The 64,540-nt window shown below is 52.2% G+C and overlaps 1 protein-coding gene across 2 annotated transcripts; it reads right to left on the bottom strand.

The window, feature by feature from the left end:
• Positions 1–4,029: 4,029 nt before the first annotated feature.
• Wnt4 (Wnt family member 4) lies at positions 4,030–26,369 on the bottom strand. Of its 2 annotated transcripts, none has more exons than XM_036179960.1 (5): positions 26,074–26,369; positions 14,061–14,296; positions 7,784–7,915; positions 7,554–7,696; positions 4,030–6,937 (listed from the first exon to the last, which is right to left on the bottom strand). In XM_036179960.1, the coding sequence occupies exons 1-5, from the start codon at positions 26,148–26,150 to the stop codon at positions 6,470–6,472; spliced, it is 1,056 nt and encodes a 351-aa protein (XP_036035853.1). In that variant the 5' UTR covers positions 26,151–26,369; the 3' UTR covers positions 4,030–6,469. The 2 variants fall into 2 exon arrangements, with proteins under 2 accessions (XP_036035853.1, XP_036035854.1); XM_036179961.1 differs by having other exon boundaries at positions 4,030–6,838.
• Between the last annotated feature and the right edge of the window lie 38,171 nt (positions 26,370–64,540).

Here is a 64,540-nt window from a genome sequence, read left to right as displayed (position 1 = left end):
CCTAATGCCGCAACCCTTTAATACAGTTCCTCATGTTGTAACCCTCAACCATACAATTATTTTCATTGTTGCTTCATAACTGTAATTTTGCTACTGTTAAGAATCGTAATGTAAGCCGGGCAGTGGTGGCGTACGCCTTTAATCCCAGCACTCGAGGCAGAGCCAGGTGGATCTCTGTGAGTTTGAAGCCAGCCTGATCTACAGAGGGAGTTTCAAGGAGAGCCATGGCTACACAGAGAAACCATGTCTTGGGGGAAAAAAAAGAAAAAAAAATCATAATGTAAATGTTTTCCAATGGTTTCAGGTAACCCCTTTAGGAGGGATTGTGACCCCCACAGGTTGAGAATCACTGTTCTGGATTTAGGTATCATGTAGCCCAAAAAGGTTTGGATGGTAGGTTATCAGCCACTGTATCATTCCAGCAAGAATCTAGGAGCCCATCTGGCAGGCTTGGAGCAAGGCCTAGAGTCTGCCATACCATCTGGGCAGGGGCTACCCCAGCTCTCTCACTCTGCCTTGAGGAGAAAGCTGTTTGCAGGTTCCCTTGTGGAGACAGTTAAGTTCCACACAGCATAGACACTGCTGTGTTAAGGTGAGGAGGTGGACTCAGGGCTCTGTGACCCCCTGGCTGGGAAGCGAAAGAAGCAAGTGTAGGGCACTGGCAGTTACTGGAGAGGCTGGGAGGACTGGGCAGGGCCTCTGCTGACACTGGCACCTGACCAGAAAGCCAAAGATCTGTCCCTAAGCAAGTGTCTTCCCTTCTGTGGGCCTCAGTCCTCAGCTTTAACATGCACATAAATCATCCATGCCTCTGGGCTGGCTTGTCTGACAGGAAGCCCTCATATGTTCAGCTGTTGCTTGTGTCTGTGACAGATGTAGGTAGGTGGTTTTCATGTGGACCTGATCCTCAGTGGATGAGGTGTCCTGAGGATGGCAGTGTGGAGCACTCAGTGACCCGAGGGGACCTGGTCCACTCAGAAGCATGGCTGTTAATTTCCCAGGTGGAAGCTCCAAGGAGGCTCTTGTCCTCCACAGTTCGTTTGTAGCCTTTGTGTCTCGCAGGAGGCCATGAGGACTCAGTGGATGAGGGGGTCTGGGTAGGTAAGGAACCAAACTGGAAGTAGGGGCTTGGCTCTGAAGAGACGTCCCAGGCGTAGTAGGGCTAATGAAGGTGAGACTTGTGTGGAGTCAAGTAGTGGGGTCTGGGAGGGGCCTTGTCTGTCTAAACTGACAAAATACCCCTCTACTTTACCCCCACCTCTGGTCTAGGCCAGCTTATGGCTGTCTTCCTTCACACCGTCTCCTCCATTTGCCAGTTTTGGGGTCTCTTGTTTCTTCTCATGTACCAGTGCTGCCCTCCCCTTTGTCGGGGGATTCACCTGTAACCTCACCAGGTCATGAGGATGCTCATGGGGCTAGATTTTGGCTGTGCTTCAGGATCCGGTCTGTTCTCTCACTAGACTGGTGACGACTTTATGAAGGCAAGGGCCTGGACTGACCTGCCTTTTGGCTCCCACGTCCTTCATGGAGCCTGCATCCTTGGTTGGGCCAGACCAGAGTGTCCAGCTCCTGTTGGCCTCAGTTGTTGAGTTGGCCAAGGTGGCACAGGCCTTCTCCCTCACAGGTGGCATGGGTGGAGGAGTGTGCTGAATCAGAATGCATGGCTCCCTGTGTCCAGCTTCCTCTTCCCTGCTGGCCCAGAGCTTGGGAACAGTGGCTGTCTTTCTGGGGCAGCCAGGGCATTTGGCCAGAGCATGCTCCATCGGGCACTGTCAACTCTTCAGCAAGGCAGGGTCCTGCTTTTAACCTGGAGAAGGCCCCGGGTTACTGATGTTGTTCTTGGCGGACCACCGGGCCCCTCGGCAAACAGGGAGGCGAGTGTACACCCGGCCTGGGCCTGTTTGTGTTGGCCCTGCCAGGCGGGGGATTAGCTCAGCTGGGCTGCTAATTGCCTCCGAAGTGCCGGCCGGCCGGCCGGGATGCTGACAAGGGCCGGGCCTTTAGTCCCCTCCTCCCTAAGCAGGCACCATGCCAACCTTGGGGGCCTGGCCCAGAAGGGCCCCTTCTCTCCTCCCCTGTCAACGCCTGCTTGGCCTAGACCCCTGAGATAGGGGTAGGGGGTCATCAGTATTGACTCAAGGAGAAATGAGGGATGCCTATGAAATCATCGCCTGGACAAGGCCAGGCTACACTCCTCACTCTTCTCTCCTGCATTCTTAGACACCTCCACCCCACCCTGAGTCAGTATTGAAGCTCAGGCTTTCTGCTCCAAACCAAGGAGCTGCTGGGCTCCTTAGCTCAGCCACCACCCATAGGGCCTCAGTACCTTCTCACACCTCCCTTCTCCTGTGTGTCCTTCACCCCTGCCGTTTCTTCACTCAGCTTCCAGCCCAACTTAGTGCCTCAGCCATCCACTTCCCTCTCTTCCCTTCTGCCTTCCTTCACAAGTCCCATGTCTTCAGCCTTGTGTGGCAGAGCTGACCAAACCCGCCTCTGGTATCTCCAGACTTGCTGGGGAAGGCTTGTCCTCATAGTGTCACCAGAGACCATTGAGCCTGAGTTCCCAGGACATCTACCCAGGATGTGACCCAGGTCAGGGCCCACACCGCATGCCCGCTCTGCAGCTCTGACGTTCGCACTCAGCTTCTCACTCTCTGTCCTGCTTCTTGACCACTGTGGAGTAGTGGAGTGACTCAGAGCAGTCCCTGGGCTGCTTGCTGGTCCCAGGATTCTCTGCTGCCCGACTGTCTCAGCTCTGGAAGACTGGCATGTTTCTGACCTCTGGGATGAGGCCAAGAGTAGGGTGCTTGCCTCAGCCTCTCACCTATTCCACACCTCTGCGTTTTCTGTTTCCAGCCTCAGCCTCCTTCATCTCTGTCTGCTTAACTGCCTATGTGTCTGAGACATGGATAATGGGCATACTCTTTAGGAGTTATCCTTCATTTAGCTCTATATTCTGCTATCTTAGTCATTATCTCCAAGATGTAAGTTCTGTTATATAGCCCTATAGGAAGTATGTATGGTGGGAAGCTCCATATTACAGATGAGGAAATGAACATCAAGAGGACAGTGAATTGGCTAAGGGTCCACACAACTGACAACCTGGCAGCATGGTGGTTCTGACAGGTTTGTGGCTGGGACCTCCTCACAGTTCTAGGAAATGGCTTCCCTCTGCTCCACCATCCTAGGTCCTCATACCTCCAATCCTACTTCCTGCCTTCAATTCTGATTTGTCCTTTTCTGTCTGTCCATGCCCATGACCTCATCTTGTCTGTTCGTCACAAATGCATATTGCCACTGCCACCCAGAAAGTGCCCTCTTCAGCCTCTACTGTCGGCAGGTATTTAGAGAGCCAGACATAGCCCAACTGTTCCCAGTCTGCTGGGCATTTGTTTCATCGATGTCAGTGGGGACAGGCTGGTGAAAGATGAGGCATTTACCAGCTAGAATGGGGGGGTTTGGGGGGGTTCTACACTGCAAGGATCCTCAGCTGAGGGTGTGTGTGTGTGTGTGTGTGTGTGTGTGTGTGTGTGTGTGCGCGCGCTATTAGAGGTTTATATCATGTCATTGTCCTGTAACCCCCCCCCCCCCCCCCCCATTATGACTGTTTCTTTCTTGAGTTCTCCAGCCACAGGTCTTGGGTTCCTTTGTCTCAGGATGGGAATGTTGTCTTTTCCATTGTCCCCTATGTCCTGCATCAATACCTGCTTTGTCGGGTCCCTATCCCCACACAGACACTTGAATGGAATGATAGGTTCAATCAGGGCAAAGTTTACATAGCTTGGCCAAGGCTTAATGAAGTGTAGACTAAGCTGCTGTTGATGGCTGATTTCAGACAGCATATATAAATAGGTCCTGGTAGGCCTCAGACCAGTTCTTAAGAAGCAAAGAGGCAAGGATGGGATGTTCCCCTACTTAGAATTCACTTTATAAATACTTAGCAAATAGTACCTGCTTTGTCCATGTCCTTCTTGAAGTCTCTCTTCTCCCTAGTCTATAAAAAAAAGTCACAGCTACAATTGCCAGATAAAGAAATAACCATTTTATCGTGCATTTAGACTATGCCATGGGGATGTCACAATGCCAAGGAGCCTCGTATAAAAATTGGAGGATGGGATAGGGCAGCAGAGTAGGGTAGCAGCATCCAGAGCTGGGGTTTATCCAGCCCTGGCCTTGGAGGAGTACCACTTTTGCCTCGTGACAAGAGCAGTGGAGAGTGGTTCAGGTAGGGCTCGGACCTTCTGTCCAGTTCCTGGGTCCTCGGTGACCCAGGTGTGATGAGCTCTGTCAGCCCTCCACCAGCTCGTTGTAGTTGAGATAGTTTGGAGCTGGACAAGTCCAACGAAGCTCTTTTTCTGTGGCTCTGGATTCCTTCGTCCTTGGCAGTGGTTTGAGCCTGTGGTCTGATTCACCTAGTCACAGCCTGCAGAACCCCAGGAGGATCATCTTAGGGGCACTAGGTACCCTCCTTCTTGGAACAGTGTCCATCAAACCAGTAAGCAATCTGGACCCCACTGCTCCTGGATGGGGTTCCTGGCTCAACATTCTCTGAAGGGACAGCTCCCCTGCTTCATTTGACTGGGCTTGGCTCTGTGGAGGGGCCGTATCTTCCTCGGTGCTGAACTAAGGCTACTAGAGGAGCAGTGGGCCCAGCTGGGCAGCCGTGGGCACCCTTGGTCAGCTCAGCTTTCGTCCACATCAGAGACAGCCAGCCCAAGATTATCCCTGTGTTTGAGTGTGGTTCCAGCATCTCACTTGGTTTTGGCTGCCTCTTCAGATGGACAGTGAGCAGAGAGCTTGGATGGGGGCCAAGGGTGTTGACCCTCTTTGTGAGGGAGCCAACGCCAGGAGGCACAAACCACAGACTCAGAGGAGAGTTTGTGCAGGCCTGAGCCCATGTTCAGAGTCCTGGATTTTGCGTTCACACCACCCAATAGCAAAGAGCTTGGGTTTCAGAGTCCCAAAGGGGATCTCAAAGCTGAAGATATCAAACCTGGAGTCCTGGACTTGGGAACAACTTGGAGACCATGCTGGGAAGTTCTTCTGAGGATTGGTCACCCAACTGAGGAGCAGTTGGGTCTGTATGTGTCCTGTGCACAGAACATTTGGTAGGTTCTTGACAGTTTGGCTGATGCATTGGGCCAGGCACCAGCTACTGATGCTACCCCTTGGGGAATCTTTTGTCCTTACTGTACTGAAGGCCTTGGGGACCTGAGGTCCTGGGGAAGGAGGTGCCTTGGATTCTGAGACCTCACTAATCAGCCTTCCAGCTGTTGCTCTTCTTGCCTCAGCCTCCTAACCCTCTGTGACCATGTGGGCTGCAGCCCAGCCTGTGGGCTCCAGCTCCTACTGCCTCCCTGTACCTTTTATTCTAGCCAGAGTCTCTTTCCCATTGCTCTGGCCCAAGGAGGCCTGTTGTATCTCTGTCATTGGATACAGGGACTAAGGAGGAAGGAGCCTGGCTCTTCCTCTGCCAAGGTCTTGTGGGGCTGACAGGCATGACTACCTGCTGTAAAGAGGGTGTGTACTTCTATGTCTGTTCCCAGGACAGATGTGGTCACCAAGGGAGATCCCCCAGGACAGGGCCTGGAGCAGTGTTTGCTCAGTAAATTTTGTTATGTGAGTGAGATATCATAGGGTGGAATCTCTGCACAGCCCTTTCCTGTCTCTCTGTGTGACATTTCCATTCTCAGAGTCACAGAGGACAGCACTGTGAGGTGACTCACAGGGATGTGACTTGCTAGGCTCAAGCTAGGACCTGATCCAGGATGACAGCCTTACCCTGCCTAGGAGGGTCTAGGAGTAGGGGCAGATTCCCTTTCCAAGGAGGAGACTGAGGCAGGCTGGCCTAGGGTGGGCATTCTTGCCCCGACTTTACCTGTGTGCCTACCTGGAATCTAGCTGCTCACGTGAGGGCTGAGAGGAGCCCTTAGCCTTTGACCTGGTACCTGTCCATTCCTTTTCTAGGGACTTTAAGAGTCAGGGTTCCCAGACTCAGATTTCCAGCGGGCCCTGGGTATGTGTGGGGCACAGAGGTGCAAGCTCCTTTATTGCTGGTGATATAAATTCCACCAAGATGGAACCTGCTGTCCCTGCCATAGGGCCATCTGTTTCCTTGGATGACGGGTACATAGTCACTCCTTGTTATCAACTTTTTATAGTCTACATGTAGAAAAATAGACACCAACATCAGCTGAGTAGTCAGCAGTGGTCAGTGTAGACAGCCAGAGGCATAAACAAAGTCCCTTTGGTCAGTGGCAGCCACACACAAAGGCTCAGGCTTGGGGAGGTCCTGGTTGGTGCCCTTGGGGTTGCCTGCCTGGTTTTGGCAATAAATAACTTGAGGACCCGAAAACCAAACCAAAACAAAAAATACAACCAGTATCTCTTGGGGTAGGTGGTGGGAGACTGTTTAAATTATTGGCCTTCCCTGGGCTGTGCAGGTGGTGCTGGGCACAGGTGAGACCAGTCACCGGCATGTGTGCATCTCCACAAGCCGCTGGCACTGTCGGCACTTGACGAAACAGCACCAGTGGAACCTGCAGCCGCATCGCTCGGCCAACTCCACCTGTGCTGTGTGGAAGCCACGGCCACAGCACAGCAGCTCGCAGCCATCAATGGCCTTGGATGTCTTGTTGCACGTGCGGCCCCTCGTGCCCAGCACACCACTGCGCATGTCCTGCTCACAGAAGTCTGGACTGGGCTCCAGATACACCAGGTCCTCATCTGTATGTGGCTTGAACTGTGCGTTTCGTGGCACTAGTGCCCGGGAGGAGCCCACTCGACGTGGCTCCACCTCCGTGGCGCCATCAAACTTCTCCTTTAGTGCATGGCCCACCTGGCGGAAGGGGGGTACAGCTCGCCAGCACGTCTTTACCTCGCAGGAGCCTGACACCCCGTGACACTTGCACTCCACCCGCATGTGTGTCAAGATGGCCTGTTGGGGAGGAGGCGAGAGGGGTGGTCAGGGACAGTGGAGGTGGGAGAGGGACTCCTGGGGCCAACACATGGATGTACTCCATACCAGGACCCCAAGGCTGATGCAGAATCAAGGGGTTCACTGTTGTGCCTCCTTTGTATAAACACCTACTGGGTGCTACACTGAGCTGGCAAGCAGTGTTGGGGACAGACTAATGAGGTGCTGTCCCTGTACTTGGGGCACTTGGAGTTGCTGGAGGCCACAGTAAAGGGCAGTGTTCTAAGAAGCATTTGAGTGAGTGACAGGTGGTCTGACGGGAGCTGTGCTAAATCTCCAGAGACCTTGGAAACAGACATCGGGATCAAATGGTCCCATGGGTGTGTGGGTGAACGTGAGGGTCCAAATTCCAGGTCTGCTTGTTCCAGAGCCTGAGACAGGGCTGGATCCATGCAGATATGTATGGACAAGGCCACTTACCCTGCTGTGTTATAACACCTGCTCCCCCCACTATCAACCCTTGACTTACAGAGGTGCCTGGTGACAAGAGCCTTTCCAGAGTAGCTGTGGGCTGTTTTAAGGACTCTGCCCATGCAGTCCTACCCCAGTGCCAATGGGATTATTGGTGCCACTCTACCTTCCTGCCGGCCTCGTTGTTGTGAAGGTTCATGAGTGCCCTACTGGAGGAGGCCCCCTTGCTTCTCTCCCGTACGTCCACAAAGGACTGTGAGAAGGCTACGCCATAGGCGATGTTGTCCGAGCATCCTGACCACTGGAAGCCTGGGGTATGGAGGGCATAAAGAGGGCTGAGGTGAGTTTGGGCCTGGGGCTAGGCCCCTGCCCTCCCCTTTAAACATCTGTGCTTACCCTGTGGGCTGACCCCGTGCACTGTCCGGTCACAGCCACACTTCTCCAGTTCTCCACTGCTGCACGCCCTTGTCACCGCAAAGGCCACACCTGCTGAAGAGATGGCATACACAAAGGCCGCCTCCCGGGTCCCTGTGCGAGGCAGAGGGAGAGAAGGGCTGGGTCCTAGGGCACCACATCTGTACTTTCTTTGCATAAAGGAAGAGGTATATGAAGGCTGCTGAATGCTGGATGCCCAGGAGGGTCAAGGCAGGTGGGAAGCCTGCATGCCAGGCACACAGTAGGTCCTCGTTCTGATCATACTAGTAGTGGAACCTCCTTCACACGTGAGGACCAGTGCAGCCCAGCAGCCCAGTGAGGCAAGAGCTGTGGTCATCCCCATTTTACAGAGGCTTGGCAGCTCATCACACAGCACGCGGCTGAACCAGCGGACAGCCTGGCTTCAGGGTCTGATCATTCAGCTGTTCTCAGCCTCCTCCAGATGGCACGCGATAGTCGTATGATTTTGTGACAACCCGGGGAAGTGAGATGGCTGTGGTGCTGTGAAGGGGCACGGCCACATTGCCACTCCAGCTCTACTCCTTTGTTGAACTATTCACTGGGCTTTAAGTTCCCCCTTGTGACCCTCTCACTGAGCTCATTCTCTGAGGCCAGGCCTGCAACTCACAATGTCTCCTGCTTCCTTGAGGCGTGAAGAACAAACTATAGTATTGGCAGCTCCTAACACTGAGCCTCTCCTGCTGCCGGGAGTAGGGGGGATGTACACAAGTTCTCTGCCCCTGCCAGTTTGATCTGTCCCCATTGTCCAGAGACTAGCCAGCAGGTTCCTGGAGGGGAAGAGTTTTCCATCCCATAGCCACAGCCAGGAGGTGATGGAGGCAGGAGTCGGTAGCACAGGTCTGCCCGCCTCTGCGGTGGTTGCATCTCCTGCCCATGGCTGCTCAGCAATTCTATTTTGGTGACAGCTCTCCTCCCCTGCCTGAATGGATGTTTTTATCCTCCTAGGAACTGTGCCTGGGGGTGTAGCTGTTGTGGAGTCTTTTTCTCGGGGTAAGCTGGGGCAGTGTGTGAGCAGAGTGAGCATGCTGGCTGGGTGTGTGACCAGACAGCGGGGCTTGCTCCTATCCGAGACCCTGTGAGGGCCTCTGTGTGCTGTGACTGTCCTTCTGTCTCTTTGATGCAGGGTCTGTGTCCACAAGAGGGTTGGGGGTAGGCTTTGGCCCCATGGTTGGCAATTACCTCTGCGACACCCAGGCTTGTGCTCCCAGCTGCCCTGGGGAGCAGTCACCATGGTCAGATGAGAACAGTCACCTCCACTGTGCTCGTCTGTGGACAGAGGCAGCCCAGCCTGGGCTCTGGAGTAGAAGGCAGTTCAGCCCCCAACACTCAGGACACCCCGTTCTCGGTGCAGCCCTTGAGCAGGGAGTACCACCCACCGTTCCTTTCCACCGCCCGCTCTCTGCTTGGCCATTTTGGGCCTGCATTGAGGGGCTTGGCTGGAGCAATGGAGCCTCGACAGTCTGGGATGGAATCTTCTCCAAGCTAATTGAGGTTAATAGCAGGCTCATGTTGGTTGGTTTTATTCTGTGGCCGCCCAAAGAGAGACAACTTCAGTTTCTGGTATTTCTGGTATTTCCAGGCCTGAACCAGCACAAATCTTTGCCCCAAAGACCAAGGGGGAAGGGAAGTCCCAGGAGGTAGGGCTGATGGGACTGGTGGGCGGCTTCAGCCCTTTGCCCTGGGAGGTCCCTTTGTTTCTTTAGCTACAAGGCAGTCCTTGCCCAATTCTGGCTCTCATTCACCTCTGCCCCCTAGTGCCAGTGTTCTTGGGGATACTAGTCTCCCCACGGGGTTGCTCAGGAGACCACTGCCTCATTCTCTAAACATCTGTCTGCTTGGACTGAGGTCACCATAATGTCTTCATTTTCTCAGTGACTGGAGGAGGAAGGGGCTCTCCAGGGCCGTATTAACCAAAGCTCCAGTTCACAGCCAGCCTACTGTGGGCAGGCCTTGTCTGAGCACAGTCCATTAGCTGAGGTGCGTTTCATAATGCGATAGGAATAGATGCTTGTCCTCACTTTACACAAGTGAAGTGAGGTGCTGAGCAGTAGGGAAGCTCGTCCAGTGTTACCCAGCTAGGGTGTGGAGTAGCCAGAACTTGAACTCATCCTTTTCTTACCAACCCTGGGTTCCAGCCATTTGGCTTCAGTAGTATGGCCCCTATGGCTTCCCAGGCACCCAGGCTGGAGCCTTCATTTCTAGATGAGGACATTCCAGGGCCTAATTTGCTCTAAGTGTATTGTGGTGGGTCTGGGAGTGCCGTGGTGGGGTGTCCTGGGGAGGCAGTAGATACTTCACCCTGATCATGCTGTAGTTGCAGGAGGAAGGCATCTTTGCCTGCTCCTGTCCTGGGCATAACTCTCTAGAGCCCACCCTGCTGCCTGCCTTCTTCCCCTTCCACCCTACCCTCCACCCTCCTCACACCCACAACTCCATTCTGCTGTTTTTCTTCCCAAAGTACCCCAAGTCTTGGCCCCACGGTCTGGTCTCAATGCTGCCTGGGGACTGGGGGTTCAAGGTGATCATATAGGTTCAACAGCCATTATTTTTGAGGACCACTGTGTAGAGGGGTCTTTCATGTCTGACCAGGACTCCCAGCAATCTTAGATCGATCCCTTGAAAACATAAGTCACGCCAGGGCTCTTCAGCAGCAAAGGGCAGAATGGGAACTGGAGGCTGTCTGACCCAAAGCCTGGGAACACATCACAGTGACATCTCTCCAGATGGTGGGAGGGAAGCCAGTCCGGCAGAAAGGAGCTGGAACTGGACAAGAACTGGCTGAGGGTGAGCTGGGTTGGCGAGGAGGCCCTGGGTGTGGTAACCTTTGGGCACGAGGTGGGTGTCCCAATGGAGGCCAGGAAATGGGCTCAGCTTCATCCTTGCCCATGTACTCTCCAGATATCTCAGCAGGTGGGCCCTGGGTTTGTCCCCACTTTCTAGGAAGGACACTGAGTTACAGAGAGGGCACGGACCTTGCCCAAGTTCTCATAGCTGGCAGGGCCAGGATCTGGGTCATCACCACCCTTGGCTCCCTCAGACTTCTCAGCTGTGACTTGGGAATGACATCAACTCAGAGCTGTTGGGAGGATGATCTGGACTAGATAGCACATGATAGGCCAACAAACAACACTCCTTTCTTCACTGACTACAGTCTGGACCCAAAGGGGGATCTTTTCTGTCCCCTTGTATTCCTGAGATCCCTGCCCCACTCAGGTAACTCATGTATGCAGACACCTGCTGAGTTTCCCCCCAAGCCCCATAGCTGGGGCAAGAGGCCTTCCAGACTGGTAGTCACTGCTGAAGTGACCGTGAAACCCCTGGGAAGCTGTCTTTTTGTCTATTTGAAGTAGCTACTGCACAAGCCACTGAATGTCAGCAGCCGCCCTGAGAGTTATGCACCAGACAGGGAAGGACCTAGAGGAATGAAGTCACTTGCCCTAGGTTTGCCTATCTCTGCTGTCCTTCAACTCATGGGCCTCCAAAGCCCGTGCTGTGCTCCTGGCAATGAGGCTCCTTCTTCCTGGCTCAGTAGAAACTGACCAGGTAAGAGTGTTCCAAGAGGAATTTTACTAGTGAAGAAAAGCAGATACAGAATGGAGGAAGGTGGGCATGTGCCATGAGCTCAGACTTATCCCTCATACATGGCTGGTGTCTGCCAGTTGTGACTGGCCTGGTCTTGGGGTGCCTTGATTTAGCTTCAAAGGGACAAGATGCTTGTCCAGGCCACTTGGACTTCAGAACTCTCCAACAGTTTCCATTTGGCCTGACAGGGTTCTTGTGTCCCCATACTTGCTGACCGGGCTAGTCCCTTCCTTGGCTCCTGCTCACAGGTGAGAACGAGAGACTATTCCACAGGGTCCTGAGGTCTCTCCTAGCTTCAGGCTGGCACTCACCAATCATGCCTCCCTTTCCTTGTGCTTTCAAGTCCTTATCTTGACCTGCTGTCCATCACTAGCAGACACCTACTGACTGTCCTCCATGCAAAGTTTGGAGGTATGCTAGGTGACAGGTACTCGATTCATCACTGTTGCTTGGGGATGCCGTGATGGTGAAGGGAGCATGGGCGGGAGTTGTTACACTTCACTGTCAAGGTATAAAGAAGCAGTGTGAGCACACATGGTTTCCATAAGAAAAATGTGTATCTAGATACACAGTAGTGAATCAGCTATATTAAAATGTCCAGTGACTCTAATAATGAATATCTAGGAAACACACCCTGCAACTTGTTTATATATATATATACACACACACACAAATGTGGAATTATATCAAAACAACAACAACAAAAATACAAAATATACTGCCCTTTAAAGAATATAGAGCCTGGTTTAGGCCTGTAAGTCACGCCAGCACTTGGGAGGCAGAGGCAGAAGGATTGCCAAGTTCAAGGCCAGCCTGGGCTACATAGCAAGTTCAAGGCTAGCCTGCCTGTGTTACATATATCTTCAAAGAAATGACACTACAGAGGCACAGATCCCAGAGGGAAGGGTTGGGGCAGAAGGAAGGAGGGGCTGGGTGGGGGCTGCTTAGCTGGTAGAGAAATGGTTGGGCATTTTGGAGAGGAGGACACGGCATGTGACAGCCTCTCATAGGAAGCCCTACTGATCTATTTGTCAAGTTGTTCTAGAGCAGTGGTTCTCAACCTGTGGGTTGTGACCCCTTTGGGGGCGCTTATCAGATATCCTGCATATCAGATATTTATATTACAATTCATAACGGTAGCAAAATTACAGCTATGAAGTAGCAACAAAATAATTTTATGACGGGGGGGGGGGGTGGTCACCACAACACGAGGAACCATATTAAAGCATCTTGGCATTGGGAAGGTTGAAAACCACTGCTCTGGAGGATACACCCATTGTGTGAAAAGGGATTCCTGAGAGCAGTACCCCTAGGAAAGCTGGCTCTGGGGCCTCCCCAGTGCAGCTCTGGGCCCTGGACAGCAGCACCATCCCCACCGTGAGCCTTCACCACCGGACTGCTCATTGGGCATCTGTCTCTTTCTCAGAAGAGCACAGTTCAGCAATGCCAAGTGTGCTCATGCCTGCTGGCCCCTGCCAGCTCCCAGGAGAATGGCTTCCAAATTTCAATCACAGTTGGTTTCTAAGAGCATCCAAATACTCTGCCATGAGCCCAGCAGCCGGGGCTGTTCAGGCCCACAGGTGCCAAGACAAAGGTTGGCCCAGGCAACCTCTTGCAGCTTGAATGCGTCCAAGAGCCCCGTGGACTTGGTGGCTCAGACATGTCAGCTTCGTGCTCAGAAGGTAGAAAGGCAGCTGGCTTTCAGCATCCCCATTGAGGGTAGGGGTCTGATCTCAGTGCCTCCAGGAACCTCTCAGGTCCATAGAACCTCAGCTGGGCCCAGGCTCACCTGCATTTAGCTTAATGCTCTCTCATGTTACCAGTCTTCAGCTGGGGCCTGATCTCCTTGGGAAAGCCTTTCTGAGCACCCAGTATTGGCCAGGGGAGACCCCCAATTTCCTTTCCTGTTGCTCTTGTATTTATTGGTAGTGACAATGCAGACCCTGCCTGGACACATGTTCAGGTCCTTCCATCCTCTAGTTCTGTGGCCCCAGGCAAGCCATTTAACTGCTTTGTACCTCCAATTCTGTGCTTGCTACACGGAAGCCAGACTCAGAGGGCAGATGGGTTAGATGGGGTGATTCTCAGTCCTTAAAACAGTGCCTAACCCATGGTTAGTGCTGCAGGTGTGCAGGCTGCCTCTGTTGAGCAGCTGAGGACGGTCTGGTCCCTGGTGGTCTGTGAGCCCTAGAGGACAGGAGCTGGCCACACTAGAGGTGTTCTATAGACCTGCCAAATACGGGTTCACAAATGGGTTCCAGGACCAAGGCCAGGTACAAAGGTGAGCAGAGCACGCCAGGTTGAAGCCTGACTCTGCTCCTATTCTTTGAAGAGCCTGGAGCAGGCCTGACCTGTCTCTTCTTTGAGCCTCAGTTTCCCCCCCTGGAAAATAAGGGCCACTCTAGCTTATCTTAGACCAACTGCACTTGAGAGTGCTTTAGGATCATGGACCACTGTCTCACCTCCTCCTGGGTCATCCCTACAGTCCCCTCCACTACATTCTTTATTCTGTTGCCCAGGCCCCGTGCTGCTCCTGTCCCTGAACCCTCTAGATGTGCCTGGCCCTAGAAATGTCATTCCCCAGACACCTGGGGCTGCACACAGACAGCCCCTGCCCCCAGAATCCCCTCCTCACCTTGTGTCACCACCTTCCCGAAGACAGGCAGGGAGTCCAGCGTGGAGCAGTTCCAGCGTCGATTCCGGAACTGGTATTGGCACTCCTCAATGGCCAGCTGGGCGCCACGGCGCACTGAGTCCATTACCTCTAGGTTCCGCTTGCACATCTGCACCTGCCTCTGGATCAGGCCTTTGAGCTTCTCACACGTCTCCTCTTCGGAGATGCTGCCCACCGACGACAGCTTGGCCAGGTACCTGGGGACAGGGGTTGGAAGTGATGCACAGCTGCCCTGATGCCCGCTGTTCTCTTTCTGCACTCAGGGTTCTTGGGGGCTGCCTCATCTCTTGTTCTGGGGACAACTCCCCCAGCTCTCGGATTAGTGGTCAGTATGGAGCCTGACACAGGCTTGAAGCAAAAGGCAAGAACTTGTTCTGTTTACTGAATGAGGGAATGACCAAATTGGAAAGCACGCAGAAAGTCTTATATGGGACAGTTTTACTATCATGATAAGAGCTAAGTATTATGGAACCTAGTGAGACTGGATGAAGCACTTTACATTATTTCATTTAATCCTCTCAATGAGTCAATAAGCCTCCATTTTTTAAAACATTGGTGGATTGTGTGAGTGTGTGTGTGAGTGTATGTGTGTATACATGAGTGTGTGTGTGTGTGTGTGTGTGTGTGTGCGCACGCGCTAGCCACCCTTTCATTTTTTCCTACCTTTTTATGTAGCCAAGAATAGCCTTGAACATCTGATCCTCCCGTCCCCACCCCTCCAATTACAGGCATGCAGCATCACACCTGGTTTCCCCGGTGCTGAGGTCTTGTGCATAGTAGGCAGATCCTCTGCTAACCTAGTCACACCCCAGCCTGAGCCCCCATTTAAAAGTGGAGAAGATTGAGGCAAAGAGAAGTTGTTGCCTTGTGTCCAGGTTCACAGCTGGTGGGAGGTAGAGCTTGGTTTGTGCGACCTCATAGCCTTTGCTAGATTTTGTGTGACTTAGAGATTGACAGCTTGGGCAGCAGCTGCTGGGAACTGGGTTCACTCAAAGCATGCTGGGAGAGGTGTAATCTGGGCCTCTCTGCCCCTGGAGATATGCAGGTAGCATCCAAATTTTGCTAGTCAGGCCAGTGGGTCAGATTAGGGTTGGTTGGTTCTTGAATCTGACTGTGCTGGGAACATCTATGGGGTTATAAAAAGCACAGGTGCCTGGGCCTCCACCTCAGAATCTTAGTGTTAGTCCTCTCAGCTTTGGCCATGTCTCGAGGTGCAGCTGGGAACCTATTAGCCTAGAGAGTAGTCTTGAAAAAGTATTGTGACATTTTCTGCTGAGTCCCAGGAGGCTCAGCCTAGGATATCCTTGTCTACACTGTGGTCTAGGCTCACAAAGAAGCCCCCCACCCCCCAAGGCTATAAGGTTAAGCCTAGATTTCTTTATCCATACTGGAGTCATGGCTTCTATTCCAGAGGGCTAATGTGAGGGTTGAATGTGGCAAGGTGTGCTAACACAGCTAGCTTAGCTGGGTGCATCTTAGGATCTGTCTCCAGCAGCCCCCGTGGGCCAAAGGCGATGGGTAGTCTCAAATCCAGACCGATCAACCTCCCTAGACATTCATTCCTGGTCTTCCAGGGCCCCTTTCAGCCCTCACAGCCTCGCTAACAGGCTGGCTTTTTATGTGGGTTCTGGGAATCAAACTCAGCTTCTCACACTTGCATAGCAGGCTTTTGTGCATACCCCAGGACCGAGGGAGATGGTTCAGACTAGCAAGCAGACTAGCAGCACTCTGGCTAATCCATGGAGGAACTCGAGTCACTTGGAATGGGAGAAAGGAAAGGAAATGAGTAAGGGTCAGGAGAAGGGACATCTGGAAGTGGGGAACCTGGCTCCAGCCCTGCCTGAGTGTATCTTGCTTCCTTTACCACATCACATGAAGGGGTTGGGGGTCTCCTACAGAACCACACCCACAAGTCACTCTTGGCCTGCAGGGGGCGACAAGAGCTCAGCTACTGGCGGTGGGCCAGGACCTTGTTCGGAGGCCACTGTGCCCTTCCTTGAAGAGTCAAGGAGTTGAACCTACCATTGGCTCTTTTCCCCGTCCCCACTCAGGCTAGGACTCTCAGAAAAAGGATGGAGACCCCATTCCCTCTGAGATTTGGGGGCACATATTTTGTCTAACCTTATCTAGACCTCTTTTTCCCCTCCCTGGAGCTAAGCAGGTCATGTCTGGCTGGATTGGGCCCTGCCTGGTCTCTGGTGAGGGGACACATTCAGGGCCTGAAGTCTTCAGCCAGATGGAACAGGCAGGGAGGTCTGGCTGAGCATCAGTCCATTGTGACTGGAGGCAAGTCCTCTTGCACATGGAGCAGGCTCTGGGCACAGTGAGCTAGCTGGTAAGTCTGTGTGGCCCTTCCCACGATCCGAGTTTGAGTGCTCCTTCTGTTGGCAGAAGGGGGCCTGCTGGTCCCATGCCACCAAACAGGAGTGATGGACTCGAGGAACTGAGCATTCCTCTCTCGGGCTCCGAATGTGATAGGGAGACAGGCCGAAATGACCGTGGTAGGGACACTGCCCGGCTGCCATTGCTGTGAGTCACTGGGACAGCGTCCAGGAGGATGAGGAGAACTGCCTCCAGCAGCACCATGCCCACCTACCAGTCCTGCCTTTACTCGTCATAACAGCGGCCCCTCCCACATGTGGAAGGCCTTGCCATCTGTGCTCCTGCTTTCTGAGACCCTAGGGGTTTGTCTGGAGGGTGCCAGAGCTGGCACAGGCCAGAGAGGGTTGGCACCCTCGTCCTCAGTGGCCTTGGCCTGTTCTCATTCCACGTGTTTGTCCTGGAACCTGGCTGGCACCTGACCTCACTTCATAGATGAACCAAACAAACGGAGGCCCCCAGAGGTGCAGCGACCTGGAAGTCCCAGAGCCGTCTAGTGGCAAACAGCTCTGGGCTCTCAACTCTCCCCTATCTCTGTGGATTTGGGGACAGCTGGGGAGCTGACTCCTCAGGCTGCATCTCTTTGGGCCTCTCCCAGGGCACAATACACAGAAGGTGTTCAGTAATGTTTGCAACTTGGCTAGGGGGCTTTGTCCTGGTGCCTTCCCACCGCCCTGGCAGAATATATAAGGGAAGGAAGAACAGGGGTGAGAGAGGAGGATGGGGTGGCCTTGTGGTCCCCCCTAGTGTCCTATGGGATGGCTCAACCTTTCCCCCAGAGACACATGTGCCATTCACTGACCCGGGAGCTGGGTCAGGCTCAAATATCGACTGCACAGCCGTTTCTGGGAGAGGCAGAGCCAGGGTCTGACGGCTGTCTGAGGCTGATCATCCCTGCTTTTCCCGGCCTGTTATGCTGCTTCTGTTTAGGCTTCTTCCTGCTGTTGCTGAGCATAGGCTTAGCAATTTGCCACCTGCTGCCCCGGTCACCCAGGACTCCAGCCATGGCCGTGCCATCGATCAGGTTACCCACCAGCCCAGGCTGCCCCTGCTGCAGTCGCTGGCCAGCTCGTGCCCAGTTTCTCGAATGGGGCCTGTAGGTCCTTCAGGCTCCTCCCAGGAGGCCCTCCCCTCTGTGCCTGCAGCCTGCGAGGAGGCCTGAGGGCCCTGGCCCTGCCAGGGAGATCAGATCCTCTCAGCCACCTGCTGTTTTCATTAGAAACTAAAATTAGCTGGGCTTGTCCCAAGCTTTTCCAGGTTTGCTTGCTTTTTTAAACAAAATATACAAAATTGGAGAGGCTAATCCACACCTCTGTGGCTCTTCCCTGGCACTCTCTGGACTCTAGATGAGAGGGGGCCGGGAAGGCGTGGCCGTGGTGGGGAGCCAAGCAGGTCAATGGCACTGGTCCTGACCCTACAGTGTCCAGGTGGGGGCTGGGACACCAGCCCGGGCTTCTCTGCCCCCTCCCTTTGGCCTCCCTGCCTGCCCAGGCCACATTTAGAGCCTCCTCAGGAGTAGTTGTGCCCTCCATACCAGAGAGGAAGGAGGCCAAGTTGGCAGGAGGGGGTACCCGAAGAGGACAGTGTAGAAGCAAGAGTGACTTTCAGCTAGTGGGTACAGCTAGGTGGAAGGAAGGACCCCAGACTCCATCTGGGACAGTGTTTTCAGGGAGTGAGAGCAGTGTGCAGCTCTCCAGGACCCCTGTTACATAACCAACCATTCAAACCACCCAGTGTTTCTTTAACCAGTTTGAGTAGCTGTGGTACTGATCTCCACTTCGATCCTGTCCTGAGACCCTTGTCTCCTCTGGGCAAGCAGAGGGGTAAACAACCTGGCTCAGACTCCTATCTCCGTGTCACTCAGGGCAAATTAGTGAACATCTTGGAGCCTTGGCCTCAATGTGCTCTTCTGTAAAATAGGGAGATCAGTTGTTCTTACTGTAGGAGGCAGAGATGAACTAAACTCAGCCCAGGCCAGAGCACCGGGAAACTTCTAACTTCTGTGACCCTACCCACCTCTGTACCCAGCTGGGCCTGTGGGACTCCATGCTGGTCTGTCTTAGTTCAGGCCTTCTCCACTCTCACAGAACCAGGCCCTGGCTTTATTTCAGCTATGCGCCCTACCGGGGGATGACGGATCACTTTGGTGCAATTTGAACTGTAGGTTTTGGAGAGAATCTTCAGGTGCATTTGCAGAGTTGGGGAACAGGTCCCCAGTGCTTCCAGTTCATCTGTTCCACACTCCCAGGATCAGGGGTGAAGGGTGGTGTGGAGGAAATGTCTCCACGGGGAGATCCAGAGCTGGGGACTCATGTCCAGTGCAAGCTTAAGTGTGCTGAGGGAACATGGAGACTGTCAGGGGAAGATGACCCGAAGCATGGCCCCTACCACACCTGTCACCTGTGTCATCGCTCAGTAGTCACATGCTTCTGCATGGCCATGTCACCACAGAGCAGGACATCTTTCCCCTGCTCTCTAGAAGACACTAAGGCTCCAAGGCTTGTACTCAAGCTGGTCACTGGGGCATCAGGACTTGAAATGGGGCATTCTGCCCCACTCCAGCCTGGGGGCTGGCTGCTTAGGCACCAAAGATGGCCTGGGACTCCAAGGGTAGGACCGTTCAGTGTCATCAGAGACTGTCCTGAGCAAGGTGGCCTGATTCTTCCCTGGATGGATCCTTCTAGAGACTTGTGTCTACAGCAGGGGTATTGGAGTATTATTAGGAGTGAAGGATGCTGAGGTAATGAACGTCCCCACAGTAATGCTGTGTTATCTGTGGTCTCTGCAGCCACTGAAGTCGTCAGAAGGAGGTACCACCACTGGCTGGAACCCTGGAAGGCAGCCAGTAGGGAATGGCCAGCACCAGAGACACTCTCGGTGTTCTGTGGGGACAATGGGCTGCCTCCGCCCTGCCTGACAGGACTCTGAATGTCAAGGCCAACTCTACTAGGTCCAGTGGTTGTTTTCTAAGTTAGAGAGAAATGCTGACCTCCTCTGGGGTCCACGCTTCCTGGTTTCTAGGATTCCTAACTCCTCTTACCCGAGACCCTCAGGTGTACACCTATCCTTCCTTTTTGATTTTATTTACTTATTTTTGCAGTTCTAGGGGATTGAAGCTAAGGCCTCATGCATGCTGGGCAAGCATTCTACCACTATGCTATATCCTCTTCTCCTTTAAAGACAGTGTCATGTAGCTCAGGCTAGCCTTGAACTCACTGTGTAGTGGAGGTGGGCCTTGAACTCCTGAATCTGCTGCTTCTGTCTCTTGAGTGAGCATTTTGCTCCTGAGGGCTCTAGTCTCTCCTAATCGAGGAGCTTGGTTCCCTCTTTAGGTTTCCACACTCCATATTCCAGAGGAGCCACTAAAATGGGAACGTGGATGGCCCCACACTCTGCATGTAAATTTTTTCTTCTCTCTCTGAGTCAGGTCCTGGAGTGAGCAGGTGTTAAGTTTAAAGTGCCCCATAACCCCACCCTCTCCCAGGTCTCCCTCAATCACCAGCACTCCCCATGTGTCCTCTGGCCACTGACAACATCGGAACATCATGGCTGGGGGAACCTGGAGATTGGGAGTGAGGAGAGATGAGGAAATCCCCAAGGAGAATTTCGGCACAGACTGTCTGCAGCCAGGGACCTCCGTGGTCTAACCCAGTCTTGCAGGAGTGGGACTGTCGCTGAACCCCAACTCCTACAGTGCTAATACCAATAGGTGCCCGATATGTTTTTAAGGGGCGAGCCCACCGCTCCCTTTTATGGTAGCTCAGGGTCCCTGAGACCTTCCCCAACAGGAATGTCTATGATTCATCCTTAAAGCTGGGGGTGCCAGGGGCAGGCAGTGAGGCACCCATGACTCAGGAGGGAGTGCTCTGCTATCTCCAGCTTTGGGAAAGAAACTCCTGGGATCTCATCCTGGGATTGTAGGGTTGCTGCTGGGAATAGCGTCCCTGCAGGTCAGAGGCTCCTCTAAGCATCTACAATCCCCTGCGGGGAGAGCAGCCCCCTCCAGGGTTGCCTGTGAGCTTTGTGGGTGGGAGGAACCTCTCTAGGACCAGGGCAGGATGCGTCCTCCCTCCTTCCATCCCCTCTCTCCTACTCTCTGTGAAGACCGAGTCCCTTCCAGGAGCTGTAGGGGTTCTGACTTGGAGGGAAACCTCTAAAACATAGCTTGATTTCCAGTTTGCCAGAAAATGGGGGAGGCAGAGAGGTGCTACAGGGGGCTGGTGGGGTCACAGCAGGGAGTGAGCTTCCCCTCAGGCTGGCTGAATCACCACTGAAGATGCAGCTCGGGACTCAGAGATAAAACCTGGCAACTCTTGTGGAAATCTGGGAAGCAACTGTGGGTCCTGGCTCAGCTCCGCCTCCCAGCTGCTGGCAGAGAAAACCAGGAGCACCTCTTGCAGGCTAGCTGGGAGCGGAGGGGTGACCAGCGGGGCCAAAGGCGGGTGCTGTCACCCTTGCCAGCAGCTCCCTGATCAATCTGTGCCTGGCTGGCTCAGCCTGAGCCCTCCCTCCCCCAGGAACGAAGGAGAGGCAGAAGCTTGGTGCAAAGGCTCAGCTTCTGAGAACGCACCAACAGGGCCCTAGTTGGGCGAGTTTCAACAGGTTTGGGGAGCACTGTCTTGTCAGATGCTTGCTGAGTTGCTCAATGGCTAATCCAGGGTGGAGGGAAGAAAGTCAAACCATAGCAGACAGCTGGGTCCCGGCTGCCTGAGCAAACCCCTCGGGCAGAGCCTGGTCCTGCCTCCCCCTGTGTGGTGGGGTGGGAAAGATTCAGGCTGGCTGGGAGGCTCTGCTCTAGCTGGTAAGGAAGGGCTCAGCCTGCAGATCTGCTCCACTGCAGGACTTCCAGTATCACCTGAGTCCTAGGAAAGCAGAGACCGACCTTCCTACTTCCAGGCCTCCAACCTTCCGTGACTGAGCCCCTCTTTCATCGACCGGTTGCTGACTGAGCACCCATAGCCTGGCAGGTATGTGCCGGGTACTAGAGGGACACCAAGAGGTATGTGTGCCATAGCCTTGACCTCCCAAGCATCGGAAGCCACATAAACATGTCATATGTAGTAGGAGGTGGTTACAGGTACATATATCAGAACTTGAGACTTGGACTTGGGTCAGGCCCTGCTTCCTCTAGACTTCTGAATGGGGCTGGAACCCACCCCCACACCTCTGCTCCGGGGGCGGGTGGTGGTGGTGTTAGGATAGTATGTGCAAAGTGCCTGAAACATCTGTTCACCAGGGGTGCTGGGGGAGCCTTGCTCTCTCACCCCCCACACCCACCTCCTCTCCTGCTCATGGCACACATTTGGGATGTCTGTAGATACTGGGTCATCAGCTGGCACTGGGTGAAGTGTGTGCTACTGGTTTCTAGGATAGAGGCTTCATATACTGCTAAATGCCCTAAGGTGTCAAGGACTGACCTAAAAAAAAATATCCACAATACCTAGGTGGGGAGGGGTCCCAGTGTAAACTGCAAAGTACTTAGTGTGTGTTAGTGACTGTGACTCACTACTCATGGGAGAGGCTCCAAGGACATGGGCTTTTGCTACTTAAAGGGGGAGGGAGGGAACCAATGAAACATTCCTGGGGGAGATGGGCCACTTCTTTACCTGTAGGTACCCATGCCTAGACTGGCGAGACACACCATCTCTCTTCGCCTGTAGCCTGGGGAGTCATACATCCCTGCTGGGCAAACAGGCATGTGTGAGCTTGGCTCAGGGATGCGCACCTGTGGGGACTTGGAGCCAATAAGGTACTTGACGCCTCCCTTTATTCCCCCAGTGGCACTGAAGTGTGTTTCCGGCCAGCACCTTCTGGCCAGCAGGATGCCCACAAGCCAGGCTGGATCTCCTGGCTCTGGGAGGCTAATGACAGGGGGCAGCCTGGGCTTCTATCTATGAAAAACTGTAGGATCTGCCTGGACAGTACTGTTCAGGACAAATGGAGCTTGGGAGTACTTCAAGTTCCTGTTCTTTTCATCATCCCCATAGACAAAGACACAGTTCTGCAGCTCAGTGACAGCAGTGCCCAGCCTTTAGCAGCTGCCAGGGCCCCCATCTCTATTAGCATGCCTGGCTTTGCACCTCGCATGTCGCATGCACGGGCTTACTCCTCCTGAACACCACTGTGAACCATCTGCACCCATGGCACTACTTTACAGATGAGAGGCAAGGCATTAATCCAAGGTCCCTCAGTGGGATAGTGGCAGAGCTGGGAGAGAAACCTTGGGCTGTCTGTCCCAGTGCCCCAGCTCTGAGACAGCTCTGTGGACCCAACTTTGAGTACAGTAGCAGTTTCTTGTTTTACTTACTGGGGTTCTGCTAACATCCCTGCTCAGCGCACCCCTCTGCTCTTCCCCAGAAAACACACAGTAGTGATGCCTCAGTTTTTCTGCTTAACTCTTCCTAGTTCTTCCATTTGGGGTTCAGAACAAGCCCAGAGGGAGGAAACAGCCCACTCAAGGCCACCCAGAATGTAGTGTAGAATTATGACCTGAGCCCAAGTGTCCCTGACCCCCTGGTGTCGCCTTGGTGCTAGGGCATGACTTAGACATAGCAGGGCAGTTCCTTGAGGGCCAAATACAAGCTTTCTACCATGAGCCATGTATCTCCCCCATTCCTCTTTCATTGGTGGGAGCTGCACAAGCTTCCACCTTGCTCTAGATACCAGACTCCAGCCTATTCAACAGCGCCCAGCTTCTCTGGGCTTGCCCAGCTTCTTGGGGTTTGCCCAGCCTCAGGCTGCAGAGCTCTCCCCGCTCCAGGGCCTGCAGGCAGAGGGACACTTGGCTTTTCCACCAGGCTAGTGTCCTGAGACACAGACAGCACAGACGCTGCAATCAGCTATCAACCCACCGAGGACGGAAGGAAGCCTGCCTCTAGTACCCTCAGGCCTTGTTCCCTCAGCACATGCTGCCAACTGTCCTTTTGGGGCCAGGCCTGAAGCTTGGCTCATCCCCTTTTTATATTTATTTATTTGTGCATGTGTGCATGTGTGTGGAGGTCAGAGGACAACCTGCAGGAGTTGATTCTCTCCTACATGTGGGTCCTAGGGATGGAACTCAGGTTGGCTCACCCTTGAAAAGACACAGTGCCACCACCATGCCTGAATGGACAGCTGCCAACCCAAAGCTGTTGCTTCTGGAGGCTGACTTGGGTTGGACAGCTCTGCCATGTACTAGCTAAGTAATTCTGGGTTAACCTCTGTGGCCCTCAATCTTCTCATCTGTAAAATGGGGTTCCAGTGCAGTGAGGGTTCAGACAGTGCAGTGGGTGATCAATGTTATTAAGCCATTCATTATTCTCCAGTCTCCAAGCTGAGTCCCTGTGACAGCCACAGCTGTAGTTCACTCTGCTCTGGAGCATGCACACTGTCCTGCCCACTCCAGCTGTGGCTTCTTCTGTGTTCTTTTACGGAGACCTAAGCTCCTTGGAGGCTAGCCTGTGGCACCTGTTTCCCTAGGTCCAGTTTCTGGTTGAGGGTGGAGGTGTTTATATACAAGGCAGTGATCCCAGTTTAGGGTGTGTGCCTGGGGCCTCTTACCCTTCAGAGCCTCTCTAGTTTGGTAGGGTCCTGGGAAGCCCCTTCCTCCTCTCTGAGTTGTATAGAGACCCCCCTGGCTTAAAGCCCTGGTGGAACAGGAATGAAGTGAGTTGTCTAGAAGCCAGGCTGCATGGCAACGGGAACCATCACAGTTGCAGAGAACAGGTTTGCCAACCTCTCCAACCCCAGGCCTCCCCTCCTCACCCACCCCCCACAGTGCAGGCAGGATCAAGGCTCAAGAACAGAGCTCTGGAATTCCCCATGCTTTGCAAGACCTGAGGCTGAGGCTGGTTCCCTAGCTGGGACCAGGGTGTGGTGGACCCGGCTGGAGGTGGGTGGCAGTTCTACCTAGGTGTGCTGGGTCAGCTTCGGGACAGCCTCAGGCAAGAAGTCAATTCTCATTGTCTGGAAACTAAAGCATCTGGGTTCCGTCTTCAGCTCTGAGTTTGGTAAGCAGCTCCCTTCCCTGTGCCTCAGTCTCCTCATCTATAAAGGGAGCTAAAGAGCCTTCCTCTGGCAGCCGTCTGTTTGCTGCAGGCCTGGCTCACACATTTTGAATTCCCACTTGCTTCTTCAGCTTTTTTTGGTAGTGCTTGGTGCTGGGCAGGTCAGGCTCACTTCTAGTTGATGGGCGTGCCTGTTTTACACCGCCCATCTCTAAGAAACATCTTCAGAGACCCCCTACTCCTTCAAGTCCAAAGCAGTTCCCTTCCTGCAACCCGGGTCTGCAACCCAGGCCCCTCAGGGGGGGGGGCAGCCTGCAAGAAGTGGAGGGGCGGTGGCTGTGCCCTGGTTTCTGTCCACTCTGCCACTACCCCTCAAGTGTTAATCAAATTAAGACTCCAAGAAAAACAAAGGCTCTGCAGCCACTTTGGGCCTCGGAGTCGCTAGCTCTCTGAACAGCTGGGAGAATTCCACATCACCTCCGTCTCCCAAGCTCTGGGTGGCTTTGACCCCAACGAACACACTCCTTTCCAGTCTACAGGGCCCTGGCTGGCCACAATGACCTCATAGCAACAGCCATTGGACACTCAGGGCAATTTCATGGGAGATATTTGTTCTTTGGTCTTGATGCAGAGAGAATTTTTCCTTTCCCACTGTCTCCATGGAAACCCCAGCTACACTGTTGGCTATCCCCCCCTTCCCACCTCATGCTTTTCAGATCAATACTGGAGGTTGGCTCCCCACTGGCTGCCCACAGTGGAAGGCGGCAGCGCTCTGGGCAGGAGAAGTTGGGGCCAGGGTTAAGCCAGGGCCATGGGGAAGTGTCACTGAGGAGGGATGAAGGAGCTGAGGTCTAGTTCCTTGTCCTCTTAGGCACTAGCTCATCTCTTTAGCTCTCCTCCTCTTTCCCAGGGATCCTCCCGAGCGCAGACCCAGTCAAGGAGAAACACACAGGTCACCAGCGGTTACCACCCCCTTCCTTCTTAGGCAAGACCCTTAGAGGTGGATGGGGGCGGTCGCCTTCGTTATTAAAGGTTGGGAGAAGTTTCTTCCTGCCTAAGGGAACAGCGAGGTCCTGCCAGAGCCAGCCTGCGGGCTCTCAGAGGCTCGGCGTCCGGGTCCTCACCTTCTTCGCCTGGCTCCCGCCCCCCAAGCAGAAACAGGTCCCTGCACGCCTCCAGCCCAGCCCGCAGCGCGGCGCGGCGCAGCGCGGGGAGCTCGCGCCCAGACTCCTCAGGATTAACCTGCTATTATGCCCGGGACTCCTTCCCTGCAGTGGGCTTCCACGGCGACTTGTCAGCCTGCCGGATTGCGCCCCGCACCGCTTCGGAGATAGCGCCCCGCGCTCGCACCCCCTTACGCCCTCGAGCACTCAGGGCCGCCTCCGGGTGCAGACGCGCTGCCGGTCCTGCTGCCCCGAGCCAGGAAGCCTGACCCCGGGCAGCGGGGGTCCCGGGACCTCCAGAGGGAAGCCGGGACAGCGGTGGTGGCCGGCAGAACGAACAGGCGGGAGCTCGAGCCTTGGGTCCCGTGGCCGAGACACCTGCCGGGAGCCCCCTGTGCCCGCTGCCCCAGAGTCCGCCCCGCCCTCCCGGTCCCCGGCCGGACTTACAGCCAGTTGCTCGCGGCGGCCGAGAACACGGCGAAGACCAGGAGTCGCAGCGACCGCAGGCACGAGCGGGGGCTCATGGTGTCTCGGGCGCCCGGCCCCGGGCAGCGTCCGCAAGGCTCCCGTCGGGGCGGCAGGTGGGCGCCGCGCGGACGGGCTGGGGCGCCGGGCCGGGGCGCGCGGCGGGGCTCAGCCTCCGAGCAGCCGGCCGCGCCGCCCGCTGCTGCGCCCGCTGCCCGGCGGACCCGACTGTCAGCGCCGCCCCAGAGCCGGGATGCGGCAGCAGCGGCGGAGGCGGGCGGGCGGCCCACGGGGCGGGCCAGGGGCGGGCCGAGGATGGGGTTACCTGGGCGGGTCCAGCGGCGCGGGATCTCCCCCCCCCCACGGGGGCGGGCCTGAGCCCGCGGGACTGGGCTTCTCCTGGGGGGCCTCCCCGGCCCGGCGCCCGGGCGCACTCGGAGTCCCAGCCCGCTGCAGGCACGCCTGGCCGCACGCCGCCCAGTTGGGTCGAACTAGAGGCGCGGCGACCCAGCTGCTGGGTCCCCGCCCGGGGCCTTTGGGACGGGCGGGCACAGCTCCCCCAGCCCGCCACTGCGGGCACTGCAGCGCCGCCCTGGCCGCGCCCCGCGGCCCCCCGCCGGCGCCTGGGAGCCGGGATCCCCGGTCGACCCCGGCCAGCGGAGCCACCCGAGCGCGGCTGCCACTCGCGCTCACACAGGCGCTAGCGCTCCGGGCGCACCAGGCTGCGGTGCCGCCCGACTGTCCCCGCTGGACCCCTCCAAGCCCTCAGGCCCCCGCGTTCTGCGGTCCAGCCCCTCCCTAGCGCTCACCTCCCTCCAGCCTTCCCGGAGCTGGACAGGGGCCTCCCTGCTTCGGGCAGCTTGGGACAGTGGCCTGAGACTCCGGGAATCCGAAACCTCGCTTCTGGATCGCCCTGGGTTCTGGCGCGCTCAAGGCAGCAAGGTCTTGAGTGAATCCTTCGCCTTTCTGAGTAGACCTTCCACGTAGGGACTGAAAGGCTGCGGTGGTCTCCTTTAAGTACGGGAACCAATCCTAGCTATGTGCTTGGGTTTCTGTGCGCTTCTTTTATTTCTTCTCCCACACAAGGCAGATTCAGCCCTTAGCTTGGTGTCTGGCACAGAGTGAGTGGGTGCCACGTTTGTGGGATGAATGGATCGAGTGAAGTTATTGCTTAAAAACCTATGCCTGGCTGAAGTAGAAGGAGCTCAATTCCGTATTAATAGTTACCTGCCATGGCTGGGCCACACCCTCTCCAGGTCACTGATATAATCCAGGCTCCTCTGGCCCTGTCTGGGGCTACACTCATGAGCTAGAGGAACCCCCTGCCTAAACAGGGAAGCAAAAGCCCAGAGACCCTGCTCCACCTCACTAAAAGCATGGGGTAGAGCAAGGGACCAGGCCTCTGTCCTTGCAGAACCAGCTGTTTTCTCTGTGTGAGTTTGGCTGCCCACCCCCACCATGGCCACGTTTGACTCCAGGAGTTGTCTGGGTTAACAAGGAGGGGCTTGATAAGCTTTTGGCAGGGAGACTGGTCAGAAGGTGGTAGGGATCCGCGGAGCCCGGCAAATGTGCAGATGCGAGCTCATGTACCACATGTCTAAATATTTGCAGGTTATAAATCAAGCTAACAAAATGAGGAATAAAATATGTTCTAGTCTGCTCTCACAAACACGCTCTCATAATAACACGCAAAGCTGCTCTGAGTGTAGGCTGGCTGCTTACACTGCATGGATCCTACGTGGTGCAGCAGCGAGGTGCATTGAGAGGGGCCCTGGTGCCTGGCCCTGAGTCTCACGTTTTCCCACCTCTGCCTCTCTTGCCCTCCAGGGACTCTTGTGCACACATGCAAACATCTCAGCTTGCATAGACCAATTCTGTCTCCCTGCCCTCTCCACCCCAACCCTCCACCCACCTGAAAGCTGACCCTTGGCCATCCCTCAGCCTTAGGGCTAGACACACTAGTGTACAGCCTGTCCTCTCAGGTTAGATCTGCAAGAGAGATTCACCTATCCTGGAAGTTGGCTAGAGTCACCTGTGCAAGGAAGCCTGGGCGCTTGGATCTCCAGAGTGAGACCTAGGGAGGGGATGCAGGCTCCAGGTGAGCACATCCCCTCGCCCCCATGATCCTCTCTCCTTGTGTTAAGAGCAGTGAGCTAGTGAAGGGTCCGACTGTGGGATGTTCAGGGCAGGGCCACTCTTAGGCTTAAGGGTGGTGCAGAATCCCTAAGTTATTTAAGCCAATCTGGAGACCCAGTATAGCGATGGAAAAGAATAAGTAATGATTGAAATGCCAGTAGGCAATTAGTTTAAGGTACCTATTATAATTCCCTTCCAAATTGGAACATTTATGTCATATAAGCTTTTCTGTTGTCATTCTTCAACTCTTCTTTAAAAAATATTTAAGTTCATATTAAAATTATGTACCTCTGTGTGGGTATGTACAAATAAGGTAGGCACCCGAAAGAGTCCAGAGGCGTCCAATCTCTGTGGGACTGGGATTATAGGTGGTTGCAACCCGCCCACTATTGGTGCTGGAAACTGAACTCAGGTCCTCTGCTAGAGCAGTGTACAATCTTAATTGCTGAGCTGTCTCTCTCTAGCCCATTATTTATTATCTGTATGTGTGTATGTGTGTGTGCGCCAGGGTGCACTCCTGTAGGTCAGAGGACAGCTTGTAACAGTCAGCTCCCTCTTTCCACTGTTAGGTTCCGGGATCAAACTCAGGTCATCAGTCTTGGCAGCAGGTGCCTTTACCAATGAGCCATCTTGCAGAGTACAAATCATGACATTTAAAAATGGCAATAGGGGACCCTAACCAGAAGGTTTGCTGGGAGATCAGGCAGAAACCAGGACCATGGCAGACAGCCTTGTATGTATTGTTTTGAGATCGTGAGTCTTTGGTGCTGGGCACTGTTCTGGGGTCTCTGCCTATGTTTTCCATTGGAGCCTTGCAACACAAAGATCCCGAAATGGCTGTGGTTATTATTTCCTCCACTTTATAGAGGAGGAAGCAAGAGAAAGCGGTGGTCTTGGCAGTCAGGGGATTGGACTTGAGCCTATTGTGGACTTCCAGTGATATTCCGTGGCCCCTTCCTCCTCCTTTTTCTGAGTGTTGGGCTAGGCACCCCACCCGGAGCAGTGGGGTGAATGAGCGCTGTGAGCTGGAAAGAGCTACCCCAAGAGAGGAGGGTGCTGGGGCCAGGGCCAGGGAGGCTCGCCCTGATCTGTGATAAGCGAGGGAGGCCCTCCTCTGAGTCAGTGGAAAGCTTACTGGGAAAAATCTCTTTGAGGAAGTGTGCTCTCCTAACTTTCAAGGCCCATTCAAGCGTGAAGATAGAAACACAAACTAGTTAAAAAGTTCAATTGCCAGTTGCCCTTTAGTATCAGTGGCAGCCATTGTCCCGAGGGATTTGCCTTCGTGAACTTTTTGTTTATTTAGTGGTACTGGGGATGGAGCCCAGGGCCTCACACATTCGGAGCTATATAGCCCAGGGCCTCAATAGTTCTTTGTGTATGTGTGTGTATGCACATGTATGTGTGTGCACATGTATGTGTGTGCATGTGGAGACCAGAGGACGAGTTCAAATGTTCTTCCTCAGGAATATCATCTACTTTATTTTTGAGACAGGGGCTCTTATTATCCTGCAGTTTGCCAGTTAGACTATATTGGCAGGCTAATGAACCCCTGGCATCTGCCTGACTCTGCCTTCCCAGAGCTGGGATTTCAAGTGTGTGCCATTATGCTTTTATTTTTATGTTTTAAACAGCATTCTGAGGATGAACTCAGGACCCCATGCTTGCTTTGCTGACAGTACTAAGAACAGCCCTGCCCTAACAACAGGGCTGTACCATCAGAGCCAGCCACTGTCAAGGGTTCAGCTCCTATTAATCTGTTTGCTCAGTAGAGCTGGTGGAGGTGGAACCCAGGGCCTTGCACATGACTGGAAAGGATCCTACCACTGAGCTGCAGCCCCAGCCCCTACTGACTTTCATTCTGGGCCCAGCCCTGGAAATAGATACTGTTAGTCATGTGTACAGGGAATGAAGCCCATTCTAAAGCGCTTTAATACAGGCCAACAACCCAGAGCCTATTCCTACCGTTTCTGTTTGGATGTGAAATTGGTGTGTCATTTTACATGGCCAGCAAAAGCCACAGACAGCATTCAGAACAGCTTTGACATCCTGGTCCATATGTGAGGGTCATTGTCGCAGTCTGGAAAGGGAAGGCAGTGTATGAGTATCGGACAGCTGTAGGCTCCTTCTGGAAGTAACTACGAGTTCTCGCTCAAGGCTTAGATGTTGCTAGTCAATGTGGTAGGTCCTCTCTGTGAGCCTTGAGTGCCCTACATATAACAGGATACGAGCATTCCCCTACTTTCCACAGGCCCATTTAAATGTGCTTATTTACTTTTCTGTTTTGTTTTTGTTTTTATGAGACAGATTTTCTTTGTGTAGCCCTGGCTGTGCTGGATCTCACTCTGTAGACCAGGCTGGTCTTGAACTCACACAGAACCTCCTGTGTCTGCTTCCAAGTGCTGGGATTAAAGGTATGTGCCACCACTGCCTGGCATTATTTACCTATTTTTAGTAAGATTGAACATAGAGCTTAGTGCATGCCAGGCCAGTGTTCTGTCTCAGAGTGATAGCTTGGACCCTTTTGTATTTTTAAATTTTCATTTTACTTTTACTTTTGTGTGTGTGTGTGTATTTCTGTGTGTGGGTGTGGCACATGACTGCTGGTGTCTGTGGAGGCCAGAAGCATCAGATTCCCAGGAGCTGGAGTTACAAGCATTTGTAAGCCATCTGATGTGGGTGTTGGGAACCGAACTTGGGTCCTCTGGAAGAGCAATACACTCTTAACTGCTTTACCTTCTCTCCAGTCTGCCCTTTTATATTTAAATTTTGGAATAGGATCTCATTAAGTTGCCCAGGTTGGCACTGAATTTGCCATTCTCTTACCTCCTGAGACTACAGATCAGTGCCCAAGACCAAGCTGAGTGGCCCATGTTTAGAGGGAATTCTTTTTACCCTATTAAGTTTATTGAGGAAAAGAAGCCAGATTTTATTTTAATTTTAGTATTATTTTCTGTACTGGGGGTGGAATCAGGGTCTCCAAAACATGACACTAGTACTTTACTACTGAGGCTAGCCCTTGACTCTGTGTGTGTGTGTGTGTGTGTGTGTGTGTGTGTGTGTGTGTGTGCACACGAGTTCCTGTGCAGGTCAGAGGCCTAGGCGTCTTCTTCAGTCACCCTCTGCGAGTTAGGAGCTCATAGATTTGGCTAGGTGGGCTGGCCAATGAACTTCACCTGTTTCGACCTCCCAGTGCTCAGATGACAGTCTGGCTTTTATGTGGGCGCTGGGGATGGGGTGAGAGGGTAGTCCAAACTCAAGCCCTCATGCTTTTGAGGCAGGCGCTTTGCCCACTGGTCAGTCAGCCAGGTTTTAGTCAGAAAGAATCATATGCCTGTGTGTGTGCATTCTCTCCAGCTCCCAGGGAAGGGCTCCAAACCCTGTGGTTGGATCTGTCTTTAGCCCAGTCCTGGAGGCACCTGATAATGGAGCAAGTGTCTGTAGGGCTGGTACCTGGGGTTTTTAGCCTAATTTCAAGCATTTTTGAAGTGGAGAAAGTGAAGGCCTCAGCTTGGGACAAGAACACACTCATGTCTGTGCATGCATTTCAAGGTGTCAGGAGGAGGGGAGTTTTCCTGTTTCTGTGGCCTCACTGCCCAGGGTGGAGCTATGTGGATCTGTACAGCAGCGCCATCCAAAGTTACCCAGCCTGGGTCCCCAACCAGGAAAGGAATGGGAGACCTGGCCAGTCCAGCTACTCATTCACATTGTCCAGCCCTAGGCAAGTCCCTGCTCCTCTCCTGCCTGGCATTTGCTCCCTAAAGGCCCTTGTGAGCCTTGAGTCACCACAGACCCGAGTGACAGGTTCTTGGGAAGACTGGCATACTGGCATATGGTCTTGGCCTGGCCTTTTTGAGCCTCAGTTTAGTCATCTGTCCTAAGCACTGTGGTGGGGCCCAGTGAGGTGGTCTGGATGAAGCCACTGGGCTAGGGTGTGTGTGTGTGTGTGTGTGTGTGGTGGTGGTGGTGGTGGTGGGGTGATATCCAGGGATATCAGCTCTTAGTCCTGTTCTGAAGTGACACATAGGTCGCTCACATATGCTCTGCAGAGGGGTTTGGTTCAACTTCCTCAGGACTTTTTTTTTTTTTAAGATTTATTTATTTATCTCTCTCTCTATTTATTTATTTATTTATTTATTTATTTATTTATTTATTTATTTATTTATTATGTATATAGTATTGTGTTTGCATGTATCCCTGCATGCCAGAAGAGGCAGCCAGATCTCATTACAGATGGTTGTGAGCCACCATATGGGTGCTGGGAATTGAACTCAGGACCTCTGGAAGAACAGCCAGTGTTCTTAACCTCTGAGCCATCTCTCCAGCCCTCCTCAGGACTTTTAAATACTCATTTGAGATAGATGGAGAGGTTTGGTCATTTGAGGTAGATGGAGAGGTTTGGTCATTTGAGGTAGATGGAGAGGTTTTGCAAAAGGTGCTAGAACCTTAATTTCTCTTGAAAAAATGGGGACATTTACCAATTTGGGACCCACTGTTTGGGAGAAGTGGCGTGTTCCTTACCCAGGGCCCACTTTTTTCTTGAGAGCTGGGAGGTCAAACCCAGGGCCCTGCCCATACTGGCTCTACAACAGAGCTCTACCCCTGGTTCAAGAACCCTGCTTTAGAGCGCTCACTGCCTTCCCTGCAGCCCCTGACAGGGCCCTCAGCATTATTATTCCCTTTATGTCAGTGCCAGGGAAGAAGGTGGGACAACTCTGCCTTCAACCTTCAGAAGAAACCGCCGATAACTTCCTGTCATTAACTAAGAAACCAGGGCTCAGGGTTGAGGAGAGTTGCCCACCATCACATTCTTGGCAGGTAGCACCCCAAGGATGTCCACAGGCCCCAGGTGACGTTTCTTTTGGAGGCTATATTTCCATTCTCCATCTGGTACAGGGTCATATAACTGGGAAGAATCTAGACTTATGACCCCCTGAGGACCGGAAGATGGATTTAGGCAATGATTGCAGTCTCCATTCTCCATGACCTCTCTTTCTTCCTTCTCAGACCATAGGAGGAAGTGAGGTTCCAAAGGGCTCAGGGACCAGTGGGCACAGCTAGAATTCTTTTATATATATATATAAAATTCCTTTCTATGAAAATATTTTAATATATATTAATATTAATAAATATTTAATATATATATATAGTACAATAGAGGAGAGCGGTAGTAAATAAAGCCCGCATGAGAACTAGCCAGATTCGATAATGATCAGCACTTTGTTTTGTTTGATTCCTCTTCTTTTTTTTTTGAAAAAAATTTTTTTTGAGGCAGGGTTTCTCTGTGTATCCCTGGCTGTCCTAGAACTTACTCTGTAGACCAGGCTGGCCTTGAACTCAGAGATCTGCCTGCCTCTGCCTCCTGAGTGCTGGGACCGCCACCACCACCTGGCCACTCCCTCTACATTTTTTCGGGAGGGTAACTTTTATTTTGAAACAAAGTCTTCCTATATAGCCTAGATTGTCTATAGCCTACCATGTAGCCCAGCCTAGCCTCCAGCTCAGAGAGGTCCTTCTGCCTCAGTCTCTCAAGTGCTGGGATTACAGTTATGTGTCACCACGCCTGGCTGCCTCCTCGAGTTTTAATTTTTTTGAAGATTTATCTTGTTTTAAATTCTCTCTGTGTATGTGTGTGCGTGCATGCATGTGTGTGTGCACATGAGTGCAGGTGTCTGTGGAGGGCAGAGGCACTGGATCCTGCTGCAACTGGAGTTACAGGTGGTTTGAGCCACCCTGCATGAGTGCTGCTGTCTGAACCCGTGTTCTCTGCACAAGCAGTACATCCTTGACAGCTGAGCCGTCTCCTGAGCCTCTCTTCTAGTTTTTAGAACCTTGGCTGGGACCCACACACACATCATTGAACATGTTAAAGGTAACCTTGGATGGGTTCTTTCACAATACCTGCCAAACCTCCTGCTGTCTTGCTCGTACATCTTCAGAACCAGAGGCTGCCAGAACCAGCCAGCTCTGGCAGTTTAGACCTGACTGTGCTGGGATTCTCTCAGCTACCAGTTCAGTGACATCATGGTGATGATTTGAAACTGTGATGGGAATATTTATGCCATTGAAATGGGTAGATACCAACATTCCAGAAGCCTGGATGTGCCCATGGAAGCATAGGCTAACAAATGCCCTAAATGGTTAGAAGCATAGCATATTAATCAAATGTCCTAAATAGCTGTAAAAACACCTTTTAACAGGGGAGTGTCTTACCAGGACTCAGAAAAGATACACCGATGATATTGACGTTTGCTTGGTATGTGCCTCTCTCCCGGATGTGATCTCACTTTGTAACCTAGCCTGGCTTTGAACTTGGTTCCTCCTGCACCCCGCCTGAACTTACTATAGGTCTTAGTTTTCCCTAATAAAGAGCAGGGTCCCTCTCTCCATCTGTCAAGGGCTGTTTTATGTTTTGACGGCTGCAGATTGCTAGTTGATGTGAGGGTCCCTATTCTAGATGCCCATTGTGATGTTAGCTAGCATGTCCCTCTTCCCTGTGATCCCTGTGTGTGTCCTAAATTTTGTATGGCTTCATCTTCATCTTCTTCAGATTTGTAGAGAGGGCAAGGTTTAACAACTATTTGTTTAGAGACAGGATCTCATGTCTCTCTGTGTAGCCAAGGATAACCTTGAATTTCTGATCCTCCTGCCTTTACCTTTTGAGTCCTGGGATTACATGTATAATCCCCACTTCATGTGGTGCTGGTGACTGACACAGGGTTTTGTGTATGCTAGGCAAGCACACTACCAGCTATCTACCTCTCTCACTCGGATTTTCCAAATATGAACTCAGGAGAAAATTTTCTGAGTTTCAAGCTTTCGTTCTATTATTTAGTTCAAGTGCATACACTATGAAATCTTTTGTTGTTTGGGAAGGGTGGTCACATTTCCCTGGACGTTTCTGCTTGGCTCTCGCCAGCCAGGGCATTCCACATTTGCCTTCTGGAGTTTGTACCAGGATGGCCATGTATTCCTTCCCTGTGAGAAAAAGTGAACCAACTAACTCCCATCCCAGGATTCCTAGTCCTGCAGTCTAAGTGACAGTCATGGTTACAAAGCTTATAGCCATGATAGAGTCTACAACAGAATCCCAGTAGTCATTCATGCTTTTTAATAGGCCAAGAGTATTTTTCTTTTTTGGACACTTCTCCCGGCCACCTCCACTGGCCAAGGCCAGGGGCTTTTAGAGGTCAGGGCAGAGGGCGTTCACCTCAGCCAGTGGTCTCCCCATGCACCTCAGCTGGCACCTGTGAGGTCTCATCCACTGACCCAGCCTCTGGTCATGGTTGTGAACTTCTGAGAGGGGTGTGGTGCCATCCTTTCTTGTCTGCCAGACTGGACTGAATCCTGGTCGCAGTGGGCTCCATTCCCTTTCTGGAGCAGGGAGTCAATCTGAGTCTACTCTGGGCAATGGCTCATTCTTGCCTTCTGGGAACCAGGCTGTGTGAAGCGGGTGCACAACCCTTGGGGCAGTCGAGGGGCGTGGGGGGCAGGGGAGCACAGACCCCCAGGGCTGACTGTGCTTAAGCTGCTGTTAGGACAGATGTGTTCAGTGGGACACCACCTAGGAAGAAGTGATTCAGGGGGACCAGTCACACTCACCCTTCCAAAACATGGCAGAACACAATGAAAATGGCTCATCGCCTCTCTCCTTAGGGAAAGAAACCAGGGAACACCAGCTTGTAGTGACTACCAAGAGGGACACAGCCAGCCTTGGAAGCCTCTTCGCGGAGTCTCCAAGAAAGGTCTAATGTGTAGAGGAGCCGTTCTGCCAAGCTCACGTTGTGAGTGACAGCTAAGGATTGCCGTAGGTGTGCCAGGGTGTGCTTAGCTGACTTTCTGTTCCCTCTGCACTTTGTTATTTTGAGACAGGATCTCCCTGAACCTGGATGGAGGTCATTGATTCCACCAGGCTGGCCGGCCAATGAACTCTGGGCATCTGTCTGTCTCTGCCTCTCAATATTGAGGTTCCGGTGTGAGCTGCTTTTATGTGGGTGCTAGAGATGAAGCTATGGTCCTCAGGCTTGCGTGTAGTCACTTGAATGAACAAGTCCCAAATTCTTTGACTTGTTTTTCTTATACTCTTAAAGAAAATGGGCTGCTAAGACATTTTGAGGAAGACTCAGTTTTCTCAGTCTTTCCCAAGTAGAATGTGTAGCGGTGTCTGTCACACTTACGGCTGAAAGCCAACTTTCCAGACAAGGCAGTAGTGATGGAGGCAGCTTTTGGTAGCACCCTCCTGTTGTAGAAGCATGTGCAAAGGTTCTGTGGTCAGTCAGCTTGGAGGATGGCTCTAGCCTGTTCCTTGAGGGCTGTATGGCTGGCAGTTATGGATCCTGTCTGCGGCCTCCCCTCCAGCTTTTTGTACATGCTGTCTCCTGGGACAGATGCTTAACTTGCCACTGTTGGCTTGGTTTGCCTTTTTCACTTTTTGACATGAGTGTGTAACATTCCTTCATCAGCTTCTCAATGATACTTACTTACTTATTTAATGTGTGTACATGCACCATGATGCAAATGGAGAGGTCAGCAGACAACTTGCCAGGGTCAGTTCTCTCCTTGTACCATGTTGGTCATCAAGGCTCAAAGTCAGGTGAGCAGGTTTGGTGCCAAGTGTCTTTACCCACTGAACCATCTCGCAAGCTTAGGATCTTCCTTTCAAACAGGAATAGATACATGCCCGGGGAGCATTGGTTCCTCTTTTATCCTCGCCTTTTGAAAAGACCTCAGAAGAAATAAACGGTCTTTTGAATTGCAGGTCTGAGGATTTGACAGCTCATGAGATCAAACACTGAGCTGGAGTTTCAATTCTCGAATTAAATTCTTTAATTCATGAGTGAAGTAAATGTCCTTAACTCCTGCATCATGTAATGGACTAAATGGCTCTCTCTGGCCCTGGGTGAGGGAGCACTTCCTACTGGGGATGAGATGGCTGTTTGTCCTGTGTCTGTAGGACCCCAGGCAGGGCCGAGGGGCCTGTGGAATGATAGTCCCATCCTGGTTATGACTTCTGATCGTCCCTTGACTTTTGAGGTGGAAGGTGGACTGGCTTAGAGCACTTGCTTCCCTGTGATGATCAGGAGGGATTCCTGGAGGAGGTAACACTTGCATCTAGGACTGAGGTATTGGGAAGGTTAGCTTGGAGAATGTTGAGAGCACAGTTGAGGGAATGTTGAGGGAACAGTATTGTACTGGCTGGTTTTGTGTGTCAACTTGACACAAGATAGAGTCATCAGCGAGGAAGGAGCCTCAGCTGAGGAAATGCCTCCATGAGATCCAGCTGTAAGGTGTTTTCTCAATTAGTGATCAAATGGGGGAGGGCCTAGCCCCTGGTGGGTGGGGCCATCCCTGGGCTAGTAGTCCTGGGTCCTATAAAAAATCAGCCTGAATAAGCCATGGGAAGCAAGCCAGTAAGCAATACTCCTTCATGGCTTCTGCATCAGCTCCTGCCTCCAGATTCCTGCCCTGTTTTGAGTTCCTGTTCTGACTTCCTTCAGTGATGAACAATAATGTGGAAGTGTAAGCCAAATAAACCTTTTCCTTCCCAACTTGCTGTTTGGTTATGGTGTTTCGCTGCATCAACAGAAACCCTAAGTAAGACAAATTGGTACCAGGAGTGGGGTATTGTTGTGACGGACCTACCATGTTTTGGGGAGGATTGTGGAGGGACTTTGGAACTTTGGGCTAGAAGAGCCACTGAGTGTTGAGAGCTCTGTGGGCTGTTCTGTAGGAATCTGAAAGATAAGAATTTGAGAGCAGTGCAGATGGTGGAGGCCTGGCTTGTGACATTTTGGAGGGAAGTTTAAAGACTCCATCAGGGCCATTTGTTATTTTCAATTCAGATCTTGTGGTTCTAGTTGGCTGGGGCTGAAGAATCAGCTGTGATTAATAATAAGAACTACTAAAGTGAAACTTTGTTTTGCTGGGATACTTGATGCTGGTCGGCTGGAGTTAAGAAATTAGTGGTGATTACAAAGAGACCACTGAGGTAAAATAAATCTTCTGGGAAGTGTTTCCCAAGAGCACAGAGAAGCTATGTACCAGAGGTGGTCAAAGTTGTAACTCATGTTGGCAGTAGGACTTGGTAGTATCTAAGTGTTACCCAGGTGGTACTGGTTTTGAAGGCATGAATGGGTCAAGCAGAGGCTTGGCACTGTGAGAGGCCAGGAGAGGCCACTGGTGAAGGTGCAGGGGACTGAAGGGGCCATGCAAAGAAGTTGAGGCTTGGCACCGTGAGGAGAGCCTATGAGAGGCTATTGGTAAAAGTACAGCCCAGCTGCAGCAAGGGACCCCAGCATTTTGGAGGTGCCAGAACCATGGGATGACCACCAAGAACAGCAGCAGCAATGGAGCCAGCCAGAGCCTAGAGGACAAGCTGTGTGTGTGCAGAGGACAGAGCTGGGGAAGTGACCCAAGCCCTTGGGAGGAGTCCAGAAGACCATAAATGAATCTCAAATAATCGGACATTGAGTTATTTACACTGTTGGAATTTGGTTCTGCTTGGTTCAGATTGTGATGATGCCCTGGTTCTTCTCTCTTGAAGAAGGTACTTAATTTAACTTTGATTTTTAAAGGAGCCCACAGATGAAAGACTTGAACTTTTAAAAGAGATTTTGGATTTTTAGGGAGATTGGATGTTTTAAAGAGACTGAAATTTTAATGTGTTTGAATTTGTAAAGACTGTGGGGCTTTTAAAATTATTCATGATTTTAATGTGAGGTTTTGGGGATGAATAAGAAAGAAAGGGTAGTTGATTAGTAATGCGTTATGTGTTAAGTTGACAAGGGGTTAGTTGTACTAGCTGGTTCTGTGTGACAACTTGACACAAGCTAGAGTCATCAGAGAGGAAGAAGCCTCAGTTGAGGAAATGTCTCTATGAGATCCAGCTGTCAGGCGTTTTCTCAATTAGTGATCAATGGGGGAGGACCCAGCCCATGGTGGGTGGTGCCATCCCCTGGGCTGGTGGTCCAGGGTCCTATATAAAAGAAGGTTGAGCAAGCCAGGGGATACAAGCCAGTAAGCAGCACCCCTCCATGGCTTCTGCACCAGCTCCTGCCTCCAGGTTCCTGCCCTGTTTGAGGTCCTATTTTGACTTCTCTCAGTGGTAGACTATGATGTGGAAGTGTAAACCAAATAAACCCTTTTCTCTTCAACTTGCTTTTTGGTCGTGGTGAGCAATAGAAACCCTGACTAAGACAAGTGCTCACCTACCTGGGCTGTTGACGAGGTGATAGGGGTGGGTCTGGGCATAGAAGGGGCTGAGGGTGGTGGTGAGCAAATGAGGGGGAGGGGGGTTACATGATGAAACTGGAAAGGGCTATCAGGGGCCAGGATGGGAGCCAAGAGAAGAAGGAAGTCCCACACTACCGACACAAGGGGACACTGGAGGAGGCCCGTATGCCTGTGCATATGTATATGTATGTGCATTCATGTGTGAATGCATGCATGGTCAGATGGAGGTAGGGCCTCCAGCCAGGACCCATGTACACAGATGCCCAGTCGGGCATCCCCACAGATGTAGACACCCCGGCACTGGGGTGTCAGAATCCAGTCGGGGCAGGAGCAGCTGCTTCTAAATCAAGGCCAGAGGCAGCCGAGGGGCCAGGCTGGGTTTGGTGGTTCTGCCTGGGCCAAAGTGGGGGCAGGGGCTGAAGGGGGCTCTCACAGAGGGATCCCAGGCCAGAAGGAGCTCCACTGGTTTGGGGGAAGTTTATTTTGGAAGCTAGGATGATGCAAATTAAGTGGGGAGGAAAAAATAGATGAGGCGGCTGTGAGGGTCTGTCTGTGGCTGGCTGGCCTGCACCAGGGGAACAGACTGGTTGGGTAAATAGATGGGGGTGGGGGCAGGTTTTCTGCAGGGGCACAGCTCATTGCCCCTGATGGGCTTTCCTGGAACTGTGGGCCTGGAAGCCAAGGTGTAAACACCAGGGACTTTTGAGGTGTGGAGGGTGGCCAGGCCCCTTCCAGACCTTTGGATGGAGTAGATGGTGGGGACAGCCTCGTGTGTTGCTGTGGGGGTGTGGGTCTTAGACCAGGTCTGTTTTCCTCTACGAGCCTTAGTTCCCACTCCTGTAAGACGGGCCAGAAAAGTGTCACTTAGTGGACACTTAGGACATGCTTGCTGTCTTGAGATCACATCTCTGAGGTGCTATATGACCTGGGGTATTCTCTCATCTAAAATATAGAGAGGCCGATTTGGAACTGGGGGCACAGCCAAAGTCTGCAAGATGAGTGTGACGTGGGGACACAGTAGGCCTCGCCCTCCAGTGGCCCATAGGTCCTATCACCAAGGCCGGCCTGTGAACAGGAGACTGAGCCTCACTCTGGAGACAGAGCCGTGCCTTTCCTGAGAGAAACTTGCCAGCAGTGGCTCTGGGAAGTAAATTGCCCAGAAGGCCCACAAGTCCATTTTTCTGGGTACCCTCAATCCTTAGCAGGCCACAAGTGTTCATGTTTGGGTTGGGTTAACCTAGAGATGTGCCCCAGTACTGGGGAGCCAACCACAGCACCCCTAGAGCTCAGAGTGGCTTTGGCACCGTCGAATCACCCGAGACTAAAGCCGCAGTTGAGGAATTATCTAGACTGGCCTGTGAGCATGTTTATAGGGGGTTGTCTTGATGGTCAGTTGAGGTGGAAAGACTCTGTTTGAGTGTGGGCAGCACCACTGCATAGGTTGGACCTTTGGCTGTTTGAGAATGAAAGAAGAAAGCTAGCGTGGGAGGGGCAGCAGGCAGCACAGTCTCTGCTCCTGACTGTGGTTCTGATACTTCAAGTTCCTGCCTCGACTTCTCTGCAATAATGGACTGTAAGCCAAACGAGCCCTTTCCTCCTCTGTTGGCTTTTGGTCACAGCAACAGGGTGAAATTAGGACAGAGACCAAGAGCCTTCCTCGGATGAGGAGGCCGCCTCCTCTACCCTGTTCTCCTGGTGGGCCCTCATGCATCGTGGCTCATGGCAGAGGCAGGGCACGCTCCACATTTTCCTGGACTTGTGCAAGGATGGCTTCTGTGACGCTTGCTGGTGCCTTGTGCCAGGCTGGCTGCCCCAGACACTGGCAGTGTACCTTCCGGTTGTGGTTTGACCTTGCAGAAATGCTCTGGCCTTGAACCCATCGCCGGCCGGCCCTGTGTGAAGCTGGAAGTTTGTTCAGCCATTTTGGGCTCCTGGTGGCTTTAAGCAAAGTTGCAGCTGACTGCAGGTTTCCAGAGCGACTCTGGGGTGGACAGGCCTGTTTACATGTGGCCGTCCCATCACCACTTCCTCCACACTTTGCTGGTGAAGGGTTTTGTCTGATGGAGGAGGCTGGGACTCTGTCCTTGTCCCTACTTGTCCCCTCAGAGCCCGGCGGCCCCTATGAGACAGAGGGAGGCAGTACCACCAAATGGTTAGTTCTGCAACTGACTCCTTCAGCTCTCAGCCCAGACATTACTTCTTGAGATACCTTCCTTGATGACCATCTTGTCCCATTGTTTGTTTGTGAACCCAGTCACTGCCATGGTGGATGATGCTGCAGTCTGGTCAGGGGCTGCGTGTCCTCATACATAGTCTCAGTGCCCAGAGCAGAGTAGGTGTTCAATAACAAGACCTTGAATTAGAGCAGGAAGCTCTCTATTCACAGTTGTTTCTGAACTTCAAGGTGCCCTGGAGTGCCCTGAGACACTTGTTAAGGATGCTCCGGGTGCTTAGGTGTCTCAGACTCTGACCTGTGGGTCTGGGGATGGCTGAGGACCCACAGACAGACTGGAGCTGTCTTCTAGGAAGCAGGGCTGGCTATGGGGGCCCCAGCCTCACTGGGGTCCAAACCATTGCAGGACCAGGGAAGAGCTGTCAGTGTGACTTGGGGACCCTCACTGGTGACAGGAGGGGTCTGAGAAGCCTTCGCTTGGGGTATGAGAGAGTGGATCCTCTGTTCCCTTCCCAGCCAGGCAAAGCTGTCTCCCTTTCACTGGCATTTGGAACAGGGTGACACCTCCAGCAGTTCTCTGTGTAAGGCAAGCTCTCTCTGCTTGTGGTCTGAGAGTGGGGATCAGCCGATTTGCTGCTGCCCTAGATCTGGGCAGGCCGGGCCTTCAGCTTGTGCCTGGATCCCCTCTAGGGATGTGCTCACCAGCACTTCAGATAGACACCACTCAGTCCCTGCTAGCCTCATCCTGGACCTGTTCTCCCAGGTGGGCTGATTAGAAGTAGCCTTGGGACAGTGCCAGGGATAGCCATGCAGGAGAGGGGAGAGGCACACACTGAACCTTCCCTGGGACCTTCATGGCACTCTTGTCTTGATTCTGGGGGTCCTGCCTTGGCTCTGCCTCTCCTTGCTCTGCCCTGGGATTGCAGACAGCACCTTAGAAAGCAATAGGCCAGGGCTGGGAGGAGACAGGTGTGTTAGTTCCTTGGTCCCTTTATGGCTCAGTCCATTTATGCCGCTATGATAAAATTGCTGAGGCTGGGTTGTGTCTAAGGAGCAGAAGAAGTTCAGGGTCTGGTGGTGGCCTGTGATGAAGCCTGCATGTTGTATCTTCGCAAGGTGAAGGATTGCAGTACAAGGAGTTAAGCCTCATCTTCCTGTGGTAGACAGAGCAAGCCCACTCTTTGGGCCCTCGAATAACACCCCAGATCCATCTGTAAGTATAGGGCTGTCTGAGTAACCCCCTTAAAGGCTCTATCTTTTCTTTTCTTTTTTAATTTTTGAGACAAGGTTTCTCAGTGTAGTCCTGGCTGTCCTAGAACTTGCTTTGTAGATCAGGCTGGCCTCGAACTCACTCTGTCTTCTAACATGCCTGGGAGTGGAGTTCCCAGTGTGGGCCATTTTGAGGTGGGGGACCCTTTCACCAAAGCATGATGTAGACTCATTTTCATGGAGGCCTGCTGCTGTGGCCAGGCGTTCCTCAGTTTCTACAATTGGTCTTCCCGTGTCCAGGATTAGGTCACGTTTTCCTATCCTGGGACTCTCAGCGTGGGGATGTGACACACCTTCGGCCACTGGACTCAGTTCCCAGAAGACAGTAAGTAAGGTGCATGCATGTGAAGCTGGAGGCCAGTTCCAGAGGGACAAATAAAGTTAAGGGGGATGGAATTCGTCCCCAGGAGAGTGGGGATGGTCCACACAGGAGGACTGTGGCCACCAGGACATCACCAGTATCAGGGGATTTAGAGTGTGTTAAGTCATAGCCACCATTGGGTGTCCCAGAACCTCATCACATAAGCAGGAGGCAGCCAGCAAAGGTCTGCTGGCTGTGCCATTGTGGCCTCAGCATGAACCCTCTGATCTTGTCCAAGCAGGAGGCTGTTCTGCAGAGAGGGATGCAGTCCTGGGTGAAGCAAAATCTTCCAGCACAGTGGGGGATAGGGTGTCAGGAAAGGGCTGAGGTGCTCAGGGTCTCCTCAGGACCGGTGAGTCCTTCAGTGAGCGAGGATGTAATCAGGCCTATGTGTGACATCACTTTCCTTAGAACAATAGCTCAGGGTAGAGAAGATACTTATCTTAAGGCTATATCTACAGAACATTGAGGCCCAGAGAGGTGAAGCAACTTGCCTGAGGTCACATAGCTGCCAGAGAAGGTAGGTTTGGTTGCATGTTTCTCTGAGCACAGAGCCCAAGGTTTCGTCCTAGGCCTGGATGTCTGCTGGTGTCTTGGCCAATGCGTGTCTGAGGAGCTGGAGAAGTGAGTTTTCACTGTGGCTATGCCTGGCTCCCAGCCAAAGGTGAGAGTGCAGCCATGGGGATCTGGGTAGACAGAAGTGGCTGGAAGGGTGGGAAACCCAGCCTGGCAGATGCCAACCCCTGCAGGAAGCACCTTTGCTTGTGTGGCTAGGCTGCGGGCAGAGGCGGCTGTGTGCAGCGGCTGTGCCACCGCCGGAGATGGTTTCTAAGGGCAGAGGGTAAACAGTCACCTTGGTGACTCGGGCGTGCCCCAGGGGTGATGGGTCTTTTCTGGAATATTCCAGGAAACAAGGAAGGAAACTGGAGGCCTCAGGTTCCAAGAGTGGGGAGAGGCAGGAGCTGCGGACTGGGAGGGGGGGGGCTGTTGTTCTAGAAGCTGCCCACCCTTGAGAGAGCTGGAATTGTCTCCTCCCAGGAAGACGTCCAGGCAAAGGGATGTGGTGAAGGTTTGCTGTGGGCCGCCTAGCTCATGGCAAGAGAGAACCAAGACGTGTGGTGTGTGTGTGTGTGTGTGTGTGTGTGTGTGTGTGTGTGTATGTGTAGGTCAGAGGACAACCTCTTATGTCATTCCTCAGGTGGCATTCACATTTATTTATTTGTTCACTTGTTTATTTACTTATTTATAGTAAGTAGTCTCTCACTGGCCTGGAATTTGCTAGACAGGCTGGTTAGTGAGCCCCAGGGACTTCTCTGTTCCATCTCTCCATCTCCGATATTACAACCGTGTATCACTACATCATCATCATCATCATCATCATTATTATTATTGACAGGGCTTTGGCCTCATGTAGCCCAGCCTGACTTTGAACTTCCTATGGCCAAGTATGACTTTGAATTCTTGATCCTCCTGCCTCCACCTCCTGAGTGCTGGGATTACGGGCTTGTGCCATGATTTATATGCTGTGGGGAAGTTGAGCCTAGGGATTTGTGTGTGCTAGGCAAGCACTCAACCAACCAAGTCCCCCCACCTCAATTCCACACCTGGCTTCTTAATGTGGGTCCTGGGGATTGAACTCAAGTCCTCATGAAAGCAAGCACTTTACTCACCCAGCTTCTTAGCGATTGTTGTTCCGGCCTGGCCACACAGGTGAACTTCCTGCCTCCCACTTCAGCTGTGCATCCAACCCTTGCTAAGGTAATCACTGCTGCTCTCTCCAAAGAGTACTCTTGGCCGCTGCCTTCACTGGCTTGGGTCCCTAGAGGGTTAGGTGGGTCCTTTCTCTGTTTTGTCTATGCTTAGTCACAGTGAAACAGAATAAAACAAGAATCAAGGGCAGGGCATGAGCTGTGAAGGCTTTCAGGCGCGGCTGGCTCCAGGCGAAAGACCGGCGAACAGTTTCAGGCTTAGCTGTCGGCTGGCTCTTCTCTTTCTCCCTCTATTCTCATCTCGGCATGGTCCGTGTGGTGTAGACAAATGGCTTTCTAAGCCATGTCTCTACAGATTGTAGAGAATCTGGGTTTGGTTCCCAGCACCCACATAGGGACTCACAACTGTAACTCCTGTTCTAGGGGATCCAACACCCTCTTCTGGCCTCCATACATACTGCACCTATGTGGTACACAGATGTACATTCAGACAAAATGCTCACACACATAAAATAAAATAAATACATTTTTTTTTAAAAGAACATTTTCATGACTGGGAAGACAGTTACCCTAAGGCAGGCTTGGAGAGGGCCAGAGTGGGGTGAGATCAGCAAATGGGAAATCTGATTTGATGCTCAAGGCAAAGCGTTTATTTGGCTTCTGAGCAGAGACTAGGAGTCTAAGCAGGAGACACTGGCTTAGGACAGGAGGAGTGCCCCTAGCAGGGGCAGCAGACCTCACCAGGCTGGGCACAAGGGACCAGGAGAGAGGACAAGAGCTGAAGGGTCAGGCAGCAGACAGCTCAGCCCATGTGGGCCTCTCTGTGGAGGCAACAGCAGGGGGTTTTGTGTTTCCTTAATGGCATCAGGGAGCCCCTGAGGACTTTGGACTGAGAAATAGTGTCATCAAATATACATGCTATCCAGTTCTCTGGCTGAGCTACACAGGATGGAGCGAGAGGCCAGGCAGGGACCAGAGCAGGTGGTGGCCATGGCAGCAGCCAGGTAAGGCTTGAATGAGGGGAGATGGCTGAAGAGCAGAGAGAGGTGGGTGAATTTGAAGTGCAATTTGAGGATAAAATTAATAGGACCTAGTGACTGGTAGGTTGTGGGGAGAAAGAAATGTTCTAAGGGAAGCTTCTAGATTTCTGATTTACAGGTAATACTATTGAGTAGGGAGGATTGGCGTCTTTCTCCCCCCCCCCTTTTTTTTTACAGTATTAGTGTTGAATCTGCACACGTGCATTGAGCAGGCTCTCTCCTCTTCAAGTCATTGTATTCTCGGGGGAAATCAGTGGAAATCAGTCCTCAGGGCATGATTATAAAGTACGGCCACAAAGGCCATGGCAGAGGAAGGAGGAGCCAACCACTCGCTGCTGAGGCTGAGGGCTTCCTAGAGGAGGGTGTTCTGTCCAAGCTGTGGCTAAAAGATGAGCAATTGGTGGGCAATGAAGGTGACAGAGGACAGGATGTCCAAGGGGAACACAGAGCATGGAGAGGGGCACATGCGTCTCAGGATGTCTTGTAGACTAGGTTCAAGGAAAAGGCAGATGGGGTGGCTGAAGAGGGGCAGAAGAGAGATCTTCTGATGGAAATTTCCATGCCACGTGAAAAGATTTCTTCCTAAGTAATTTGAGAGATGATTGGGCTATAGATTAACAGGAGCCATGACCATGTTTTATTCCTAGAATCAAGGAGAATGCCTGGTGCATAGTAGGCACATGAATATGTATTTTCAGTAAATGACTGCATATGCATTTTTGAAAGGCCTTGAATCGAAATAACTATGATCATGAAGTGTTCTGTGGGTCTGGAAACAGTATTGCTATTGGGTATGTAGATTCATCATGAAACTTGATAGAGGGTCTCATAAGAAGTAAGCACATCTATCGTCATCGTCGATGGGTATAGAGTTAAGTGGCAGGATGGTAGTATGAGTGGGGCCTGAATCACCAGCAGCTCCTGGAACAAATCCCACCACAGAGGGACCTTAGTGCCGAGTCAGAAAAGTCTCTGCCACTGTACAGCAAGGGGTAAAGTGTGTAGAAACAGGACAGCATGTAAGCTAGAAACAGTGTGCTAAGTGGTTTTCCTGGGCTCTTTTCTATGCAGCGGGAATAGGAGTTAGCTACAGGGCTGCCTAGTACATGCCAAGCAAATATTATCCAGCTAGATTATATTTTATATCTATCTATCTATCTATCTATCTATCTATCTATCTATCTATCTATCTATCCATCTATCTATTGTGTGTGTGTGTGTGTGTGTGTGTGTGTGTGTGTGTGTGTGAACTTGAGCCATGGTGCACATGAGGAGGTTAGAGGACCACTTTTAGGAGCCAGTGGGTTCTGAGGATCAAACTCAAGCTCAGGCTTGGTGGCCTACTCCCTTGCCCACTGAGCCATCTTGCTGGCCTCCTCTGCCATTTTTTTTTTTTTTTTGAGCTGAGGATCGAACCCAGGGCCTTATGCTTGCTAGGCAAGTGCTCTACCACTGAGCTAAATCCCCAACTTTAAAGCATTTTTATGTAGAGAAAGGGTCCAAGTTTCCCAGGCTGGCCTTGAACATAGGCTGTAGGTTTGTTCTCATTCAGCAACCCGGGATACAGTGGGCTGAGACACAGACGCCTTGCCTCAGCCCACACAGTACCCGAGTGTCTTGATTATAGGTTCGACCTCCAGTCCACCTGTGTCTAAAACATATGCTACTTGTTTCTGCAACTCTGTGTCTTTGTCTCCTTCATGAAGCCTTGGAGAAATGAGTGGCAGGTTTAGAGAAGCCAGGGGAGCCGGTTCCCTGTCCTTAGGCAATTGAGTTGTGAGGGTTCCTGAAGTCTACAGCCAGGGACCAAGGTGAGAGAGAAGCTTTGGGGAAGGGAAGGGTGGCTGAGGAAGCCAGCAGGGTGAGCCATGCTGAGGGAAGAGTGTGTGGGATTGGGTGTATATATGCATGTGTGAGTGCATGTGTGCAGTGTGTGCATCTACATTGTGTATGTGTGTGCATGTGTATACATCCAACATGCATGTGTACGTGTGTGTACCTGTGTATATGTGTGCCCAGGGCCAGGAGCTGTATCTCAGGACAAACCAGGACTCTGCAGTGAGGCCTGTGGCTTGGGTCCTGGCTCCCTGGCCTCTAGGCAGTGGTGCTTTCCTGGATACCTTGATGTGGGCACCTGCAGAGCCCACTGATAGGGTGACCATCAGGCTGAGCTGCCAACCTGGGGTTGAAGTGACTTCCAGAGAGTCACACAAGTTTCCCTGCTAGGGACTGTGGGTCAGGAATTCCTGTGTGTGGCAACCTTAGAGGTGAATCTCTAAGCACCCGTGGGAGGTGGTCGGCATGTCCTGCCCTGGGAAACTTGTATTTTGAGCCTGTGCTCCCCACATTCCAGCTCTTCTCCAGCAGCCCCTCCCTGCTTGTTATACCCCACTGCTGGCCTCCTGCTTCTGGGCATGGAGTCCTAGCACTCCTAGGCTGGCCATAGTGGCCTCCTTGGTAATCAAACCTTCCCAAAGGCCTTGTTAGTCTCCAGGAGGCGAGGCTGGGTGGAGTTGCCCAACCTGCTGAGTTTCCTGGAGTTACTCAACCTTGCCATCACCTGGGGATCCCACAGAGATAAAAGATCCGGGCTCCATGTCCCTGAAGCTTGCCAGGACTCTGAAAGGCAGTGCACACAACACAGGGGACCTCCACATGGTAAGGCTCCTAGACCCCAGCCTGACAGAAGTTAGAATGATTCCTAATGACTCCTGGCTTCTTGGAGTGCAACGGAATGCTCAGCCAGAGCTGTGGCCAAAAATAAAAATAAAAAATACAAAATGCTCCTTCCCCAAATGCCTGTAGGGCCTTGCATTGGCTGCAGAGGCAGGCTGAGGTTGAGGTCAGAATAGCAAGGTGGGTACATTTTATTTTATTTTATTTTATTTTATTTTTCAGATCTCATCATTGGTCAAGGTGGGTAAATATTGATTGGCAGCTTGACAGGATCATCACCTAGAGACAAGTCTCTGGGCTTGTCTGGTAGGGAGTTTCTAGACTGTGGTAACAGAGGTGGGAGGAACCACTGTTAACATGAGTGGCATGTTCCATGGACTAGGGTCTCAGATTGACTAAAAGGCCAGCTGAGCACTAGCATACATCTCTCTCACTGCTTCCTGACTAGATACAATGTGACCAGCCGCCTTGCAATCCTGTTGCCATTATGCACTGTGTACTCTCAAACCAGTGAGCCAAAATATATTTTCCCCCCTCCATTAAGATGCTTTGTCAGGCTATTTGTAACAGCAATGAGAAAAGTAACTGATATATCTTGGTGATCAGTTAGGCCTGGCATTGGTCCTGCCTCTGCTTTACCCACTTCTGATGCTGCGAGCCAAGTCTCTTAACTTGAGCCCTTATCTACAAAATAGGATTAGCAGGCTACCTCTAAGAATCTGTAAGAATTCACAAAATCATGCAACTCAGGCATTCACTGTCCTCAGGACAGAACAGTGATGTGGGACACAGACGAAGCAGGAGCTCAGTGACTCCAGCTCCTGGCTTTAGTGATTGGTTTAGAGGTGGGCATGGGCTTCATAGGATTGAACCCAGACCCTTGTACATGACAGAGGAATGCTCTGCTATTGGGCCACCCCCCAACCTGGAAGCCTGGGATCTCTTCTGGGAATTCCAGGACAAAGATGTTCCTTTGAAGTTGCTAACTTTGTCTTGAGAGCTCCTGGCAGATGTCTTGGTAAGATAAGGACAGTCAATCTTGAAAATGGCAATCTGAAGGAGAGAAAACAATTGCCCATCCCCCATACTGTTAAGCCAAGCTGCTGGATCAAGCTTCTCCTGAAGGGCTTTTAATCCTATAAGCCAGTGAATCATGCTTATTGTTTAAGGCTGTCTAAGTAGGCTTTCCTATCCCTATAACCAACGTCACTGTGTCGGGGGTAGCCCCTAGATTTCTCCACACTGGGCTAGCTGTCACTTCCTTTCTGTGGGTGGGGTGACATCGGCTCAGGCCACATTTCCTCCATGAGCACATGGACTGTGAGAACCAGATGACGCTGCTGCCTGTCGGAAACCAGACCACCCAGAAGCCTCAAGATTATGGAAACATAAAGAAAACCAGAGCAGGGAAAATCCAAGTGAATGCTTCCAGAATAACCAAAAAAAAGAAGAAGAAAAAAAAAAGGCCAACATGGTGGCGTTTCTCTTAGTAAAAATAACTAACTCAGAACTTGTAGAGGGGGACTTTGGATGGTGTGGGGTATGTCCCCATGGGAGCCACTTGAGTGTCCTTCAAGGATTGTATTGGCCTTGCCTCCCAACACCCACTCCAGCAGCCAAGCCTCTCATTTCCTGGAAGTATCTCAGGGGTCTCTTTGCTCAAGGTGGGCTCAGGCGGGACCCACGCTTCCCTATCCTGGTTGTGAGCAGGTTGTGCCTGCCGCTTTTCATGTCACATCTCTGGCTCTGGCTCTTGGCTCCAGCCGCTGTAGGTCCCAAGAGCTCCCGGCAGCCTCCCCATGTAGCTGAACTTAGCAAAGGCTGTTTCTGCTGCTTCCATACTGAGGCCACAGTGAAACACCTGCTGGAGGCGCTGGGACAAGGGGGACGGGCTGTCATTCAGGGAAGCCTTGTCAAGTGTAGATTAGCCATTTCCCCCGAGGCCCTGGCCATATGCCCAAAAAGTGAATTTGTGGGAAGGCCAACCAGAGGGGTGATGAGGGGCCTCCCAATTCTCATGGTCCTTCAGGCTCTGTCTGCAGGCCGGCCCCCCACCCCACGCCCCAGTCCCCGTCCCCGCCAAATACACACTCTAAAATGATAAAAACAATTTCAAGCAATTCCTGAATTCACATTCACATTAATATATATAATCATATATATTCACACAATCAGGCAGTTTCTCATGCCACCTGTAGTGAACCAACTTTCTAGGCAAATGTTCACAGAGAAGCAGTAAGCTGTGAGGGTAAGCTGAGCAGAGGTGTGTCTTTCAGGAGCAGGTGGTTATCTGTCCTTAAAAGCAAGTTGGGGAGGAAAGAGTTTATTAGGCTTACACTTCCACACTGTAGTCCATCACCGAAGGAAGTCAGGACAGGAACTCAAGCAGGCCTGGAATCTGGAGGCAGGAGCTGATGCAGAGGCCATGGAGAGGTGCTGCTTATTGGCTTGATCCCCAAGGCTGCTCTGCCTGCTTTCTTATAGAACCCAGGACTACCAGCCCAGGGATGGCACCACCCACAGTGGGCTAGGTCCTTCTACATCACTAATTAAGAAAATGTCCTACAGCTGGATCTTATGGAGGCATTTTCTCAATTGAGGCTCCTCCTCTCAGATGACTCCAGCTTGTGTCAAGTTGACATAAAACCAGCCAGGATACTCTCCCTCTAGGACCTACCCTATCATGTGCGTGCGTGTGTGCGTGTGTGCGTGCGTGCGTGCGTGCGTGCGTGTGTGTGTGTGTGTGTGTGTGTGTGTGTGTGTGAGAGAGAGATAAGCCCCATTCACTGGAGGCAGTGACTCCCATCTTCCAATCAGAGCATTGAATTTCTCTGGGCTTGGCTTAGGGCTGAAGAAATGGCCCATCGGAGCCAATGAGAGACCAGAGAATGGCTCACTTCACAGATCTTTCAGGGAGCACCTTTGTGTGGCTTGGAGAGTGGCTCAAGGAAGCTTCTAGTGTGGTTTCCTTATGTGTTGGCCTTGGACCCTGTGGGAATCCAACCCATGCTCACAGAACTGCCCATGGTCAAGTCCCAAACTAGGTCTTGAGAAGACCCTAAGGTGACCCTGCTCTTGAGAGGCTCTCATGGTGGATGGTAGAGCCTTTGAGAGCAGGAGCTGTGTCTTGGTGTGTAGGGAGGAGGAGGTGGGAGGAGGAGGGTTCTCCAGGGACAAGGAGGAAGACACTAGCTCTCTCTGATGGATTGAGGAGGGCTTTCTGGAGGAGGTGACTATGAGGAGGGCCCTGAAGGATGTGTAGAGGTCTTCCCAGAGGAAGGCAGTGGATGTGTCATAGGAGGTGAGTCCAGTACCTCAGCAATGTGATGAGGCTGGGAGACAGGTTGGGGCTTGGGACTTGTCTGTTTGATAGGTAGATGAGGCTTGGCCAAGGAGGGGAGACTAGGAGGAGCTCCTGTGGTCAGATGGAGGCAGAACCCTGGAGATCTTCTGGGTCTAGCTTCTATTTTCCACTTATTAGAAGGGCAAGCATCTATTCATGTCTTTCTACCTTTAAAAGGTCCAGTGACCTTTGTACTCACATGGATCAGAGGCAGAAGGATTGGGGCAGTGGTGGCTTCACACCACACCAAACACTGCTCTATGGTTCCTAGGCAGGGAGTACTGTCTCTGAGTTGAAAATGAGAAAAATCTAGGTGCTGGGCTGAAAGTTTACAGATCCCAGCATTTAAGGGACTGGGATACAAGCATCTTGAGTTTAGGGCTAGTCTGGGCTATATAGGGAGATCTTGTCTCAAAAAATTTTTTTGAATAAAATAAAGAAAAAAAAAAGAAACCCAGAAATGGCTAGAGATGTATTAAGTGGCAGTGTTGTTACATAGCTAGACGGAGCCCTGGGTTTGGCCCCAGCACTGTCAAGAAAAACAATCATGTGTAATTTTCTCTAAAGTGTAGGATCATTTTGCCCCTCTTACTATCGACCCAATAAAACATCTCCAGTCAACACCCTTGTCCTTTTGTCTGCTCAGCACCCCTTCCTCCCATTGGCAGTTTGGCCAGGTGACACCAGGGCCTGGCATGGTTCTGGCCTAGTGCTGGTGTGTCTGTCTGGCCTTCCAGGGATGGCCCAAGGCTGGGCCCAGAGGAAGGTCCTGTTAAAGGAGGCTCTGAACTCCAGTGCCAGGCAGTTAGTTGAAGAGCTGTGAGAGCCCAAGCGCAGCCTTGCTGGGGAGGCCCCAGTTTGTGGGGTAGCCAGGGTGGAGCCAAGTGGCCGAGACACTTCAGTGCATGCTCAGCCCTTGGTTTAGCTTTCCAGGCTGTCTTAGTTAGGGTTTCCATTGCTGTGAAGAGACACCATGGCCACAACAACATTTCTTTCTACTTTTATTGACTCTTTGCAGATTTCACATCATGTATCTGATCCCATTCATCTCCCTGTCCCTCAGCATCCACTCTCCACTCTTGCAACTCCCCTGCAAAATTTAAAAGAAAAACCAAAAACCAAACCAAGCAAAGCAAAACAAAAACAAACAACAAAGCACGAAACAAACAAACAAACAAAAAAGGAGAAGAATCTCCTCGTGGAAGCTGTAGTGTGGCCCCGTGAGTTCCACTGTTAACCCTTTAATTCTTTTGTCTTCTCTTGTAAGTGTTCGCTGCCATGAGTTCAAGGTCTCTGGCGTTTGCTCACTATAGACTGATGGGCTCTCACTGGGGCTCCTCTTGGATATCCTGTTGTCCTGTGTCATGGGGATCCTGCAGTTTTGGATCTGTAGATTTGCCCCCTTCACATGCTCCAACAGTTCACAGATGAGGTGGATGTTGGGTTGGGCCAGCTCATAGCTCTGCTTCTGGGCCTGGGTGGTAGCTGGGCTGGTCAGCCTGCCAGCTTTCCCCCACTGTTACACCCCCCCCCCCCCCCCCCCACCCCCGGTGAGCTCTCCAGCATTGCCTTGGCTGGCTCACCCAACGCAGCCTGCAGCAAGGAGTGAGGCCAGTTCTCTTGATCTCAGGGCCTTGGGTCCGGCTCACACTACCAAGGCCAGCTCCACTGTCTTGTCCAGGCAAAATGCAGGTCTCTCTCTCTCTTCCCCCCTCCCTCCTTCCCTCTCCTTCCCTCCCTTTCTCCCTCCCTCTTTCTTTCTTTCTCTCTCTCTCCCTCCCCCTCCCCCCTCTCAATTGCTGTAGGGGGACATAGGAGAGGGGGCTGGTCAGCTCTCCTGCTCTCATGCCCTCAAGGCTGGCTCCCCTGTGTCCCTGACAACAGGGTTAGCTGTAGTGTGCCACAGCTGCTAAGGGGCAGGGCTACTTCTCCCACTCTCATGACCCTGGTGCCAGCTCTCTTGCCTGCATAGCAACTCTTAGAAAGGAAAACATTTAGTTGGGAGTAGTTTACAGTTTCAGAGGTTTAGTCCATTATCATCATGGTGGGACCTGGCGTGCAGGCAGACATGGTGCTGGAGAGTGGGGCTGAGAGTCCTACATCTTGATCCACAGGCAGCAGAAGGAGAAACTGTGTACTGGGTGTAGCTTGAACATATATGAGACCTTAAAGCCCGCCCCCACAGTGACACACTTCCTCCAACAAGGCCATATCTACTCCAACAAGAACACACCTCCTAATAGAGCCAAGCATTCAACACATGAGTCTATGGGGGTCATACCCATTCAAACCACCACACAGGATTTTCCCAATCAAGACCCAGTCTGTCCCCACTTCTTCTCTGTTCTGCTGCACCCCGCCCCCATAGCCTCTAGCCATGAGCCACCTAGTAACTGTGTCACACCTCCAGTCCACCGCTGCCTGTAGGATAACCTATCCTGAGTGACAGGATAGCCTGTGAGAGACCGCCCAGAGTGGGACCAACCACAGCCCACTCTGAAGAGCTCCGTGCCTACTGCCCTCCCCGCTGGGAGAGTGCAGTTCCCTTCCCAACCCTGGGGACTCTGGAAGGAAGCAGCAGGGGCCTCTGGGAGAAGCCTTGGTCTAGTTGGGTACCAGGGACACCTAGAGTCCACAGGAGAGGCTGAGGGCTGGGCTTGGACAGTGCAGTGTCCCAGCCAATGGGCTGTGATAGCAGCTGAGAAGCAAGGAGAGCATGGGTTCTCCTCCTTCTGCAGGCATGCTGGCTCTACCCCCACCTGCTTGCTACTCCATGAGTTCCACAGTCTCTAGAAAACACCCCTTGTACACAGAGGGCTCTGGGAGCCCACACCTCCAGCCAGGTGCTGGGCAGAGTTACCAGCTGTCACTGAGAGTCAGACCTGATGGAGAATGCAGGTGTGTGGCTGGGGAAGCCCCATCCTGGCCCCAGCAAACAACTGAGTCTGTCTAGGAATGCTGCCCACAGAGGCTCCAGTCCTGAGAGGACAGACAGACGTCCCTTGGGTGGACATCACAGGTAGACACATCTCCATTAAATGGAGTCACACATGATGATGGGAGAGTCAGAGGGAGAGGCAGGCTGGTGCTATGTTTATCTTTTCTGTACATAAAGGAGGTCAAGACCCTGGGGTAGGAGACGCAGACCAGCATTGGCTTTGACCTTGAGGCTCCACACTGGCCAGACAGGACCCCTCTAGCTCTTCACTTTCCTGACCTTGTGTGTGAATGGAAAGCATCTGCCTGGCTTCTGAGACTGTTGTGAAGGTTAAATAAAAAGCATGTCAATTATCAAAGCAGAGGGGACCCAAACATCTGCTTTTATTGTCATGAAGAATAAGAGCGGGCTGGGAATTTAGCTCAGTGGTAGAGCGCTTGTCTAGCAAGCTCAAGGCTCTGGGTTTGGTCCTCAGCTCTGAAAAAAAAAAAAAAAAAAAAAGAATAAGAGCCTTGCTATGGAGCCTGGCAGATCCATCCTTAGCCAGGTTCAGTCAGGTTCAGTGATGGGAGTCTGCAGGCTACTCTGTGTCTGAGGCAGGAGGAGTCTTTGAGAACAGGAGGAGTTCAAGGCTAAGCACTATGGTAATATATGGACAGCTTCAAGGCCAGGCACTATGGTAATATATGGACAGCCCATCTCAAAAGAAAAAAAAAATAAAACAAGACATCTGGCCTTTGCTGTGGCTCTGAGCCTGGACTGTCTGAGCACAGACCGGCTCCTCTGAAAAAGACGGCAGAGGCATTGGCACGACAATCACCTATCTCAGTGCACAGGCTTGGCATCCAGCAGGTGCCTAATAAATTTCCTTCTCGTTACTGGCTCCAGAGCTGGGAGTGGACAAGCAGGTCTTATAGGGGCTGAGAAACCCAGGTCCTAGTTTGGGGGTCTGAGCTCTGCCCCAGGCATGCCCTGAATGGCTGGGCTGTCTTCTGTGAGATGCTGACCTCTGGGTTGACAGTGGTCTCCTATTTGTCAGGTGACTGATGACCTCACCTCTAACTCTAAGGTCCCACACTTTGAAGGGAACCCCCCCTGAAAAGCCCCTGTGATAGCTGCTGTTAATCTGCAGGAGGCTATGACAGGAGAAGACTGTGCCTGGCTTGGAGAAAACCCTCTGAAGCGCCTTTTGGCTATGGGAGGGCAGATACTGCCCCACACACAGGGTGTGCCGAGGGAAAAGTCACAAAGTGAAGGTCAGGCCATGGCTTGGCAAGTGTGTGGTGGTGATGTCTGGCAACTGGGTGGGGAGGCTTGGGGACAGAACCCTGAAGATGAGCAGGGGCTCCTCACAAGGGGCTCAGGAGTGGCTATGGGAAGGGTCAGGAGCATCCCAGATAGTAAATGCCACACAGGGAATCAGAGCGGGGTGGTGGGTTCTGGAGTTCTAGGCAGAGATCAGTACAGGCATGCTTAGAGTCCCCAGGGCAGACAGAGTCCCCAGGGCAGATGCCAGCTGTCTTTTTGTGAAGGGAGCTCCATAGTGTCAGTTCCTGTGTCTCTGGGTCACCTTCCTCCCATGACTTCCCCAAGACTCAATCTTCTTGGTCCCAAGGACCCAAAGCTGGCTTTCAAGAAATTGGAAACCCTCCATTTTCTGAAGGGCAGGGCTGGGGAGGGGGCTTCACAGCCAAGAGCTTTTGTGCGCAGCCCCCAAATCTTCTAGACACCACATCAGCTTACTCTTTTTACAGATGGGAACACTGAGGCCCAGGGAGGGGAGCAGCTGTGCAGGCTGTGTGGCTACGACCAAGTCCTATGTCTGTGGACCCCAGGGAAACTTCTAGGCTAGCCAAACCCATCTCTGGGTTTTCCTCTCTCTCTTCCCTGCCCTTCCATCCCAGACACTTTCTGTCCCACCTGGGCCCTGGTGTCTTCACATCCCTCAGAAGGGTAGGCTCTTCGCTGTCCACTCTTTCTGGGTTCCTGCTATCTCTGGGGATTCTTGGTTCTATCCTGTCAGGCTGGGGGCTTGCTCTCTTGTGTCCTCACCACCACCCTGACATCCATGACAGCCTGTGAAGACACAGTGCCTCTCACTGTCCTCTATCAACTCATCGTCCTGGTGGCTTCAGGGGCCTCATGGGTGCCCATCTGGGAGCTGGCTGGTCTTTCTCCCTGGATCTTTGTCTCTAACCACCTCATATTCTTCACTACTTGTGGCCGCCCTGGGTTTGGCTACCCTAGGGCTGCCTGCTCTGAGCCCTAGTGCTGAACATGGCTCCTCAATCCTCCCCTCCCCTCTACCTCTGTGCCCTATGGACCCCATAGACTCCAGCCCCATTATCTCGGGGACCCTGTGTGGTGGCTCCTTCTCTGCCCTGTGGGACACAGCTGCCCCATTTCCTGTCTGTAGACAACTGCACCTCCACCAAGCACCTTCCTCGCTGTATGTAGTCCCCTCCCAGGCCACTGCCATCCTCACTGTCACCACTCTCAGGGGCCCAGAGGTTTCCTGGATGCTAGAGAAGTCACTGCTGAGGCTCCAGGCCCTGGGGTCACATTTCAACCTCCCATCTTCATCTCCCCATGTGAATGACTCCCGTACTTCTGGGGCCTGGGGAGTGCTCAGCCATCTTAGGTCCATGGGCCCTGCCCCTATGTGGGGTCCTTCTGGAGCCTTGGTCCTGCAGAGATCCCTCCCCTCCCCTATCTCCTTACTGGCTCACCACTGTGATCATTGTTATAATTTTATATATAACATTGTTATATTTTTGAAGCAGAGCTGGTATTTACTGAGAGATCTTAATACAGATTTTAAACACTTGGGTAGAAAGAAATGTTCTTTCTTTCCCTACAAGAAAGTAACATACACTCAAGGAGGACATGGGTATGGACTTCTCAAAGGACAGCCACCCCCTTTTTCTTTATTAAGAAAGTTGTCTTTATTTATACCTCCAACAAAGGACCCACTGTAACTGCACACTGTGACTTTTCCCTAGGGATTAAGTTTTCCCTAGCTTGGGACCTCTCAAATGTAGTCAGCATGCATGTCAATTCCACATTTTTGGCCACCATGCTTTGGTCCTCCACCACATCTCCTTGGCCCCCACCACACAGCAGGACAACGGAAGCCTTGACAACAGTCATCAGCTCCAGTAGTTATCATCTCTACTCTTCTGGAAACTTCTTCCTTTGTTAGAGCTACAGTGATCTACCCAACCCCAACTCCAACCCCAGCTTATCCCTAACCCACACCATCCCCACAATCCTGCAACCTCAACCCTAACTCCCACACTCTCTACCCTAATCCAATCTCAACCACAACCTGAACCCAACCCAACCCAAACACAACTTAACAACAACCTGGACCTGCCCCTAACCACAACGGAATCCCAACACAGCTAACTCCACCTCAGTTCCAGCCTCGACCTCATGCCCACTCCCACTCCACCCACCCTTTTCAAGTCTGTCCCTAGCAGTGCTTTCCAGAGAATGCTTCATGACACCCTGTGGCCTGAGGGACTAGATCTGAGTCCTTTAGTATGGCATGGCCCTCAAGTGCACCCTCCTATCTGTCCTATCCATCTTTCCAGCTGTATTTACGACTTCTATGGTTTTGGTCCTGCTTTCTTCCAGTACCCTCTGGGTCTACAGGCCTGCTCCTCTACCTGTGGCTTCACCTGTCTGTCTCTGTGAGACCTGTTTACCTTTCAGTCCTGCTGTGGAGGTTTGGATGAGAGTGCCCCTCACCCCCATAGACTCGTTATTTGACTGCTTGGTCTCCAGGTGGAGGAACTGGGAAGGATTAGGAGGCATGGCCTTGCTGGAGGAGGTGTACCACTGGGAGGAGGTTTTGAGGTTTCAAAAGCCCACAGCATTCTCAGTGTCTCTCTGCCTCATGGTTGTGTCTCAAGGTGTAAGCTCTCGGTTCCAGCTCCAGCACCTTGTCTTCCTGCCTGTTGCCATGCTCCCTGCCATGATGGTCATGGATTCATCCTCTGAAACAGTAAGCACCCAATAAGTTCTTTCTTCTATAAATTGCTTTGGTCTTGGTGCCTTACCACAGTGAAAGAAAAGTAAGATGTGTTAGCACTCTGGCCCACCCCTTGGGGACCTGCCCAGTGTCCTGATGTCAGGATGACTTACCTAAAGCTCCCTTTAAGAGGGAAACTCCCCTCCCCCTCTTTCTCTCTATTCTCATGAGTTACTGGGTGGTGCATCCACCTCTCTCTCTCTCCCTCCCTCTCTCCCTCTCTCCTCACCATAGAACTTTCTACATGGATGTCGTGTCTGCATGGTGTGAGCACCACAGTGCACCACTGTGTTTCCCTCCTCTGCCATGCCCCTTGGCTCCACCTGCCAGGGCCTCTGTGTGCCATTCTACAAGAAGGAGGTTGGTACCAAGGAGTGGGCCATTGCTGTGACAGAGCCAACCACGCTGTGGTTTTGAGGAAGGTGGGAGACTGGGACTTTGGACTGGGAAACCAGTGAAATGTTATAAGGAGGGCTTAACGGGAAATCCTAGGAGGAACATGGAAATCAGTAGTACCGAGAGCAACCTGGACTATGGTGGTCCCAGAGGGAAACAATATTAGCAACTGGGATAGAGATCATTTTTATGATATTTTGGCAAAGACTATGGCTGTTTTTGTCCTTGTCCTAAGAAACTGCCTCTTCGAGTCTAAATGGAAGTGTTTTGGGCTAATTTCATTGGTAGAGGTGATTTCAAGACAGCCTACTATGGACCATATCCTGTGGTTATTAGTGACAGTTCTTATGCGGATCCACAATAAAAAAAGAGCAAGTGAGGCAAAAGAAATGCAAAATACACAGTTTAAGGGGAAAAGGAGCACCAGGAAATTTAATGTGGGAGCCAAGGTTTGTGCTGAAAGAGATAAGGAGGAATGTAGCAAACAGGGTGCCCTCAGGGTGAGACCCTTCTCAGATAACCCTACAATTTGTGAAATGAAAAGGTCTGAGGGGTTTTCTAGTTCTAAAAAGCACCAACAAATTAAATCTTATATAAACGTAATTCAAGGAGGGGGCCAGGCTCCATCCCAAGCAGGCAGCAGAGCCTGTCAGCATCATTTACCATGGAGTTCTGGCTCTAGAGTCACGAAGGATTCATGAGGAAGAGGGGTGTGGAATCCTCTTCCTAGTTAAGGGAAGTTGCCAAGGCCAGGTGTGTGCCGGGGAGTCCCTGCTTGGAGGCCCAGAGAGATAATTGCATGAAACTGTGAAGGCGAAGCCTGGATTGTGATGGAGACCCAGAGAAGTTGGAGATGCCAGAGCTGTGGGATGTGTGCCAGGAAGAGCTGCAGAAACAATGTTGAGCCAGCCCAAGTGAGAAAGTTTATTGCACTCAGCAAAGCTGTAAGGACAGAGACAACTAAGCCCTTTGACATTCGACATGGAACAACAGGATTTGGAGTTTGTCCTGCTGGTTCTCAGTCCTGCTTTGAGTCAGTATTTCCTTTCTGTGATTCAACTCCTCCCTTTTGGCATGGTAATGTATATCCTGTTTTGCTGTTTGTAGGACATATGTAGTTTGCTTTTTGATTTTACAAGGGGTTACAATTAGAAGATTGCTTTGAGTTTGACTTTGGACTTTGAAACTATGTTGAGACTAAAAGACTATGGAGACTTTTGAAGTTGTGCTAAATGAATTTTGCATTATGATGTAGCCAGGAGCCTATGGGGTCAGGGAGTGGAATGTAGTGGTTCAAATGAGAATGGCCCCCACAGGCTCATATATCTGAATACTTGGTCCTCAGTTGGTAGAACTGTTTGGGAAGGACTAGGAGGTGTGGCCTTGTTGGAGGAGGTGTGTCACTGGGGGTGGGCTTTGAGGTTTCAAAAGCCCACACCATTCTTAGCGTCTCTCTGTCTTTGCTTTGTGGTTGTGTCTCACAATGTAAGCTCCCTGCTACTGCTCCAACATGCCTGCCTGCTACCACACTCCCCGCCGTGATGGTCATGGACTCACCCTCTGAAACTGTAAGCCCCCAACAAACTCTTTTTTTCTGTTAGTTGCTTTGGTCACCATGTCTTATCAAGGCAATAGAACAATGACTAAGACTAAGACTTGACAGCCGCCTCTGGCTGCTGGGCTAAGGTGCCCTCTGCCCTCTTACTGTTTCTATTCTAGGTCTCTGTGGATGGATAGCTGAGATGTGGTCATTTGCTGTCATCTGCAGGAACTCTGGGCTTCCCCCAGCACCCACCTCCTTTGGGCACAGTTTCTCAGCACCTGTGGGTGGCCCTGTTGTGGCATTTGATAATGCCTCATTGTCTTCTGGAAGAAGGGTCTCATAGCTTCAACAAGGTTCTAAATAAACTCCTGGGATGCAGGGGCAGTGGCCTCCCTGATGTGGGTCCCTAGAAGGGCGCTGGTGGACAGTCGTGGAACAGCTCCAGCCAGCCCCTCCTAAGTATGTTCCTGCCACCTGGCAGGGCACACTAACTGCAGCCCACAGGACCCAGGGGCCAGGATCTTAGAGTGGAGCTGAGGTGAAAAGAGGGTTGGAGTCTAAACCAATCGGACTTTCATGCTTGTACCCCGTTCTGAGCCAAGGGCTGGTCCCCAAGTGACCTATGGGCCTCTCCTCTCTCTCTCACTCTCTCTCTCTCTCTGTATGTGCACACACATATATTTCAAGAGGATTGTAATTACTATTCACAGTTACTACAAACTTGGGAAATGCCTATCACCCCTGATTCTCACTTTTGCTGTCTATGAAACAGGAATTTAAATAGCCCAGTCTTCCAGAGTTTGGGGACAGATCCTTTGCAGGGATACCGGTGACTGAACTTGGGTGGTAACCAGAATTGTGTGCCCTCTTGCGGCATCAAGGAGGTGAAAGGATGTCTGGTCCCCATCTAGAGCTGCAGAGGGACACTCACACACCTGCTGTGTGCTGCTCTGAAGAGGGAACTAGACCTACTGACATTGCCATGAGGCAGTGAACTGTGCCCAGCCCCTTCCACTTCACTACATGGTTGATGGAAGCCAGCGTCTCAGAAGCTGTGTGCCCGGAGATAAGGGTCAAGGCAAGGAGAAACTAGCTATGAGACAGTGGGCATGGGAGAAGAGTCATTACTGGTGTAGAGGATCAGAAAGGGAAGGTCGGCTGCCCAATGCCACACAGCAGGAACTGACAGCTACAGGGAACTAGGAAGCAGGGCAGACAAGAGGGTAAGTGGGAGAGAGGAAGTGGAGAGAAGAAAGGAAGCGAGGAAAGAATGAACCCATAGCTTCTCTTACTGGGTCTCCTCTGTAACAGGCACTTGATGCGCGCCGGCTGACCCCTCCGAGCCTGAAGAGGGGACCCACTCGCTTCCCTGTCCTAGAAGCTCAGCGAGCAGCTTGCGTGTTCAGACCACACACTTGGTTAATGGGAAGCCAGTGTTTGAACCCAGGCCCGATGCCAAAGCAGTGTTCTCAGGCACACTGCTATTTCCACATCAGCCTGTGTATGTGGTTTATGTGAAGTAGCATCAATGTGGATGCCACTTGGGAGCCCCCAAGAGCTGGTTGGGACAGATGGCCAAGCTGGTTGCTGGGGGCCTGGTGTCAGGCCTCTCTGCTCCTGTCAGCCAGGTGTGAAAGCTTCCTTCAGCTGGGGGGTGAGGTATAAGGATTGCATATGTGCCTCTTGGACCTCGGTTTCCCCAGATGTAGATGCTGTTAGATTTGTGAGGGGCTGTGCGACATCACCTTCCTCACTCCTTAAGGGGGTGCTGAGCAGAGATTTGCTGGGGGAACCATTTGGGCCCCTCCCCTCCCCTCCCCAAGGTGTGAGCCACCCGGGGACACGGGGCTCGCTGTCATGGCAACCCTGTGTTGCGAAATGACGTAATTGGAGTTCCAAACTTGTGAAATCAAATACAACATCCGCAAACACAGCCTAGAGGTCGGCATGGCAACCGTGGGGCACAGGGACAGGCAGGCGCTCGGCCTGTAGCAGCTAGTCTGGCTGAGCCACCAGGGTGGGCACCTTGCAAGACCCTCTGCGGCAGGCCTGCCCCCTCCTCTCTGCCTTTCTCTTTCCTCTTCTCATTTCTTGGAGGATTGTGTGGCCTGAGCTGTAAATAGGCCAGCTCTGGCTCTGCCACACACCAGCTGTGCCTGCACCTTGTGAACCTGCCTACCTTCAACTGTCCAATGGACTTGGCCAACAGCCCAGCTGGGCAGGCATTGGAGTGACAGCTGGGGGATTGATGGTCTGCTGTCTTCTCCACTGTCCCTTCCCCTGTTCTCTACAAACAGGTCCAGGAGTGACAGGGACCTGGAGCCTGGGCAGTAGCTGATACTCAGGCCCTGATGGCTTTCTTCTGTGATCTCTTGGGGGAGGGAGGCCTTCTCCCTCAAATAGCCATGGCTATCTGCTTTCATGTCACCTGGAAGCAAGGTTGAAAATGTATGGCTCGCCTCCACCTCACTAGACCCCCTAGGGACAGCCTGCAAGGAGCCCTGGACGAGATGGTGGCCACCTGAGAGTCATCCCCTTGGCTCTAATTGATGGTCAAGACCCAAGTGTCTTGATGTGATTGGTTGGCAGTGCCTGGCTCTGATTGGCTACCTTCTGGGCCTTTGGTTTTGCAGCAGTGTGCCCCCCCAGACCAGTTGAGCCTTCTCTGCCTTCCCTCAGTCAGCAGAGGCTTTGCGGCTCTGAGCGAGACCCTTGCCTGCCTCAGTGAAGACCTAAGGAAGCCCTGTGTGGAGGGTGGGTCTTATCAGCAGAGACCTCATCCCATTGGCACTCAGCTCCATCACTCAGTTGCTTCCATGTTGTAATGAAAGTGCTGTGTCTCCTGAACTGCTTTGGGGTCAGGCAAGGATGGCAAAGACACACCTTGGGGACATGTAAACACTAGACACTGGGCTGAATGCCATGCACAGTAACTTATTTGCTACTCTGGCCATAGTGCTTGACACAGGCTTCCTCCAGCACCAAGGCCAGGCACTGCCATGGTGTCCTGGAAAAGGCCTCCAAAGAAGGCCAAGGGTCTGTTCTGTAAATGTCTAGCCCAAACCTCTGTTCTCAGCCAAGGAACATGGGGACTGGAGTCTCTCCTGAGGCTCCTCCTGAGGCGAGGGCAATTCTTCTCCATTGCAGGCTGAGGAAACGGACTCTGGTGAGGCCTCATGGGAGCACACTCAGTAAGTAACCCTAATGGAATCTGAACCTCGCAGGCTATAGCCAAGGACACCCCAGCTCTTGATCCAGTGCATTTCATAATGAGCTCCAGGCTGAGAATTGCACTGACTATCTGGATCCCACCACACGCTTCTGAATGTTCTCTGGACCCCAGGCACCCATCCCATCCCAGCTTCTTGGAGTTGCCAAAGCACTGCTCGAGGTCACCTTGTCCTCTGGGACTGCTCATGCTGCCATGGGACATTCACCTGTCCAACTCATATGCGTTCTGGGGGACACAGCCTAGCCACACCCCTCTCCAGCAAGCTTTCCAGCATTGGTCCAATGATTCTGCTCCATGTCCTGATGGGGTTCCCCCAGAATTTTGTGGGACAGAGTGAGGTCCTAGCATGGAGTGGGACTGTTGTGGGA

Source organism: Onychomys torridus, chromosome 2 (assembly GCF_903995425.1).
Source record: "Onychomys torridus chromosome 2, mOncTor1.1, whole genome shotgun sequence".
NCBI classification, from domain to species: domain Eukaryota; kingdom Metazoa; phylum Chordata; class Mammalia; order Rodentia; family Cricetidae; genus Onychomys; species Onychomys torridus.
The sequence above is the reverse complement of the archived record's forward strand: the minus strand, read 5'-3'. Positions and strand labels throughout refer to the sequence as shown.

Coding starts and splice junctions, on each gene's coding strand:
- Wnt4 (XM_036179960.1), bottom strand. CDS start 26,150: ATGAGCCCCCGCTCGTGCCTGCGGTCGCTGCGACTCCTGGTCTTCGCC. Junction 7,697..7,783: donor GCACGGGGTCAGCCCACAGG/GTAAGCACAGAT, acceptor TCCATACCCCAG/GCTTCCAGTGGTCAGGATGC. Junction 6,938..7,553: donor ACAACGAGGCCGGCAGGAAG/GTAGAGTGGCAC, acceptor CCTCCCCAACAG/GCCATCTTGACACACATGCG.